Raw genomic sequence first — 72,089 nt, 5'->3', positions numbered from 1 at the left:
ATCGGTAAACGATTGTGATGACCCGGCGCTGTACTAATTCAGTTACTTATACAATAATTGTTTCTGCAGCTGAGTATAAACAACTTGCCAAGTTGTAACAATTAAGAGCTGGTAAAAAGGGAGAGATAAACTCTGCGCTTGAAACAATGTATCTAAAGGAAATGTGAAGTCTGACACAGAAGATTGACTCAGTACACTTGGAACATAATAAAAAGCAACTTTATATATTATCTATTGAAACAAAGAATGTGGCAGTTTGTAGAGATAAATGTATAAAAATAAAAAAAAATGTTGACAATTTACTCACATGTACTGTCTAGATATAAACATACAGCATACAATAAATTTGTTAAAATAACATTTTCAAATGGTGATAATAAAAAATCCGAAAATCACAGACACTGGCGTCCCAGAACCTTAACAAAGTAAAAAGCGAATCTAAAAGTAAACTGAACAGTTTCTCTACAGTAGACACCGTTAAATTCATTTCCAAATTTAATAATAAGTCCAAGAGTATAAAAAAGATAATTCAAAGTAATTTTGAGATAGTTAAACAAGATCCAGTTCTAAACCAAAGCTTATCAGACAAACCACTTATTATATTTAAAAGAAATACCAATTTAAAAGAAATGTTGGCTCCTAGCTACCTTAAACCTATAACTTTAGATACAAACCCTATTTGGTTACCAAAGAAACCGATAGGGAATTTCCGATGCAACAAAAAGGTATGCCTAACATGTAAACATATGAGGAACAAAGTATCTTGTGTAACCTCCCAAATTAATGGCACCACTTTTCAGATAAAACAATTTATCAATTGTGACTCAGAATATTGCGTATACCTATTACAATGCTCATGCTCCCTCCAATACGTGGGAAGAACAACCAGATCAATTAAAACTAGATTCAGAGAACACAGGTTAAACATCATTAAAAAACTTCAAACTCATAGTGTGTCCCGGCATTTTTCAAGAGCACATAATGGTGATCCATCATCCCTCTCTATTGTTGGGCTAGAACAATTTGCCAGCACAAAAAGGGGAGGTGACAGATTTCGTAAACTTTGTCTGGGAGAATCATCATGGATTTTTAAATTAGATTCTCTCTATCCAAATGGTCTTAATGAAGCTCTAGATTATTCATGTTTAGACTAAATCTATAGGCCACCTGCTAGTTTTAATAGTTTAGAGATCTACCTTGCTTAATCCAAATAAATGGATTAAATTATGCACATTCACATGATAATCTTATTAGATTAGCTTGTTCCATTGAAGAATTACAGTATAGGTAGCCCAAAAGAGTTATTTACTTAGATCCATCTTCCACTCTATTTTTCATCATATTAAAAATAAATTTTTATTCTCATGTATCAATTTTCATTCACTATTTATTATTTATTATTTATTATTTTTTATTATTTATTTATTTATTTACATATATTTTTTTATTATTTATTATTTATTTATTATTTATTTATTAATATATATATTTTTATTATATATGTATTATCTATTTATTTTTTATGTATTGTTTATTTTACATTAATATCAACTGTATGGTTGTTTAAATTTTGTTCATTTTCAACATTGACATATTTATCTATATATGGTCCTGAGAGCAATTCAGAGAGAACCTCAAAATCATTATACCTTTAAATTTCAATTGGTTTTGGTACCAGAAACCATTTTGCGTTGAATATGTATGTCTTATAGTAATTATCTTTTATATTTATGTTTAGTTTGGTCCATTATAACAAAATAATTGGCCGATGTAGGTTTATTCATAATTATGTACTAGGCATATATCGATATATAACAGGTAGCTAGACATCATGTGCAGGTTTTACTACTTAGAGACTCAGGAAGGATACTAGGTAGAATATAAACCCAGACGACTTTGATATTATGCCTAAATTGTTTTCAATCAAATTATTAAGCTCCCATCTTATCATATTATAAACGTTTGACTCAGTACACATTTGGTATATTTTATAAAGACTGTAGTATATTCATATTAGTTTATATTATTTCATATGGTTTTTGTTAGTGTGTTTATTTTAGATATTAATTATAGAAAATGGTATTAATTAGCAATTAAAACACAACTGATTGAAATGAAAGTTATTAGACAGGTATATATTCGTGACTAGGAGGAGGGGAGATATCTGTCTTGAGGAAGTCTCCGTTGCTAGGAGACGAAACACGTTGACGCCCACTTTCTGTTACATCATTCATTTCATTTGGTGATACCTGCTGTGTGGACACAGCGCGCAGCCCGCAGTCTGCAGCTCAGCTCATACGCGACAGCCCTGGTCGCAGCTCACTGCCGCACGTTGGACTCTTGGATTCTTCAGTGCCGCACGGCTTTAGAGACACTGGTCGGCCCGTAGCTTGCAGCTCATTTCATCCGTGACAGCCGCACGGCTTCAGAGAACTGGTCGGCCCGCAGCCAGCAGCTCAACCCATCCGTGACAGCCGCACGTTGGATTCTTCACTGCCGCACGGCTTAAGAGACACTGGTCGGGTGAGTTCTATGTGACCCTCGCTGTGGGGCCTAACACCCGTTTCCAGAAGTTTCAATCACGGCGGCTTTAACTATATGAATGCTGCTTTTTATCTAAGCCAATTAACACCTGTTCGAGAAATATCACAATCATCTCCACGTGCATTTAATTCATTCAAAAGGACCCTGTTTGCACACTAATGCAGGAACCAGCACGGGAGCTTTAAATATAGTTTGTAACATTCTCCGTAAAGTGATATCTCTTTCTGAGACTGTGGAACTATTAATTACTACTGCGAGAATCTTTAATCCCAATTAATACACTGGGACGCCAGTATCTGTGATTTTCGGATTTTTTATTATCACCATTTGAAAATGTTATTTTAACAAATTTATTGTATGCTGTATGTTTATATCTAGACAGTACATGTGAGTAAATTGTCAAAAAAAATTTTTATTTTTATACATTTATCTCTACAAACTGCCACATTCTTTGTTTCAATAGATAATATATAAAGTTGCTTTTTATTATGTTCCAAGTGTACTGAGTCAATCTTCTGTGTCAGACTTCACATTTCCTTTAGATACATTGTTTCAAGCGCAGAGTTTATCTCTCCCTTTTTACCAGCTCTTAATTGTTACAACTTGGCAAGTTGTTTATACTCAGCTGCAGAAACAATTATTGTATAAGTAACTGAATTAGTACAGCGCCGGGTCATCACAATCGTTTACCGATTTGTGATTTTTTTCTTCTCTTTTTGTAAAATTAGCCATACCCTGGCAGCTACATTAATACTTACAGATTATTAATTTCCAATAAATAATCAAGGGAAAATGTATTTCCATATTTTTTGTGCAGTCTGACATGGCAGAATTTAAAAGTTATTATGACAGAAAGAGTAGACGGGATCAATATCTTTCCTCATTTACATATGAAGGAGAGAAGGTTATTAGCCAGACGGACCCAGACATGAATAAACTGTTCTACCAATTAGAAGACCTACTAAAAGATGAAATGCGTAACTGGTGGGACAGCATTTCATTACAGAAATATATTGATGCTAAAGTCATCCCTAGAGGATTAAGGGTTTTTAAACATTTATCTATTAATGATAACCCTAACCTCCAAAAAGAGTGGGATGAAACTTTAGACATGTGTTCTCTGTCACTTATGAAGCTCCTTGTGAAATACAGAAACGATAAAGTCGAATACACAGTCAAAAAAATCGATAAAATCAAAGATGACCTTATAAGCTTTAAAGATCACCCTTCTTTTAAGGAAAAAGATGAACAAATTAATAATAGAGTGGAAAGGTTTGAGAAAGATCTCATATTCAATAAGAAGAAGAAATGGTCTAGAGACCAGGAAGACTATAGAACAAATAAAGTAAGAACGTATAACAAACAAAAAACCAGATCTGAGAACCCTAGATTTAATAACTATTCACACGAATCTAATTATAGATCACCTCAAAATAGATTCCAAGTAAATTCTGAAGTAGGCCCCTCTACACCCAAACAGAATAGACCACTAAAACAATTTTATCCTAATAGATCCAATACTAGGGAATACCCAGACCATACAAAAACATATCGCACTGGGGTTAACCATATGGAACAGTCAGAGGATTTTTCCAGGCTGAATGCATTCCACCACCCCAACCCATACAGAACTCTATCCAATTACACCCCAAAAAGATACAGAGAAAACGAGGATGTAGAGGTGGAAGAAAGAGGTCCAAGAAAAGCGAGGTACAAGTAGATAGTAAAGGGATATACAATCTCTCCTCTGAAAACCTAACTACCGACCAAATACGACTACTACAAAAAGGCTTAAATTTTGTCCCTAGCAAGGAACCAAATATTTTCGAACTATTTGTTGATTTAAATAAATTTACTAGAGACCTGTGCAGGAAGCGATATTTCGCTACCAAAAAACTGAATAGCCATCACCCAGATACTGAAACCTCACCTATCATCTTGGATGATACGGATAAAGCAGGTCTTCAGATGTTAGAAGAACTACAAAAGGAAAGTAATGACCAGGAAGTCAAATTATTTGATATAACAACTAATAACTCTGAGTCTACACGTCCGAGATTTAAAAGGAAATCAAACTTTTTCCCTTTGGATCAAAAAAGTGCAGCCATCACTATTTTCTATAATAAAACTTTGAAAGACTTCAAGACTTTGTGCAAGAAAACAGAAAGAAATAAAAGAAATTCCTCAGTTTATCATATGCAGAACTTAACTAAAACAGAGAGAAATGCAATTAAAGCTTTTAAGGATAATTCCTCATTAGTGATAAAGTCAGCTGATAAGGGGGGTGGTATAGTATTACAATCGAGATCTGACTATGTTGCAGAAGCTCATAGACAACTCAATAACACAGATTACTATACATTATTATCGAGTAACCCGAGTACCCCTTTTCTGTTAGAATTAAAAAATGTATTACAAAAGGTGAAAGAAGATGATGTGATATCAGAAGATGAATATTATTTTTTGTTGCCCTCACATCCCGTCACACCTATTTTTTATCACTTACCTAAAATTCACAAAGATTTGTTACATCCACCGGGGAGACCTATTATTTCGGGAGTGGATTCACTTACATCTAATTTATCACATTTTGTTGACTTCCATCTACAAAGCCACGTCACCACGTTAAAATCATACATTAAGGATACCCAACAGATACTACAACAAACAGTAGGAAAAAACTGGAATAAAGACTGGGGTTTTTTAACCCTAGACGTACAATCACTTTATACCAATATACCCCATCAAGGAGGGATCAATGCGGTCAAACACTATTTAGATAGTGACCCTAATATCCAACCAGGTCGACGTGACTTTGTACTGGAAGCAATTTCTTTTATTTTAACTCACAATTATTTTTTGTTTGACAATCTTTATTATTTACAACGCCTAGGGACGGCCATGGGGACCAGGTTTGCACCTAGTTTTGCCAACCTCTATATGGGCCGTTTCGAAGAGGAGTACATCTGGAGCGGCCCATATAGAGAGAACCTGGTTCTCTATGGCCGTTACATAGACGATTTATTTATCATTTGGAATGGGGGTCACCAACAAGCACTTAATTTTGTGAATTTTCTGAATGATAACTCTTATAATTTACAATTCACTTTTAATTTTGATTTTTTCACCACTAACTTTCTTGATATCACGTTTTCTGTTTCTAATGATAAAATTATATCTACCAATTATATTAAACCGGTGGGTACAGGTAATTACCTTCATTATTCAAGCAGTCATTATAAACCTTGGATAATAAATATTCCAAAAAATCAAATCATGAGACTTAGACGCAACTGCTCTGAGGATACAGCATTTCTCTCTCAAGTTAAAGATCTTTTGAAACAGTTCGGAGAAAGAGGTTATCCTCCTCAACTCTTAGAGGATTCACAGATTTATGCTAATTCACTTTTGAAAGTTATTATTGCTAAAGAAGATAAGCCTCAGAACCTTAACAAAGTAAAAAGCGAATCTAAAAGTAAACTGAACAGTTTCTCTACAGTAGACACCGTTAAATTCATTTCCAAATTTAATAATAAGTCCAAGAGTATAAAAAAGATAATTCAAAGTAATTTTGAGATAGTTAAACAAGATCCAGTTCTAAACCAAAGCTTATCAGACAAACCACTTATTATATTTAAAAGAAATACCAATTTAAAAGAAATGTTGGCTCCTAGCTACCTTAAACCTATAACTTTAGATACAAACCCTATTTGGTTACCAAAGAAACCGATAGGGAATTTCCGATGCAACAAAAAGGTATGCCTAACATGTAAACATATGAGGAACAAAGTATCTTGTGTAACCTCCCAAATTAATGGCACCACTTTTCAGATAAAACAATTTATCAATTGTGACTCAGAATATTGCGTATACCTATTACAATGCTCATGCTCCCTCCAATACGTGGGAAGAACAACCAGATCAATTAAAACTAGATTCAGAGAACACAGGTTAAACATCATTAAAAAACTTCAAACTCATAGTGTGTCCCGGCATTTTTCAAGAGCACATAATGGTGATCCATCATCCCTCTCTATTGTTGGGCTAGAACAATTTGCCAGCACAAAAAGGGGAGGTGACAGATTTCGTAAACTTTGTCTGGGAGAATCATCATGGATTTTTAAATTAGATTCTCTCTATCCAAATGGTCTTAATGAAGCTCTAGATTATTCATGTTTAGACTAAATCTATAGGCCACCTGCTAGTTTTAATAGTTTAGAGATCTACCTTGCTTAATCCAAATAAATGGATTAAATTATGCACATTCACATGATAATCTTATTAGATTAGCTTGTTCCATTGAAGAATTACAGTATAGGTAGCCCAAAAGAGTTATTTACTTAGATCCATCTTCCACTCTATTTTTCATCATATTAAAAATAAATTTTTATTCTCATGTATCAATTTTCATTCACTATTTATTATTTATTATTTATTATTTTTTATTATTTATTTATTTATTTACATATATTTTTTTATTATTTATTATTTATTTATTATTTATTTATTAATATATATATTTTTATTATATATGTATTATCTATTTATTTTTTATGTATTGTTTATTTTACATTAATATCAACTGTATGGTTGTTTAAATTTTGTTCATTTTCAACATTGACATATTTATCTATATATGGTCCTGAGAGCAATTCAGAGAGAACCTCAAAATCATTATACCTTTAAATTTCAATTGGTTTTGGTACCAGAAACCATTTTGCGTTGAATATGTATGTCTTATAGTAATTATCTTTTATATTTATGTTTAGTTTGGTCCATTATAACAAAATAATTGGCCGATGTAGGTTTATTCATAATTATGTACTAGGCATATATCGATATATAACAGGTAGCTAGACATCATGTGCAGGTTTTACTACTTAGAGACTCAGGAAGGATACTAGGTAGAATATAAACCCAGACGACTTTGATATTATGCCTAAATTGTTTTCAATCAAATTATTAAGCTCCCATCTTATCATATTATAAACGTTTGACTCAGTACACATTTGGTATATTTTATAAAGACTGTAGTATATTCATATTAGTTTATATTATTTCATATGGTTTTTGTTAGTGTGTTTATTTTAGATATTAATTATAGAAAATGGTATTAATTAGCAATTAAAACACAACTGATTGAAATGAAAGTTATTAGACAGGTATATATTCGTGACTAGGAGGAGGGGAGATATCTGTCTTGAGGAAGTCTCCGTTGCTAGGAGACGAAACGCGTTGACGCCCACTTTCTGTTACATCATTCATTTCATTTGGTGATACCTGCTGTGTGGACACAGCGCGCAGCCCGCAGTCTGCAGCTCAGCTCATACGCGACAGCCCTGGTCGCAGCTCACTGCCGCACGTTGGACTCTTGGATTCTTCAGTGCCGCACGGCTTTAGAGACACTGGTCGGCCCGTAGCTTGCAGCTCAATTCATCCGTGACAGCCGCACGGCTTCAGAGAACTGGTCGGCCCGCAGCCAGCAGCTCAACCCATCCGTGACAGCCGCACGTTGGATTCTTCACTGCCGCACGGCTTCAGAGACACTGGTCGGGTGAGTTCTATGTGACCCTCGCTGTGGGGCCTAACACCCGTTTCCAGAAGTTTCAATCACGGCGGCTTTAACTATATGAATGCTGCTTTTTATCTAAGCCAATTAACACCTGTTCGAGAAATATCACAATCATCTCCACGTGCATTTAATTCATTCAAAAGGACCCTGTTTGCACACTAATGCAGGAACCAGCACGGGAGCTTTAAATATAGTTTGTAACATTCTCCGTAAAGTGATATCTCTTTCTGAGACTGTGGAACTATTAATTACTACTGCGAGAATCTTTAATCCCAATTAATACACTGGGACGCCAGTGTCTGTGATTTTCGGATTTTTTATTATCACCATTTGAAAATGTTATTTTAACAAATTTATTGTATGCTGTATGTTTATATCTAGACAGTACATGTGAGTAAATTGTCAAAAAATTTTTTTATTTTTATACATTTATCTCTACAAACTGCCACATTCTTTGTTTCAATAGATAATATATAAAGTTGCTTTTTATTATGTTCCAAGTGTACTGAGTCAATCTTCTGTGTCAGACTTCACATTTCCTTTAGATACATTGTTTCAAGCGCAGAGTTTATCTCTCCCTTTTTACCAGCTCTTGGTTGGCTGGTCTGATGAAAAAGTTGGTTAGGTGTGTGGGGCAGTGTTTTAGTTGGATAGACAAGTTGGACGGTTGGAGCAAAGTTGGTCTGATGAATGGCTAGCATTAGTCTTCTGTAAACTCAATACAGAGTCTCAAAACCGCACTTTTATAATATTGCAGTTTGTGTTTTCAGCCACATACGGAGTATAGTTGTTTGGTAAAGCATATTACACTGCTTATTATCACAGTTTAGTAATCCTCAGACATCATCTAAATGGTTTATTCATACTTTTTTGCATATACATTGCAAAAAGAATTAATATTTTTAGTCAGATAACTTTTAAAACACAAGTGTCTAGTGCACATACAATAAGTTAACTGAATCCTTGCCAAAATAAGACCTTGAAGTTATTAGGACTTTGAGAAAGTAACTGTTGGCATAGTTAGAATTGAGCCGTCACTTGATCAGGTGGTCATGCTTTAGAGATTACATTTTAATCTTCCACACACCAATGAACATTTTCTTAAATCTCAGATAACATTATCCTCTTGATTAGGTTATTTGGCTGTAAGTCTCAAAATAAGTGTAATTCTAAGATTTTTATTAAATTACTGGAAACATTCTTATTTCCCAGTGATAACTGTGTTAATTTATTTCTCTAGCACAGATACTCTGACTGGTAAGGCAAAGAGATAATAATAAAAAAAAAAAAAGCATAATAAAGTAATTAAAATGGCCACCATAGTAGGCCCACCTACAGTTGGGTCTACATATATTTGGACACTGACACATTTTTCATAATTTTGGCACCATCACAATGGGTTTGAGATTAAAGAATGGAGATTTAATTGAAGTGCAGACTTTCATCTTTAATTCAAGGGGGTGAACAAAAATATTGTATGAAACATTTAGGAATTGCAATAATTTTTATACAGTCCCCTATTTACAGGGGCTCAAATGTAGTTGGATAAATTAAAATCATACATAAAATGTTAATTTTTTTTAAATACTTTGTCAATAATCCTTTGCATGCAATGACAGCCTGAAGTCTGGAACCTATGGACAGTACTAAATGTTAAGTTTGGGTTGAGATTATGTTATTGATCATTGCAGAATATTTCACTTCTTTGCCTTAAAAACCTCCTGGACTGCAGTATGGTTTGATTCATTATCCATCTGTACTGTGAAATGTAGTCCAATGAACTTTGCTGAATTTAAATATATGCCTCTATATGTCAGAATTCATCTGGCTGCTTCTGTCTTCTGTCACAGCAGCAATAAACACTTGTGACCCAGTGCCATCCAGGGATGTGCAGTCAGGGGAGGCAGGGAAGGCAGTGTCTCCCCTGTAATTAATGATTATAATAATACAAAGAAGATATTTATGACACATATTCTGTGTTATAAGTATATGCTTTGTATTATTGTGATCATTTCTACAGTGTTAAAAAAAAGGTTTAAATTAATTTCGGAGTCACCGACAGTGGTGCCTCCTGCGGCCAATGATAAAGGGCCGGAAGCGGGGGGCGGGGCCAAGCAATGGGCAGTAAAAAGCCCATTAAAAAAGCAGTGTAGGCGTCACAAGTATGAGTGCCTCAGTGACAGGGGCGTGCTTTCAGCCCTTATGATAGCACGCCCCTTTCTCTCAGGCAGATTTGATTGGGCACCAGATGGAGCTCTCCCTAGGGTCCAGCCCACCACTTCACTGGGACTGACTGACTCTATTGCACATACCTCGGCTCGAGAGAGGCCCCTGCACGTGTTCCGCTGCACTGCACCTCGGCTACGCTCCTATCCTCTCTTTCATCGCCACTGGAAGCTAGGGGGTACAGTAGCTGCACTCACGGCCCGCCCTACCATTCATCCAGGTAAGACGTCACACTTTGAGGACACCGCAGCCTGACAGACGCTTCCTCAGCTGACTCGGACACTGTCAGTACCTCCTGTGACTGGTGCACCGCACAGCCCCCCTTCTCTCAGGCATCCTCGGCCTCATGAACCAAGCGCTCCGCCCCTCCAGGTCAGTGTCCTCGCGGCTCTGGTCTACAGCGCAGAGAATCAGCCGGTGTGTGTGCAATGTGGATATCCCACCATCTCCTGGGGGGGAAGGGGAAGGGGGGGGTCACTGCGTGTGTGCTAGGTTATGGGGGGGGATGAATTACTGCATATGTGCCGGAGAATAAAGGGAGAGGGGTAATCACTGTGTGTGTGCCAGGGTATGGGGGGGGGGTGATCACTGTGTGTTTGCCAGGGTATGGGGGGTGATCACTGTGTGTGTGTCAGGGTATGGAGTGGTGATCACTATGTGTGTGCCAGGGTATGGGGGGGGGTGATCACTGTGTGTTTGCCAGGGTATGGGGGGTGATCACTGTGTGTGTGTCAGGGTATGGAGTGGTGATCACTATGTGTGTGCCAGGGTATGGGGGTGATTACTGCGTGTGTGCCAGTGTATGGGGGGGGATTACTGCGTGTGTGCCAGGTTATAGGGGGTGATTACTGCATGTGTGTCGGGGTATAAGTGGGGGGGGGGGTGATCACTGTGTGTGTGTCAGGGTATGGGGGGGTGATCACTGTGTGTGTGCGCGAGGGTATGGGGGGGGGTGATTTCTGCGTGTGCCAGATTATTGGGGCGATTACTGTGTGTGTGCCAGGTTATAGGGGGTGATTACTACATGTGTGCCGGGGTATAAGGGGAGGGGGGGTGATCACTGTGTGTGTGACAGGGTATGGGGGGGTGATCACTGTGTGTGTGTCAGGGTATGGGGGGGTGATCACTGTGTGAGTGCCAGGGTAAGGGGGGTGATTACTGTGTGTGTGCCAGTGTATGGGAGTGATTACTGCGTGTGTGCCAGGTTATAGGGGGTGATTACTGCGTGTGTGCCGGGGTATAAGGGGAGGGGGGGTGATTACTGTGGGTGTGTGCCGGGGTATAAATGGAGGGAGGTGATCACTGTGTGTGTGCCAGGGTATGGGGGGTGATTACTGTGTGTGTGCCGGGGTATAAGGGGAGGGGGGGTGATCACTGTGTGTGTGACAGGGTATGGGGGGGTGATCACTGTGTGTGTGTCAGGGTATGGGGGGGTGATCACTGTGTGAGTGCCAGGGTAAGGGGGGTGATTACTGTGTGTGTGCCAGTGTATGGGAGTGATTACTGCGTGTGTGCCAGGTTATAGGGGGTGAATACTGCGTGTGTGCCGGGGTATAAGGGGAGGGGGGGTGATTACTGTGGGTGTGTGCCGGGGTATAAAGTGAGGGAGGTGATCACTGTGTGTGTGCTGGGGTATAAGAGGAGGGTGCAATTACTGCCACTGTCTCGATCAACTTGCCTGCAGATCTAATCCCGCTTCCATGCCTCCAGGCAGACTCTCTGCTGCTCTCCTTAAACCTGGGCACCTCAGCTGCCCAGACCCTGGCTGCCTTTGCTCCCCAGACTTTGCTGGCATTGGTGGTGGCATCAGACTGGGAATTAGCAGCGGAGGCAGTAGCTGGCATCGACTTTAGCAGGCATTGGTAGCGGCAGTACAGTAGCAGTCACTGGCGGTGGGTGGTAATGGGAATGCCTCACCAGCCTCTGACCTCACCGCACGCCACTGGTGCCATCTAATATCATACATGCCTAATCCATCACACTGCTTCCACCATGTTTTACAGATGAGGTGGTATGCTTCGTATCATGAGCCATTCCAAGCCTTCTCCCTACTTTTTTCTTTGCATCATGCTGGTACAGGTTGATCTTAGTTTCATCTGTCCAAAAAAAATGCTGTTCTAGAACTGGCCTGGCCTTATGAATGGTTTGCACCTTGTGGTGAACCCTCTGTATTTGCATGGTCTTTTTATATTTGACTTGGATCTGCTTACCTCCTGGAGAGTGTTCTTCAATTGGCTAGATATTATGAAGGGATTTTTTTTTTTACCATGGAAAGGATCCTGCGATCAGCCACCACTGTGTTGTCGAGCTCACCAGTGCATTCTTTTTTTTTTTTTCTCAGAATGTACCAAACGGTTTGCTTTGGCCACTACTAGAAAATATAGTCATTTTGGAGCTTGATAAATTTAGGTCTGGGTCCTTTGCAGCTTAAAGGTGTCTGTAAGAAAGTCAAAAATATATTAGACCATAAGATTATCCCTAATCTTTTAACTAAACAAACAGATACAGCTCAGCTCAATCGAGTTTGTATTGTACCCAGAGCTTGGAGGCTACAAAGACTGAAGCAAGGTGGCTGAATGATACTTCTCAGAACATTAACCAGTATTATTTTGAAGGAGAAAGTGCAAATCTAGGTTAAACAGTATGCTACTAAGTGCTTAGTGAGTACTAGATGGATCAGTCTGTGAACACACTATTACATGTGTATCTGTAGTGGCAGCAGAATAACTTGGACAGTCAGTAGAAGCTCAGGACACAGATGGTAGCAGTGAGAAGACAGCATGCAGGAGGCTTGGAAGCACACTGGAACAAGCACCTATATACTGGTGTTGGTGGAAGCACTGATTACAGCAGGAGCAGATGGTAACTTCCAGCTAAAGTATAGGGAGCGTGGATATAGGCTGAATCCACAGATTAATGCAGGTTACTGTTTAAGAGGATGGAGCTCAGGAACTGGGAATCACTTCTGCCACAGGGGACCAGGAGTCCTAGGAGACTTATTATGCTGGCAAGGTACAGGTGGCAAGTTTTATTATGGAGCTCTAACAGTGGATAGAATGTGTGAGTCATGTGCAGCATAGTGATGCTCTGTATAGCTGGAATTGCTCAGCTGACCTTAGGCAAGATGGTGGCACCCTTGCTTAGCCGGATTGCAGCTACAGGAGAATCCTGACATGACTGGCCAGCTGACATGTACTGTACAGTATAAGCCAGTGAATTGGCAGTGCCGGGAAGGGTAAAAAAGATTAAGTAACTGCTTTGTGACAGAACCTAACATGTTTGATTTATTTATTGTTCAGAATTTAGAGATGTGCGTAGACCCCCATGTTTTAGTGTTGGTTCTAAATCTAATAATTAATAAAACAGCTAAAAATTCTGCTTCTATATTATTTATATCAATACAATTAATTTCCACTCATTTCCAACATTGTACACATAAAAATCGGTACAAATTAGAAAAGGGGGCGTGGCCACGGGTAAAGGGGGGCGTGGTAACACCCCCTTTTCCTTTACTTTCAATGGAAGTTTGAAGAGCCAAAAATCGGTACAGACCATAAAAAAAGGTACAGGTACCTATTAAAAAGGTACAGTTGGAGGGTATGCAGTGTATATGTCCCTCAGGCCCCAGTGTTTATATCTCCATGTGCCCTCTCCAGGCACAGTGTCTATGTATGTCTTCATGTCCCCCTCCCCTCCAGTTACCAGTGTGTATGTCTCCAGATCCCCCCCCATCTCACCAGTGTATATTTTCCTGCCGGCCGCAGTGTGCATTTCTACCCTCGAGTAACCAGTGTGTATGTCTCATTCCCCCCTCCGGCTGCAGTGTGTTCGTCTCCATGTTCCTCGTCCCCAGTCACCAGTGTGTCTGTATCAGCTTTGTGTGTATCTGGATTTTGTTTTCTCCTCTCATTATATGTGTGCAACCACTTTATTCTACCACTTATCCCCCACCACCCACCTTTCCCCTGTGACCATCACAAACCACTTTTCCTCTTACCGTGCTCCTCTTTTTACCACCCCCTTTCTTATTCTTTAATTTGTCCATTCATCACCCCTTACCTTTCCCCTACTTTTCTGCTGAAGTCCCGCTGGCCGATGAACAGAAGGGGTAAGGAGAAACCTGAGGACGGCAGGTAAGCACAACCTTCTGTTTCTCTATACCCTACCGTCACTAGCAAAAACCTTGATGACAGTAACATTTGACAGTTTTCGCCATTGAAGCTTACCATATGAACTGTATAAGTAATTCATAGTGTAAAACCTGTTGTTGCAAATGAAAATCCTATTTTTTTTATTTTATCAGACATAAAAGGTTTTACTCTAAGTGAATATAGATTTTGCCCCCTCTCCCCCCCCCCCCCTACCTCTGCCCCCAGATGTGGGTCACATACAGTGTGGGTCGGATACAGTGTGATGGATACCATAATGGTTGTATACAGTGCGGGTTTTATACAATGCTGGTTACAGTGTGGGTCTAATACAGTGCAGGTTACAGTGCGGACTGGATACAGTTCAGGTCAGATACAGTGTGGGATACAGTGTGAGTCAGATACACCAATAGTGCCAGTAGTGTCCTCAGTGCGGGGGTTCTAGCATTGTCCTCAGTGTGGGAATGTTGGCATTGTGGTGGTGCCAGTGGGGTCCTGAGTGCAGGGGTGCCAGTATTGTCCTCCTTGCCGGGGTATCGGCAATGCTGGGTGTGCCGATAGTGTCAGTCGTGTCCTCAGTTTGGCGGTGCCGGCAGTCCGGGGGTGCTGGTAGTGTAGAGGTGTTGACTGTGCAGGGGTGGCAGACATCTTGCATCCGCTCTGTCTGCTCTACTGTGCCCACTGAAGTCAATGGGGATGCTCTTATTGGCAGAGAGCTGTGATTGATGGCACACTCAGCCAATCAGCGGTCACACCATTGATTTCAATGAGATTGGCGTCCAAATCCAAAACCTGCTAGAAGTATTTTTCTGTGGGTTGAGTATTCCCTCTATTTTGAAAGCAGCAGGTAATCAGTTGATCACATTGAGGATTTCATTTGCGCCAGGTTTTTCTTTCTGTGTTAGACTCCGTGGTGGAATATCCTACTCTCGATGGCCCACCCATCCCCAGTGGCTCCACCCCCAGGACTCCTCGAGGTCTCCTCACAATCCAGATCCCACAATTTACAAGTCATAGAGAATTAGCGACCCGTCTAAGGTCGCTAAGCTAGGGGCGCCAAGCTGAGATATCTTTCTACCCCCCCCTCCTAACACACCTAAAAACATTCTGACGCCCCTGATCATGATAGTTGCCTTTTTGCAGCCGATATATTGTTATGCTACAGCACAGGTTCTCAGACTCGGTTCTTAGTACCGTAAACAGTTCACATTTTCCAGGTCACAGAATTGCACGTTAAATAATCAACGTGAGCTGTGTGGGGTTTTGAGGACCAAGTTTGGGAACCACTGTGCTAGAATGGCATTGCAAGTAGTGTACCTTATATATCTTACAATATGCAGTACACATCTCAAAATACAGATTCAGAAACATACAGTAAGCGATCAGTCATGTCTGTGCATTCTGTAGGATAACAGAGACTCAGAATGAAAGTTCAGGGGAGTGGATTAAGGGATCGGAAGGGCTGGTGGGACAGAAAGGTTCCTACACATTAGGCAACCCTTTCAAGCCATCCTTTCCATTGCACTAGTGCTGTAATCCCATTTATATTACCATACTTACCATTAGCACAGGCTTGTTGATAAAGTACCAACAATTAATTTTGAACTCATATTAATACATTCAAAAATGTAAAAAATGGCAGAACAATTGTTTTAAAATATGTCACAATGGATATTCCATCAGTGTTATTTAGCTTTCATAGTATATATACTAGCTGTTCTGCCCGTTCTTCGCACAGGAGTTTCTGATTTTCACAGTTGTAAATATAAATGAGTGTCAACAGTTTGGTAAATCTATAGAGATGCAAATAAGAGATGTGTTAATGTAAGTAAATATTAATCCATGGTTCTTGGCGTTACCTGAGGAGCACCCGTAGCAGATACGCTAAAAAGTGACAGGACCATTTTTGTAGTTTATTAAATTCTACACACCGGAGGTTCAATCCAAATTTCGATCCGACTGTCATTTGGGCATTATCGTTCATTCAACGCAGGCCACGCATCGGTAATGACGTCATTATGTCAACCCCATTTGTCCCCATGGGGAGGCTTAGTAAAATTCTAATTACGTAGTTTGCCTAATACCCATCTGCAGAATACCTATGTTACATTTCATCTACCTAACATATTGGGAAGTAAGTAGTGTGAGTGAGTAAGGGCTTTCAAACGTCTCCGCAGAGGGGGGGGTGACAGTGGGGAGGGGCGGGAGGGGGGGAGGGGATCGGCATTATGGAAAATGGGGATGACACCAGGATTGCGTTGTTGGTTACCTTGGCTTCGGAAGCTTACTCAGCCTGTTCATCTGAGATGCGATCGCTCTCCTCCTGCATTTGCATTGCTAAGGGCTGCAATTGCAAAGATGCTGCGAGCAGATTTGCATTTGCAATCCATAGTGAAGTAGGTGCTTAATAAACACAAATCTACTTACGTAAAATACACTTTACAGCTCAACTAATGATATACCTTAAATAGCATATACTTAGAAATAATAATTTCAAGTAATCAATAAGAATGTACTGTAGTTGATATTTTATTGTCAGTGTTGTCAGATTGTGCTGACAGAGTAAAACGTAATTCACACGCATATCTTCTATCAAACTTAAAAATAAAATCAAGTGATCAAACGTTTGTAAGGGCGTTTGTCTTTAAGGGCATGTCTTCATTAAGGTAACTGCTTAGCATCAGAATCAAACATTAAATGTATTGAGGCAGCCAGTTTATAGACCAATATTCAGCATACACTAGGAAAAGGGGACATGAGGGACTTTTATGAAAACTTTTCACTGGTAACTAGAAACTGGTGCTGTTGCTTATAGTAACCAGAGTCTGTCATTTTCTCAATATGTAAAAAGTGGATGTAAACATGTGATTAGGTGCCGTAGACAAAGCCTCCTTTATAATAGTTACTTGCTAAATAGTTTTCATAAATCTCCCTTTCTGGCATTCCCAACCTCGGTCCTCAAAGCACACTAAAGGTGCCCACACACGACACAATATTTTAAACGATGTGTGCTTTTCCAACTGATCGGAATGACACATTGTTTAAAACGTGCTGTGTGTACGGGCTGTAACAACGGTGATGTGTGCACCCACCTGTGCTGAAGCCTGGTTATCACTAAAGCCTACACTGTTTGTTTGCCTTTGGGGAACAGAAGTTGGAAATGCCTGGTTTAAATTGATAGGTCACGCTGTCATTAAAATTAATAAAAAAAAATTACTTTTATTTATTTTAAAAACACATTTTTTTTTAAACAAAAATATATAAAAGAAAAAAAAACAAGAACCAGTTTAACCCATGGAGTGACAGGGTTTGCAAAAACTTCTGGCACTATAGCTTGAGAAAAGTAAAAAAAACTTATTGCAATGACATACAGTGGATATTACATTACAAGAGCTACAGTATATCTCCAAGTATTGGTACTGTAACTATGTGAATGGACGGGCTTACATTTCCCATGCCCATAAATCTATAAAAGTGTTTGGCAGATAAGGGATAGCACTATTGTAAGGTGAACCTAGCTTAAAAGCGGTTACAGAGCGTGTAAAACATTCAATTATCCAGTGTTTTTAATACCCCATCAGAACCTCACATTAGAGAATTGGCCACTGACATGAAGAAGAAGCAGGGAGCAGCGTCTTACATGAGAATCTGCTGGCTGTTGTTCCTCCATATCAGTGTTTCACTGGAAGTGTAGTGCTTGGCTATCATTCCACAGCTAAGAGTCAAACTTACTGTCTCAGTAAGAAAGGATGCAGCCTCCACCTCCTGCTTTCTTGCCTCTTCCTCCTGCTTCCAAATACAGTGCTACCTAGTGTAGTTCCAGGGCTGGCGTCAGCCCTCTATACATTACTACAGCTGTTATATGCCTTTGTGTGCAGTCACCAGACAATGTACTGACAAGTTCAATGTAAAAAGGAGGATAGGACTGAGCACAGTTGGAAATTTGGTGACTCACCTGTTACTCGGAGAAGCACAGCTATAGGATAAGCCCATACATGGCCAATTTTCTGATCACATCAGGGAACAATCAAGTACAATTTGAGCTATATATGGTTCTCTTGTATTACAAAGCATCAGGACATTAAAACAGTGTATAGCTATGGTTTCCTTTAGTAGTCTGTGATGGGACAATCAATGATAAGACATAAACAATAAAGATCTATGTGACCAAAATAGACACTGTTTCAAATCTGAAGCCTAGGGGTGTGATATAGAGCTGGACTTAAGCCCATGTGCACCCAGTAAAAATATGACTTACAATATGTGCTTGGAGAGAGGTCTCACAGGTGTTCATGTGTACGGTCAGTAAAGTGTAGGCTTAGAGATGCAAATTATCAACGCGTGTTAGAGGGACACTGTAGCAATGATTAGCAGGTGATTAGTTCATAAGTCGTATACATAATTGTACATACGGGGACAGTTGCTATAGTTGCGGCTCTGAAGTTTTAGCATAATGTATACATAAAGGGATAAAGTTTATTAACGTTACAGTTAATTGTGAACATATTACACTCACAGATTGGTATCAAGCCAGTTTAAGTAATTGTCAAAAATACGATGAGCTAACGCTAAATCAAATGGCCAAGTGTTTGCTATGAGAATGCCATGGAAAGTATTGTCATAGTGGGCATGCAGTACATGTACCCCAGCTTTTCTGAGTCTTGACACATACATAAAGCCATCATCTCTTAAGACGTCATACATACATGTAATTACATATGTCAGCGGAAGGCCTTTCAGCTTTTCATCCTCTAAAAGCAAAGGAGATGCCCTTGTATCCAAAAGTCCTGGGTATTTTTTAACAAAGATGGAATTTTGGCTTTGAGGCATATGGTAAACATGATTCTTTTTCAGGTTTTCAGGCAATAAAGTGCTCCAGTTTACAAACTTTAGATATGGAGCTTCTTGGTATGATATGTGTCTGTTAGACTGCATGGCTTCAAGTAATGTCCGATCTGTGGCAAAGTATTCAGCCCAAAAACGCACCATCAGGGTCCTGGAAAGAATAGGCATGTGGCCATTTTCTCGGTAAGACGGAGTATTGAGATCAAGGCTCTGTAGAACTGGATAGATTAACACTTGAATCTTAGGTTTCACTTTGACATCTGGGTCATGCAGCAGCTGCAACAATAAAATCTGTGTTTTAATAAACAATTGAAATCAGTGTCTGTGTATCAGCCAGCAACTATTCTATAACACGTGGACAGAACATGTTTATTTTTGTTGAGGACATGACAATACTTCTGAGAGATCTCTGTTTTATTGGAATGTTGCAAAATCTATTTTTGCAACTGTAGAGAAAAATAATCTTGCTACGGGGTTTTGTTACTTGTGGCTTTCCTACAATGCTCAGGAAAAAAAAGACATTGCAGTCATACATACAGTATATTTTAGACAGGGACGACAATATAAAGGAAAGTTCAATAAAAAAATTAAATGCATTCTAAAGTTTGCTTTTAGTTATTTTATTAATGTTCTGCAGCTTTTTTTCAGATAATGTCATTAGCACACCCCCAGTCATGAAGTAGCACACGAGAGATACAGAACTGCTTTCAGCCTGCATTGGGGTAACATACACATAATACCCCTATGCAGTATGCAGGCTGAAAGCAGGGATGTAACTCAGCTGGGTCAGTGCCCCAGGGCCCCTGGCTGATACTGGCCCCCAATAGTACTGGCACATTCAATTCTGACAGCACATTCAATTAAAAACTGATCGATTTTTGATAATTTCTTAGAATCCAGCAACTGTTACCATTTCCTGGATTTGGATGCTCCTGGTTTCATGGTTTTGGACACTCTGGCACAGTGAGTGTGAATATTACGAACTAAATTATTGTTGTGTTATATTGTCACTATGCTGTCATTACAAAACACTACAATTATATAAATCTTGATGCACCTTTCCCATTATTAATAGCTATTCAAGTGCGCACTAGGTATCGAGATTGGCTGATAGTGATAACACTCATTCATACCATATATCTTATGTAGTAGTTGCAGTACAGACTGATTAACAGGATGGGAGTCAGTTAAATAATTTACATTTATCATGTTTTTAAAGCAGAAAATGGAGAAGATTTGCACCCGACAGACCGTGTTGTAATGCAAGAGGTGCAATTGTATTTATTTATTGTGTTTTGCATGCAGGAAAAATACTGCCCTTTTATCAAATAGCACACAAATACTGTACATTCAGGGGAAATTCAATTGTTTCTCCATGCGGCTGCCACTAGATGGCACCCAATGGGGCAAAAAAATTAATTGTTTCTCCATTTGGGCACAATTAGCTGCAGGGGGAATTGCAGCCCCTTAAATGCGCGCCCATTACTTTAGATTTAGCTGCTTTACGAGGCTAAACCCGATCTGTTTAGGCGTGACATGTGCAATAAAAAAATTGAATAGCAACCCGCAAATTTCCTGACACTATAAACCGGAGATTAGGCATGCATAGACAACTGAATTGCCTACTCAGAGTTAGCAGCAGCACAAACAATTAAAAGGAACAAATCTGCACCTGGAGAAAGGTGCAAGCCAAAGGTGCAAATATAATTAATTGTTGTGCATGCTGCTGGAAAACTGTACAGCTATTCTTGCATGTAGCACACAAATACCAGTAGGCTTTATTTTTACATTGCAATTTAGAGTTACTATATATATAAATTTGACATCCTCAAACTCAACTACCCAACACACAACACACACCGAGCACCATTTTGTTGCCAAGGCACAGATTTGCTCCTTTTTTGCTTGGCTCCCAATTCCAAATTAGGCACTGAGGGGAACATTAACTAAGCAGTGATAAGAGAGGAGAAGTGAGCCAGTGGAGAAGTTGCCCCATCAACCAATCAGCAGCTCTGTATAATTCTATAGTATGGAAATTATAGATGTTACTACTTCAGTGTTGATTGGTTGCCATGGGCAACTTCTCCACTGGCTCACTTCTCTGCTCTTATCACTGCTTAGTAAATGTCCCCCTGAGTGTTTTGTTTTCATCCACAGCAATCTGAGGTTACTGTATGATGTGATAAGTTTATATGTTCTTTGTACTACATGTTTTTATCATGAAATGAAAATATCAGAGTTGTGCTAAATAAAATGCAGGAAGGAAAGGAAAAGAAAAGATGCAGTGAAAAGTTTCATTCAACTGACTTAGGGTTATCTCAATCAATGCCTATACAGTCCACATACTGTATTAACCAGAAGACTAGGGCCGGATAAAGGGAGGGGGCTACAAGGGCGGTTGATCCCGGGGCTCCCACACATAGGGGGTCCCCACACACTGTCCTTGGACCTCAGCCACTACTACTAAATAAGGACCGGAGTACAGCATTTATAGCTGTCTCCACTCCAGTCCTCCTAGGCAGCCCAGCTGTTCCCATACAGCAGCCGCTGAGGAGCTTCACTGTAGTCCCTGTCTGTTCTGCCCACAGCCAAGACTGTAGGACATTGCTTGCTACATAATAAATCTCACCGATGGAGAGGGGGTGGTGTCAGCATCGTCAGGCAGTACACACCAAGTCATGCCCGCACTACTGCTCACCTCCCAGTTCAACCTGCCCTGCTGCCCACCTCCGCTTGTGTACTGGTCTAGCTGACATGCTGTGCCTAAGATGCTGTTGCTGGTCCCTTCTCCAACCATGGGCACAGCCTGCCCTGCTGCATTGTAGTAAATAGCAGGCACAGACATCCACAATGCCCCTCCCATCCCCAGAACCGTGCCCGCCACCCTTTGCTGCTGCTATACCTTGTACTCCTCACAGCCCATCCTCAGGCCCACCCCTCCTTACCCCCCATCCTGTGTGAGACTTCTCTCCTCCACTATACTCTTCTGCTGAGGCGGAGCTTCTGTTCACGCAGGAACCAAAGGAAAGAAACAGAGAAATCCTCCTTAAAGGTAGGTGTCTGACTGCCTGTCATGGGTATGTTCTATCTATGTCATGCGAGGGAGGGTTAGTGGAGTAATGTAGTGCAGTAATGTAGTGTAGGGAGTTAGTGCTGTTATGAGGTGTGTGTGAGGGGGTAATGCTGTTATGTAGCATGCGTAGGTAGTGTAATAATGCAGAGTGGTGCGGTAGAATAGTGCTATTATGTAGTGTGTGGCGGGGCAGCGCAGTGATGTAGTGCATGATGTAGTATGGTTAGGTAGAGCAGTAGTGTAGTGTTGAGAGGTAGTATAGTGCTGTTTTGTAGTGTGGGTACAGTGCAATGATGCAGTATGGGTAGGTAGTGCAGTGGTTTACTGTGGGGAGGTAGTGTAGCGGTACAGAGTGGGGAGGTAGTATAGTGCTGTTTTGTAGTGTGGAGAGGTAGTGCAGTGACGTAGTATGGGGAGGTAGTGTAGTGATGTAGTGTAATGATATTGTGTGGAGACATAGGGCCTAATTCAGACCTGATCACAGCAACAAATGTGTTTGCTAATGGTCACAACCATGTGCACTGCAGGTGTGGTAGATATAACATGTGCAGAGAGAGTTAGATTTGGGTGGGTTATTTTGTTTCTGTGCAGGGTAAATACTGGCAGCTTTACTTTTCCACTGCAATTTAGATTCCAGTTTGAACACACCCCACCGAAATCTAATTCTCTCTGCACATGCTATATCTCCCCCCACTGCGTTGCCATGAATTTGCCATTAGCTAACAAATTTGCTGCTGCGATCAGGTCTGAATTAGGCCCTTAGTGCAGTAATGTGTAGTGATGTAGAGTAGTAATTGGTGTGGGTGATTAGCAGTGCTTAAAGTGGTCCTAGAGAGGTGGTGGAACTCACCCCCCCCCCTCCACCACGCCCGTGAAATAAAGAGATTGCGAGCGCCGCAAAAAGGGGCTTGGTCTCAAAAAAGGGGTGTGGTCACCCAATAGTATTCCCAATTCAAATTATGCCGCACAGTAGCACAATCTTATTAACATTACAACACATAGTAGTGTCCCTTATTCTTGTTATGACACACATTAGTGCCCCTTATACACAAAGCCCACAGTAGTAGCACCCCAAATACACATAATTCCCACAGCAATAGTGCCCCTTATACAATGCTCCAGTAGTAGTGCCCCTTATGTCCCCAGGAGCGATGCCCCTATACAATGCCCTCATTCGTAGTGCCTCCAGTAGTAATGCCCCCAGTGGTAATGCCCCGTGCAGTGTTGCTCCCAGTAGTAATGCCCCCATAGTTATGCCCCAGTAGTTATGCCCCCAGTAGTTATGTCCCCCGTTGTTATGCCCCCAGTCAGTAGTTATGCCCCCAGTCAGTAGATATGTCCCCCCAAAGTTATGCCCCCAGTCAGTAGATATGCCCATAGTAGTTATGTCCCCTGTAGTTATGCACCCAGTAGATATGCCCCCTGTAGTTGTGCCCCAGTAGACATGCCCCCAGTAGACGTGACCCAGTAGACGTGGCCCCAGCAGATGTGCCCCCAGCAGTTGTGCCCCCAGTCAGAAGTTATGCCCCAGTAGATGTGCCCCCAGCAGATGTGACCCCAGTAGTTGTGCCCCCAGCAGATGTGCCCCCAGCAATTGTGCCCCCAGTAGATGTGCCACAAGCCACTGTAACTTTGCATTTGCAATCCTTATTGAATCAGTGTTGATTAGTTTGCTATGACACTTGTACATTTTGTGTGACTGAGTCTGTATATGGAGCATAACAGAACTTGTATTGGAAAAAAGCTGCGACTGCTACATTGTATCCAGTGCTGTTTCTTAGGGCGAATGAGCAGTGCAACCGTACAGGTCGCCCACCCGGCCCTTTGTCCCCTTTCTGCTCCCCCTCCCTCCTCTTTCCTAGTACTCCGCTCGGGGATGAAGTTTCACGGAATGACATGGTTGCATCGCGACGTCACAACACAACCGCGTCATTCCATGAAACTACACCCCCCAAAAAAGTACTAGGGAAGAGGGGGAGCGTATTATCAGTGCTGGTGGCTAACTCCCACCAGCAGATCTTCTTTATTATCCCCTTTGGCAATGAGCATTCCCCTTGGCAACGAGCATGGATCAGAGAGCATGAAACCCCTGGAAACGATCATAACACCCAGCTCGTGAAACCCCTGGCAACAGGCATGACACCCAGTGCATGAAATATCTGGCAACGAGCATTAAACCCCTGACAATGAGCAGGTAATTTAAAGGAATTAGAAGCTTTACTGTAGGGCATATTGCCCATTGTAAGTGAGGCTACGCCCATTGTAAGTGAGACCTTCTACAGAGAAGGTCCTAACAGAACTCTCAAAGCTGAAAGTGGACAAAGCTATGGGGCCAGATAGGATATATCCAAGGATACTAAAAGAACTTAAAGAGGTGCTGGTAGCACCATTGACAGAATTATTCAACCAGGTATTAGCTACAGGAGTAATTCCAGAGGGCTGGAAAAAAATGAATGTAGTCCCACTGCACAAAAGTGGAAGCAAGGAAGAGGCAAACTACTACAGACCAGTGAGTCTTACATCAGTAGTAGGGAAATTGATGGAAGCACTCTTAAAAGAAAGTGTTGTAGATTATCTCAAATCCAGCAATTTACAGGATCACAAACAGCATGGATTCACTGGGGGGGAGATCATGTCAAACAAATCTTATTGACTTTTTTGACTGTGTGACTAAAGTGATGGATAAAGGTGGAGCCGTGGATATAGCTTATCTAAACTTTAGTAAGGCTTTTGACACTGTTCCACATCGCAGACTGCTAAATATACTTGGAAGCTTGGGATTGGATACTAGGATAAGCTCTTGGTTGCAGGATAGAAAACAGAGATTTGTGGTAAATGGAATCAGCAGCAGAAAGAAAGAAGTAATAATGCCACTGTATAGGTCATTGGTACAGCCTCATCTAGAATACTGTGTTCAATTCTGGAGGCCATATCTTCAAAAGATATTGATACATTAGAAACTGTACAGAGAAGGGCAACTAAAATGGTGCATGACCTACATCACAATACATACCCAGAAAGACTAAAAAAATCTCAATATGTATAGTTTGGAGCAGAGAAGGGAAAGGGGGGACATGATAGAAACTTTCAAATATAGCAAGGGTTTTAACAAAGTCCAGGAGGGAAACATTCTCCAAATGAAGAGAAGCAATAGGACACGAGGACATGCACTGAGACTGGAGGGGGGGAGGTTCGAGGGAAATTTGCTGAAAAATTACTTCACAGAAAGGGTAGTGGACAAGTGGAATAGCCTCCCATCAGAGGTGGTAGAGGCTAAGACAGTAGAGCAATTGAAACATGCATGGGACAGACAAAAGGATATCCTTACGAAGAACTAAGGATCAAATAAGGATTGAGCTAAAAATATGGTTAAAAAAAAAAGGGCAGTCTAGATGGGCCAAGTGGTTCTTTTCTGCCGTCAAATTCTATGTTTCTATTTTGAATGTGTCAAAGTCAAAAATACGACATAAAGAGAACATACAAACTACACACATATAAGTCGCTATACTTGCAAATACGCGCAGCGAGCACAGCAATATATGGTAACACACGCATTTACACGGACATGCCACAGAGATCGTGCAGTACATAATTATAATAATATCAAGCGCCAGACATCATGATGATTTAGAATTGTATATGATGGAGTGGTGTCATGTATGTGTATTATTTGAACGAAACCAGATACACCGGTCATGTTTACTATTAAAACAACCAGCATAATGTGTAGATTCATTTGATACTTGTTATGAAGTTGTAGGACATTGCAGTGAATAGTTATGATTACATGTATAAAAGCTAAAATCACTTTGTTAGAACAATGAATGTTACAGTGGACAGGGAACTCAGGCCAGCCCTTTGGATGTCTTCAAGGCTGAATCTGATTACCATATACAAAGGAACTGGTGACTCATCATGAGTCCCCTCCCCCAGAAACTAGATGAGACATAAGCTGACCACACAGGAGGCCAGACTTACTTGCTTTTTGGTCTCAGAGGATGATGAACTTGCTGCCAGTTCAGTTCCTATTTTGGTCTCAGAGGAAGATGGAGTCCCAGCATTACTTTACAGAGAAAGAGAGATATAAGATACATTGAGGGAATGGTATTGGCATGTAATTGTATGTAATTGTATGTAACTCTATGTTTTTAACTGCTTACTGTGTGAGTGTAACCATGTAACTATAGGTATACTGTACTTTGTAATATATATTGAATCCATATCCTTTTTAATAACAAATATATACATCAATGAGCTTTGGAACTCAGATAATGTGTGGGTGTATTGTTTTCTCTTATGGGATACAGTGTTTTGCGATGTACAGCGCACTTTTATCGTATATGGTAATAAGAGGTGCAGGCGTTTACAATATATATTAGAGCGGGCATTTTAAATATTAGTGAGAAATCAATTTGGCATTCTTAGATGGGGGCTGGTCCGCGATATCACGTTCTTAATGATGCACTGTACATTATAAACGCGACGCTGTGGTCGATCAGCTTGTGATGGACGCATCCTAAAGCTGAGAAAATCATCATATCCGTGTGTATTGTGTTGTGTTATTAGTAAGACGCTGATATGAAATTCAAGGGACAATGCGTTTCTCATAATATTTAAGATGCTTAAATGTATTTTTATTGTTGCAAAACAAGGTTCAAATAAGTCATATTGTGTTTGATTCTGATTGGATTGTTTATCTGTTAAGTAGGTTTAAAAGTACATTTTAAAGTTGCTGCATAGCCTTGATATAGTTTTTATTTTTAACTCAGGCCTAAAATAACTTCTGGTGCTTGTATGATGTGTGATTTCTTTGTGACAAAGGAAGCCGCATGGTCTGTCCTCCATTTCTGACTAACCACATGGCCTGTCCACCATTTTGTGTAACCCTTATTGATGTGGAAGGGGGAGGAGCAGTGGCCATTTTGGGAAGGTCATTTTTCTAAATGGCTGATTTTCAGTCTGCTCAGAATAATCAGCTTTCCTTGGTCACATGAAACACGATTTATGAGTTACCAATGCATTTATTTAACCCATGCCATAGTCAATTACAAATAGTTTCAATGGGGCCTAGTGAAAGTTAATAGTGAGATGAATACTTTATGTAAGAATTACACACAGAAATAAAAAAAATAAAAAAGTTTTTTTTTTTTTTTTTACCTCTAGGATTTAGTAACTCTGCTTGCTAGTTTAGGATAGCCATTGAAATGTTAATTAACCTGTCCCACTACCCTCTTGAACAGGCATATGAACCTCTGTTGATATGCAAATTAGAAGCACTGAATGGGTAAATGAGTCTCAGGAGACCAGTGAATGGTACATATATATAATTATTATAATTATGTGTATATTTATATCAGTGTATGTTCTGCAAGATGGCTATCCAATCTGAATCATATCATTTAAATTATTGATTATTGCTAGAGTCATTATAGATCTGTGTGAAATAGGATACATTTGTTGCTATATAGTTAAAACTAAAATAAATATTTAAGGAAGTAAGCGTAAAGCACAAACACAGTCTGGCCTAATTGAAAAGGTTTATACAGAAAGAAACTGTGTTGTGTTTAGTGGGCAATAGTAGTTTTATTGCTCACATTTATAGAGTTGTATGATTTGTTTTATTGCGGACGCAGGGTTTTGTACACGTGTCTCGGACAAAGTAAAGGACTGCGCACGCAGCGTAAGGGACACGAACGGTCGCGTGTTTGCGCAAAGTGCGTAAGAATGCGGGCGCTGAGTACAAATTATACAATAGTGTCGTTTAGTTCAAAGGTGGGATAGTAGACATTTAATACAATAGCACATAACTATCAGATTTCAAAAGCAGGTTACTCTAAATTTAGTTTAAAAAAACTGTATTGCCTCTGGGATAAAGCTGCCAACGTGAATGAATCCTAATTTTCTGTACAGAAAAACAAAGTATACCTGAGTGAGCGAACGTAGGAGTGAGTGAAATTCGAACCCCGTAATCCGGGATCCCGTCGTTCGGTACATCAAGTGAGTGGAGGCTTGGTGGCGTGAGAAGGCTGACTCACGTTAGTATAAGGTTTAATACGCAAATCGTGAGGTGATTTGTAGAGGAGCGTGATAGTGCATTGTATTGCGAAGTATTGAAGTTAAAAGGTTTTTTTTGGTATTACGCTCCGGACTGAGGGTCCCAGTTTGTATAACGACCCGTGGTCGTATGGCAGATAAGTAACAAGTACCTATATGCTGTGCGATTGGACCGTGCGTTTGTGGGTGCGATAGATAGCGCAACTTGATATCCTTTGTACGAGCTTTTGCGTAAAATTGCGGTATCATTAGCGCTGTGTAGAGCATACGCAAGCGTGATTTGTGTATAATAAAGTGCATAGGGAGTTTTCGCTGGTCTCTTTTAGGAAAATCTCCAACGGCCGATACTTTACTGGAAAGGGTAAGTTATTCCTAAAAACTTCCAGTAAATATAGGTCAGATAGGGCCCTAGGTTGGGTACATTGCCTTCGCTATCGACAGTGTATGGTAGTACTGGCCAACGTGGGCGTGAGTGGGTGAAAGCGCTCTAAGAACTTTCACCGTCTATTCGTATTGTGCATTGGGGATTGTGTAAAAGGAAAAAGCCCGTGATGGGATCCAATTGCACAAGCGGTGGACGTATTGTAACCAGGGTTCAGGTTGTAGAGCCGCGGCCCATGGGGTCAGCGAGGTTTGTTATGTGTGGGAAATATGGCTTTTTGTCTGAATGGGAGTGTATGACTGACAAAGATAGGGAACCATTCCCTAAAGTGGGCAGCTTTGAACCAGAGGTATTGCAGAACTTAAGGATAAGAATATGTCTGATAAAATCCCGAAAACAAAGGGTCAGACATACAAATTGTTTAAACCTGTGACAGCAAGAGGGGTTGGTGAGTTTGATCCTAAGGTATTGCAGGTGGTATGTCTAACCAAAGTCATATAAGACAAGAGTGGAAATATAAGAATTGTTTGAACTTGTAGCAACAATAAATAAGTAGTAAAAAAAAAAAAAAAAAGAGAATGCAAGTACACCGCCTTATGTAGATGTGGAAGCAGTTACGACCAGCATACAAACTATAGAAAGAAAATATGAAAAATATGAAAAATATGACTGTGACCTATATATGTACTAATGAATGTTGAAGTTTTATTTAGGAGGAGAAGGTGACCTGATTGTTTTCAGCCATTTCTCAGGTACCCAGAGGAGTATCCAACCGGTAAAAGAAGAGCAGTAGCCTGTGGGGAAGTGGCTGAGACCAGTGGAACAGGTAAGTATGGTATCATATTTCGTGTACATATATAGTAAAAAAATAAATCAATAAATAAAACTAAAAAAATTCAAGAAAGTAACGTCAGAAATGGAAAAAAACCTGTCCGCACATTAGTATTTGCCAGAAGGAAAGCGGACAGAGACAAGGTAACCCCAGGGTATTTCTTTCAGTTACCATATAAGAAGTATGCATTCTTAGTAATGCCCCTAGTCAAGATGAGCTTGGAAATGTTTGTTGGACCATGTACAGACCCTTAATACGGGATGAGAAGGATTGAATGAATACTTCGCATGACCTAGAAGCTTGTTACATTTTTTTTTTTTTTGTGTCTCTTGCAGTAATAGAAAACTCTCCATCTGGATAAGACCACTGGTAAACACTAATTCAGCAAATGGGAGGTGGCTGTCTCTGTGCAAATGGACGGGCTCAATAAGGCATTGAGTGTCAGGGTGCAGACTTCTTTGCAAAATTGGAAGGGTCACAGTAGCTAATCTTAGATAGTGTGCTATTGAACATCACAAGAATAGTGTTAGGCGCAGAGAACAGGTGGAGAGGTTGAGGACGGTAAGTATATTGGCACATACAGGAAAGACCCATCAGTCCAAACCCCAGATCCTAAATGGTCAATAATATGTTACACTTGTAGGAAAGAAGGGCATTTTGCCAGAGATTGTAGGAGTAGTAGGACACATAGTCAATATAGATCCCCTAGACAGAAAACACAAGCCACATTATTAAACACATAGGGGTATATTTACTAAGGTCCCGATTTTGACCGAGATGCCGTTTTTTCATCAAACTGTCATCTCGGTAATTTACTAAGCAATAATCACGGCAGTGATGAGGGCATTCGTAATTTTTTGGAAGTCCAACAAAAAAAATACGAATGAATACACCATCGGTCAAAACGCGGCTGTTTAAGTATGAATCTCGGTAATTTACTAAGAAGTGCAAAGCAAAAAAAAAAACAAACACTGCCGTGAAAAATTACAACTCGTAAAAAAGTGCTAAAAAAAAACAGACCTGCTTTTTTAATCCGTGATTGTATAGGCATGCAGGGATCCATGAGATCCGTGCATGTATATCAGTGGGAAGGGGTGGGAAAGTGGTTATTTTCTTTAAAAAATTTGCGTGGGGTCCCCCCTCCTAAGCATAACCAGCCTCGGGCTCTTTGAGCCGATCCTGGTTGCAGAAATATGGGGAAAAAATTGACAGGGGTTCCCCCATATTTAAGCAACCAGCATCGGGCTCTGCGCCTGGTCCTGGTTCCAAAAATACGGGGGACAAAAAGAGTAGGGGTCCCCCGTATTTTTAAAACCAGCACCGGGCTCCACTAGCTGGACAGATAATGCCACAGCCGGGGGTCACTTTTATATAGTGCCCTGCGGCCGTGGCATCAAAAATCCAACTAGTCACCCCTGGCCGGGGTACCCTGGGGGAGTGGGGACCCCTTCAATCAAGGGGTCCCCCCCCAGCCACCCAAGGGCCAGGGGTGAAGCCCGAGGCTGTCCCCCCCATCCAATTGGCTGCGGATGGGGGGCTGATAGCCTTTTGTGAAAATGAAAAGATATTGTTTTTAGTAGCAGTACTACAAGGCCCAGCAAGCCTCCCCCGCATGCTGGTACTTGGAGAACCACAAGTACCAGCATGCGACGGAAAAACGGGCCCGCTGGTACCTGTAGTACTACTACTAAAAAAATACCCAAAAAAAGACAAGACACACACACACCTTGAAAGTAAAGATTTATTACATACATCCACACAAACATACATACATACTTACCTTATATTCACACGAGGGTCGGTCCTCTTCTCCAGTAGAATCCATGGGGTACCTGTTGAATAAATTCTACTCACCAGATCCAGGGTCCCAGGCTCCTCGTAGCATCCATTTGTAATCCACGTACTTGAATAAAATAAAAAAACGGAGAGCCGAGCCACGCACTGAAAGGGGACCCATGTTTGCACATGGGCCCCCTTTCCCCGAATGCCAGAAACCCACTCTGACTGATGTCTAAGTGGGTTTCTTCAGCCAATCAGGGAGCGCTACGTTGTAGCACCCTCCTGATCGGCTGTGTGCTCCTGTACTGTCTGACAGGCGGCACACGGCAGTGTTACAATGTAGCGCCTATGCGCTCCATTGTAACCAATGGTGGGAACTTTCTGCTCAGCGGTGAGGTCACTTTCGGTCAACCGCAGGGCAGAAAGTTCCCACCATTGGTTACAATGGAGCGCATAGGCGCTACATTGTAACACTGCCGTGTGCCGCCTGTCAGACAGTACAGGAGCACACAGCCGATCAGGAGGGTGCTACAACGTGGCGCTCCCTGATTGGCTGAAGAAACCCACTTAGACATCAGTCAGAGTGGGTTTCTGGCATTCGGGGAAAGGGGGCCCATGTGCAAACATGGGTCCCCTTTCAGTGCGTGGCTCGGCTTTCCGTTTTTTTATTTTATTCAAGTACGTGGATTACAAATGGATGCTACGAGGAGCCTGGGACCCTGGATCTGGTGAGTAGAATTTATTCAACAGGTACCCCATGGATTCTACTGGAGAAGAGGACCGACCCTCGTGTGAACATAAGGTAAGTATGTATGTATGTTTGTGTGGATGTATGTAATAAATCTTTACTTTCAAGGTGTGTGTGTCTTGTCTTTTTTTGGGTATTTTTTTAGTAGTAGTACTACAGGTACCAGCGGGCCCGTTTTTCCGCCGCATGCTGGTACTTGTGGTTCTCCAAGTACCAGCATGCGGGGGAGGCTTGCTGGGTCTTGTAGTACTGCTACTAAAAACAATATCTTTTCATTTTAACAAAAGGCTATCAGCCCCCCATCCGCAGCCAATTGGATGGGGGGGACAGCCTCGGGCTTCACCCCTGGCCCTTGGGTGGCTGGGGGGGGGGGACCCCTTGATTGAAGGGGTCCCCACTCCCCCAGGGTACCCCGGCCAGGGGTGACTAGTTGGATTTTTGATGCCACGGCCGCAGGGCACTATATAAAAGTGACCCCCGGCTGTGGCATTATCTGTCCAGCTAGTGGAGCCCGGTGCTGGTTTTAAAAATACGGGGGACCCCTACGCTTTTTGTCCCCCGTATTTTTGGAACCAGGACCAGGCGCAGAGCCCGATGCTGGTTGCTTAAATATGGGGGAACCCATGTAATTTTTTTCCCCATATTTCTGCAACCAGGATCGGCTCAAAGAGCCCGAGGCTGGTTATGCTTAGGAGGGGGGACCCCACGCAATTTTTTTTTAAGTTTTACAGTGTTTATTTTTTTTTTTTTTTAAATGAACCCCAGCACGGATCACACAGATCCGGCCGAGATTCATTGTGATAAAGTCGGCAGTGTTTTGCTAATCACTGCCGTAAAAAACGGGAAAAAAACACGAATGACATCGACATCGGAACAAATGAAAAATCCGAATACGACAGCTTAGTAAATTAGGCGTAATAAATTCAAAAAGTTGCAGTTTTACACTTTCGATGTCATTCGTGATTGAACTTTGACCTTTTTCCGAAAATTACGAATGTTAGTAAATATACCCCATAGACGGTACCAAGGGACATATAGTAAGGAATCACGAGCCATATAGAAAACACAGATTCGGTTAATGGGAAGAACAGAATAAATGCAACTTACTAATGTTACATTTCGCTGTTCTAGATGCATGTCCATCACAGGTAGAGAAAATTAACTCACAGATACCGGGTTCCCTATGAACTTAGGATGGACAGGACACTGGATTGATGGCTGGGATAGTCCCAGTAGAGATAAGACACACAGAATTTTTTTTTAAGGAGTAGACCAAGTAGAGAATCACTTCCCCGTAGTGCCCAATCCAGTTGTCAACATTTTTATAAAATCTTCTTCACCTCTACAAACTCATCTGTCACCAACCTCTATTCTGTTTCTCTACAGTTTTTCTCTTCATCTTTTGCGTTCACACAGGGTGGTACAATATATGGACCAAAGTACAGTTCAAACTCCACTTGCCTAGGTCCTTCAGAGTTCTGCCCAAACCCAGTATATCTCAACAGCACGATAACACCAGTATTACTGCAGTGTGCCTTGTCATGCACAAAGGGTGGAGAATGGGAATACTGGTGAAGGGAAATTTTGTATAGACACTGATATGCCTGTTGGTGAATGACAAACCTGACATTTTCTTTTTCATTTTCTTCTTCCTTCTCTCCTCTAGAGATATTTTTTTTTTTTGAGTTATGCTCATGGTACTCTACATTGCAAACACACAATAGTTAAATTAAGATACAAAAATGTGTGTTCCCTGCAGGAAGAGGCAGTCTGGAGGACAAAGGGGTATGGCCAGGAGTCCTCAGGACTGTGGGCAGGTGGACACGGTAAGCCAGTAGCCCCCAGAGCATACCTTCCAAGTCTAGCTGAGGTGGCACACGGTCTGACTCATCTAGGCAAAGAGGGTAGGTGCAGGCTGATGAGAGTCTACTGGTGTGCGCCAGGACTCTATTCTCATGCAGGTAAGAGAGCAATGACCTGTCTTACTTGCTTGAGGAAGAATATTGGTAAAGCAATACCAACAGAAGCCATCCCATATCCCTCCTGCAGACGGATCTTTTCAGGAAATACAAATCGACTTCGTACAGTTAACACCCTTTAGGAATTATTGTTATGCATTGGTGTGCACTGATGTTTTCTCAAACTGGGTAGAGGCATTTCCTGCCGTCACGGATGCTGCTGTGTTTACCGCAAAGAAAAAAATTGCGCAGAAATTTGTGTGTAGATAATGGTACCCCTAGAAGTAGGAGCAAAGCTTGAAATTGTACTATTGTGATCATAGATACTGCCACTAGTATTATGTAGCTTCATAACCACTCCCAGATCTTCACTCGACGAATCACCCTCTTCGAAATTTGATTTTGTTTTGGTATTTGTGTCTTTTGGTTGTTTTTGGAAGACAACCTCATGTCATGATTGATCCGCACAATGATCAGAAATACACCAATGAGGTGACAGTACAGTACCTTGTTGAGATGAGCCAGCATTTGAGAACTAGAAACTGTTGATTGACGGTATGCCAAATACTAACTGTCTTGATTATGAACCAAGAGACTGTGTGATTGTCCTTACGCTCAGGTTGCATAATAGACAGGTGGGAAGGACCATACCAAGATTTGTTGACAGCACTAAAGGTCGCCGAAAAAGAGATTTGGGTCCACTCGTCCCACTGCAAGAAGGTCGCTGACCCGGAGAGAACTTGTGACAAAGTAGTTTATTGCTCACATTCATCGAGTTTGTGTGTTCGAAGTGAACTGTGTGTTCAAAGAGCAAGGTGGAGAGCAAAGTGAACTGTGTGTTCCAAGTGAACTGTGTTTTCAAAGAGCAAGGCAAAGAGATCGCAAAAGTATCACCAGAGACTCTGTTCCGTGAAGACTGAGAGGCGGCACTGTTGAACACTACCTGAGCGTACTAAAGGACTGCAGAAAGACCAGTCATTGTAATTGATTTGTTATGAACAAGAGTTGTTTTGTTCTATTTCTCTTTTCTCTCTTTCCCGCTGACAAACATTTTCTTTCAGGATATTCCATTTTTGCGAGGTTTTTTTTTTTATGAGGAGTCGAGTGTGGGACTGGAACTGGTTCTGTAGGAAGGAGTGATCTCCTTATAGGATCCCAGGGTTAGCCGATCAGTTTGTTAAAGTCAGAGAAAAATCAAAGGTCTAGTAGTTATGGAGTTCAGAGGTAATCAGGAACAATCAGACAATGGCTATTCACACATTGCAGATAAAGAGCTCATTAATATATGTGGAAGAAAGGTTTATGAGTGGCTCTCCCCAAACTCCGAAGGTTTATGTTTATCGAATCCAAACATCAGTGTACAAAGACGTAGGTACATGTATGTGTTAAATGTTCATCGCAAATCAGACATTATAGGCCAAAGCACTGTCCCAGCATACTCTATAGGTTGAATGTTGTCCCACACCCAACCAGTGGTCCCGTGACCGCCGAGTGCATATAGAGGATGTCTCGTCCTCCTCCCTGTCTTCCCCAAATATAGTCAAGTGTTTGATTTGCGAAATGCATACATACTTGTGTCTAGGTCACCGATTATGCTATGAAATATTTTTTCTTATGTTAATAATTGATGGCAGTTATTGTTTACTGCCAAAGGGTGGACTGTCGAAGTAAAAAATACAACATAAAGAGAACATACAAACTGCACACATATAAGTCGCTATACTTGCAAATACACGCAGCGAGCACAGCAATATATGGTAACACACGCATTTACACGGACATGCCACAGAGATGGATTCGACACTTATTTCATGCAGTACATAATTATAATTATATCAAGCGCCAGACATCATGATGATTTAGAATTGTATATGATGGAGTGGTGTCATGTATGTGTATTATTTGAATGAAACCAGATACACCGGTCATGTTTACTATTAAAACAACCAGCTTCATGTGTAGATTAATTTGATACTTGTTATGAAGTTGTAGGACATTGCAGTGAATAGTTATGATTACATGTATAAAAGCTAAAATCACTTTGTTAGAACAATGAATGTTACAGTGGACAGGGAACTCAGGCCAGCCCTTTGGATGTCTTCAAGGCTGAATCTGATTACCATATACAAAGGAACTGGTGACTCATCATGAGTCCCCTCCCCCAGAAACTAGATGAGACATAAGCTGACCACACAGGAGGTCAGACTTACTTGCTTTTTGGTCTTAGAGGATGATGAACTTGCTGCCAGTTCAGTTCCTATTTTGGTCTCAGAGGAAGATGGAGTCCCAGCATTACTTTACAGAGAAAGAGAGATATAAGATACATTGAGGGAATGGTATTGGCATGTAATTGTATGTAATTGTATGTAACTCTATGTTTTTAACTGCTTACTGTGTGAGTGTAACCATGTAACTATAGGTATACTGTACTTTGTAATATATATTGAATCCATATCCTTTTAAATAACAAATATATACATCAATGAGCTTTGGAACTCAGATAATGTGTGGGTGTATTGTTTTCTCTTATGGGATACAGTGTTTTGCGATGTACAGCGCACTTTTATCGTATATAGTAATAAGAGGTGCAGGCGTTTACAATATATATTAGAGTGGGCATTTTCAATATTAGTGAGAAATCAATTTGGCATTCTTAAATGTCAATAGGGGGGCGGGGTGTGTGTATTTTTTTCCTGTTCGCACTGGAAGCCAAATTGTCTAGAAATTACCCCAATTGTAGCATTTCATATACAGATTCAGAGACTCAGTTGCACAGAGATATACAAGTGTTGTATATCAAATTAATCAGCACAGTCAACGTGCTGCTAAGATTTAAGGTGCGTACACACTAGACAATATTTTGTATGCTGTATGCACTTGCTGATGGCGGCACCCCCGTCGGGTCCCGTTGCTGATTACATAGTTTTGCGAGGTGTCCAGTGTGTACATAGCATAAGACGCATTTTCAGCAAAAAAGGTACAAAAAAGACCCCAACGCTAGCAGAGTCACAAGGAACTTGATGTACAGAGAGGGGCTGTTTGGCATGACTGTAGCAATGATGTATGAGGACACAGCTGTAAGTATATAAATAAATGAACATCCCTTTTAACTGCTGTTGTTTTCAATTAGCTGGGATATCCTATGTATCCCGTGCAACTTTTAGTAAATATGTTAGTTGGTCTGTCCGGCTGATTTACACACAGAACTGCTCTCTGGGTTCATTTCCATTAAAACAGGAGAATAAAGCAGATCTTTGGTGTAATCAAGGAGAACAAATATAAAGTGCCCCATCCAGGTGAAATTAATAGTTTCCTGATTGGCATAAAAGGAAGTTGGAAAGATACATACTAGAGATGTGCGCTGACCCCTGTGTTTTAGTTTTGGTTCTAATTCATCATCGTCTTTTGGTTATGGCAAAACCACCCTCAAGTGTTTTGATTCAGATTCGGTTTTTGGTTAGGTTTTGGATTCCTTTAAAATCGATAAAAAATTCCATGCAATCCAAAACCCAGTATTTAATTCCAAGTTCCTAAATGACAACAGACCATAGCCGGGACTCGGCTCCACTCTGAATTCCAAAGTGATTCTGAACTGGGACTCCATTTGACTGGTAACCCCTAAGTTGTGTTCGTATTCAGGATAATGGAACCGCACATCCCTAATACATATTAAATATTGCAGTAAGGGATATAAAATTCAGTAAAAGAATGTGGAAAACCTTTTTTAATGAATTACATTATGAAAGTTATACCTGTTGTGATATGGCAGCAGCTAAGTTTCCTCCGGCGCTGTCTCCAGATACAGCTATTCGGTTTCCATCCACTGAGTATTTTTCAAGAATATTTTCTTGCATAAAAAATTTTGCTACAGTGTACACATCATCAAACTGGGCTGGAAAGTGGAACTTAGGAGCTAACCGGTAACTGGGGGGAAAAAAACATTTTTTTAAAAATGCACTTTTAAATCTTTTAAAAAATAGATATTTTCAAATGAAATGATAAACCAGTACATAGTTTAAACATGGGGGGGGTTTTGTACCGTGGCTTATATAGCAACAACCTCTATGAGTGACAATAAAATAGGAATAATAGCTACGGCTATCATGCCAATATGTATTTACAACCTGACAGGTACAATTAACATAAAAATTATACTGTATGTGCAATGAAACCAAATGTTACAGTATATGATATAAAACAGGAAAAGAGTATATAGATATGCATGCATGTGAATATAAAATGATTTATACCATAGTATGGCCATTGTATAAGGAGCGCATTAGTTTTGGACTGATTAAGTTATTTTTAAACTTAATTCAGTGTATTGCGCAGCATCAGCATAAACTTTGACCTACCAAACTATACATCAGTTCAGAGGTGCAAAGTCCTCTATTTAAGCTTGCGTTAATTTGCTATTAGGTCATTTCAATGTTGCATGATAAAGACAGTGTAGGGAATCCGTCAACTGAAATGATGCTTCAATTCAGACACACTGGGATATGTTTGTAAAAATGTTCTTTAAATGTATTAAAATGACATTTAATATACAATTAAATGTAATTTTATATTGTCTCAAATAAGACATATTGACATAAAGTAACAAGACAAGTCTTACATGGTAAAGTACTGCAGAATATGCTACCACTAGATACATGCAAATATATAAGCAATTTATCAGATGCATTAACACAAAAATGTGTGAAAATGTCTCATCTGGGATTGTGGGTATGTGCCGGTCTGCTGGTGATTGTACACATGTGTTGGTCCCGTCACCAGCCAGATCTATTGCGTGGCCACTAGACCAGCAGTCTTGAGCTAGAAACAGCACAGCGGGCAGCCATTCTGAAGAAGGGTAGAAGCCATCAATGGTCACAAGGGTTATGTAGGGCTGTACAAGGGATAAAACTGATAAGAAACACAAGAACTAATACAGACAGTGGGCTATGTAAAATTACCTAATACATAATTAGAGTGTGTAGCTGTATAATTATGTATAGAAGATAAAGGCCCTGCTCACATAAATCTGTACAGGTTATGGATGGACACAATGGAGGCAGAGACTGAAGAGTTAGGGGTAAAGTTTTAAGGATGGACTTGAAGGCTGGTAGGCTAGATGTCTAATGGAGTAAAGGATGACATTCCAAAAGTTACTGTGGGAGCAGTCCTGGATAAATCCTAAAAGTGAGAGTGTAGAAGAGAAGGCAGCACTCTTTAGCAAATTATGGCCCAGGTTTATCACGCCATGGAGAATGATAACTAGCATGGTTATAAACCAACCAATCAGATCCTGTCATTTTTCAAACATAGCCTGTAACATGGCAGTTAGGAGCTGGTTGCTTGGTACTCTATCACCATGCAATTTATCACTCTCCAAGGCTTGATAAGTCTGGGCCTATGTGAGCAAATGAGGTTGAGATGTAGGGAGAAGTGGGAGGTTCATATCATTGTAGGTGAGAAGGAGGTTAGTAGTTTGAATGTAATTCTGAGTGGTATAGAGAGCCAGTGAAGTGACTGGCAGAGAGCAGCAGATTACAGTAAATGAGGCGGGATATGAGGAGAGTAGATTGTTTTAGTAGGTTCCAGGGCGAGGAAGGGCCTGCATCTGGAAATATTGCTGGATATGGCAAGATTATAAAAGAAACTTGGTTTTTGGAGGAAAGTCAGCTGTCAAGGGAGAGGGAGAGGTTGGGAGTAGAGGCTGCCTGTGGAAAAGACAACCAGGCCAGTTTTAGAAATATTGAGTTTAAGGAAGTGTTGGTCTCAGGGTTGGACTGGGCTTGCGGAGAGCCGGATGAATACATACATACTTTTTGTAGCAATTTAAGTAATCCATGTGGATGGACATCACTCATCTGCACTGCTCTGGAGAAGCTACTGAATAGAAGCTGCAGGACCAGAATACAAGCTACAAGGTAGGAGACTCTCAGTCAGTGTAGTGACAGTCTACTTTCATTAGTCCCTTTGACCGTATTGTGGAACTACAAAACACAGAATGTCCTACTGAAGGGCAACCTTGGAATTTGTAGTTCCAAAATAGCTAGAAATCCATATAAAAGTAAGTAAATAACAAAGCAATTAATACACACCAGTGACCAGACCCACAGTAACTACTTGGAAACCTAATAAAGGACCCTAGCTGAACCAATGGAATTGCTGCGGTGCTCAAATCTCTAAAATATGCAGCTCTGTCAACCAGGACAGTCTGTCAATGGGGATGTGACAATGCAACAGTCTGGGTGTGTCCAATTCACAGGGTTCATGATAAAATCAAAATGCAGATAAGAACACCTTCCCAGGGGCATACCCAGTGCTTCTACAGGGATAGTCCACCCTTTAGCCCCTCCCCCCAAACATTCATTCATTGCAGTGCTCTCTATTGTTTGTTCTATCTGTCTATCCCTATGCTGCATAGTGCAAAGGGACAATTAATAGCTCATACCACCTAACTGTCCAAATGATAGTTAACTTTAGGACAAAGATGCTTACTCTAGAGTCAATGAGGCAGGGCCCATCTAGAGACAGCAGGAAGGTATGAGTACTGAAACTGACGGAATGGGGGGAAGGACGGTTAAAAGGTTGGAGGAGTTTTTAAACTAGGTGCCTGGGGGGAGGGTTTAGGTAGAATACTGGTCATGCAGTGAGAACAGTAAAGATGGTGGTAGTGAACCAAATGGGGGTAGGGAAGGGGGAGGGAAAGTGCACACTCCACAGACATTAATATGGGTACTAAAAAGGGTATTACCAAAGATATTGCAAAATCACTGACTAGTGACGTCTATGGGTTACCGTTACTGCATACAGAAAATGTTGTCCCTAGCACAAGGAGAAATACTTATCTCAATTGTATGTATGTAAACGCTAGAAGCCTTAAGGGGGGTACACACGGAGCGATATTCTAAGCAATCTGACTAGATTGCTTAGATTTTCAGCAAGATCGCTCCGTGTGTAGCCCTAACAGCGATAGCGATGCGCAGCCCTGCGTATCGCTATCACTGGTGCTAGATTGGCCTGCATGCAGGCCAATCTAGCGGGTCGCTCACTTCACCCGCTGGGTGAAGTGAGCGGCCCCCCGTCTTCCCCGCACGCTCAGCACAGATCGCGCTGTGCTGAGCGGCGGGAGAGATGTGTGCTGAGCGGTTCGCTCAGCACACATCTCTCCTGCATCGGCCCGTCTATATGGGCCTTAACATGTAAACAGGGGGAATTAGAAATTCTTGCCGCAAGTAATCAGTATAATATTATAGGCACTACTGAAACCTGGTGGGACGAATCTCATGACTGGTCAGTTAACATTGAGAGTTATACGCTGTTCAGGAGAGACAGATCAAACAAACGGGGTGGAGGGGTTTGTCTTTACGTTAAGCCATTTTTAAAACCTGTTGTACGGGAAGATATTCATGATGAAACTGTAAACACTGTTGAGACGTTATGGGTTGAAATTACATGCGGGCGAAAGGTAACGAAAAAGATAGTAGTGGGGCTATGCTACAAGCCACCTGACATTAATATATCTGATGAGGAAGTGTTGCTGAAGCAAATTGAGAAAGCGTCAGGAGCAGGCGACATAATAGTGATGGGAGATTTTAACTATCGGGAGAAAGGGTGGTATTCATGTGACCGCCGGTCAGCTGACCGACAGTCACATGACCTCCTCCACCAGCCCGACGGGTCACTGTCCCGATGGACGGCATGCCGACCAACAGGGACTATTTCCACTCGTGGGTGTCCACGACACCCATAGAGTAGGAATAGAACCCGTGGCGACCGCAGGTCGCCACCGAGCCCGCAGCGTGGCGAGCGCAGTGAGCCCGCAAGGGGCTTTCTGCACTCACCCCTCCCCGCCGGGATCCCGGCATCGGTAAGCTGACCGGCGATCAGCCGTACTACACCCGGGAGAAAGATTGGAAAACGATTCATTCAGAAATTGCGAATGCATCAAAATATGTGGGCTGATCGCAAAACCAGATGCAATTCCCAGAACATTGAAGACTTTTCCTATCTGCGCCAAGCAAGGTCATCCACAATTCTTGCAACACAAGAGGCTGGAAGTAGTCATCGCTGACATGAGGCACACCTGCGTTTTTTCAGACACACCCAGAAAATGCAGGTTTCCACCCAGAAATGCCGGCTTCCTGTCAGTGAAACAGCGTCTTCATTGCAATCAAGATGTGTACGCATTTTCTGTCACTATTATTATGCATAATGCGAATGCATGCGCAGTCGTATATTAATATAATTTCCAACTTTGCTGCGACTATTACACCACATTTTAACAATTAATCTGTGCACCTTTGTATAGGTACAGTATACTTTTACTGTAAGACACATGTGAATAGAGCAACCACACTAATGAGAAGTACCTCTGAAATTTGCAAGTTTTCATGCAGTTTTAAAAATCAATGGGGCAGATGTACTAAGCCTTGGAGAGTGATAAAGTGCAGATAGATAAAGTACTAAACAATCAGCTCCTAACTGCCATTTTTTAAGCACAGCCTGTAACATTGCAGTTACGAGCTGAATGCCTGGTACTTTATCTCTCGCCACTTTATCACTGACCAAGGTTTAGTACATCTCCCCCAGAGTTTGAATATAAACATTTTATTATGCCATTTTTAGCTTAGTAAATTGCTTGGTTTGAAAATGACAATAAAAGAGACATTTCATGTTGTGCTGTGGAAATACTGCATTTGGCTCTGTACTGTCACAATACATATTTGAATTAAATACATAGTTGCCCTCCCTCACTCTGTAGAGACTCCCTGAAATAGTAGCAATCTCCATGACTCCGAGAATAGACTATCAATTTTACTGATTGCACCTTACTGATTGCACCTTACCCCATTATATAGCTGTTACATTCTTGGGGGGGGGGAAATGAATCAGAGATACATACATTCAGATAGGATCATCAGTGCCATTTCCCTGTAATGGCTATAAGGCAGAGTGGGACAGATGTATTAACCTGGAGAAGGAATAAGGAAGTGATAAACCAGTGATATGTGCAAGGTGATAAAGGCACCAGCCAATCAGCTCCAATATGTAAATTAACACTTAGGGTCTGATTGGCTGCTGCCTTTATCACCTTGCACATATCACTGGTTTATCACTTCTTTATACCTTCTCCAGGTTAATACATCTGCCCCCATGATCCCTACGGCTACATGCATTTTAAATAAGGTTTCTCATGGCCACTTACAGTATATGGAACCTCTTATAAAACACAATACACAAACAAATCCTGCAAAATATCAGTGTCTTTTTTTCAATAAGTAAATCTTGCTAACTGTGGGGATCATTTACATTTGGATGTAAGTCATTTTCAAGACACGCTTCTCAGATGTAGCGGTACACGCCCGCGCTGATAGGTGGGGAAGCGGTGAAGATCACAATGCCGACGCCGGGATCCACAACACCCACAGAGGGAGAATAAAGCCCGTGGCGAGCTACCCTCGCCCTGCTCCTGGCATCTTAGTGCCCGGGATGCTGCTGTCGGTATACTGACGGCCGGCATCCTGGCCATCGGTATTACATACTGAATCCAATAGTTGTTACTTTCACAATCTTCCTGAAATGCTTTTTCAAAAGTAGGCAAGTATGGTTTAATATACTGATAAAATGAAATCAGCATTTTCTGCGTATATATCAGTATGATTGAGGTCTTAAAGGTGAGACAAGCCCATATTTAAAATTTCATGCACTTTTTTGACATGCCATCTTATGCTGTATAATAGTTTATGGTTCAGATAATAGGCCTGATGTTGACTTGGACAATATTACAATATTAACAGAAATGACACTTGTCTTGATTTTCTCCATTCAGAGTTACAGAACAAATTTACATGCACATAGCAGAAATATAAGGAATGTTCCTGGATAGTGGTTGGGTAGGTAATAGTGTCCGGAGAGATGAAGTGTCTTATGGGAGTGTCACAGGGGTGTGGCTAAAAGTGGTTGCATAAAGAGATGCTGAACCACTCATACAGGATGCCACTCTAACCGCACCTGCAACAGATAATGGGGTCTATTTACTAAGCCTTGGATGGAGATAAAGTACCAGCCAATCACTTCCTAACTGTCATTTTTCAAACACAGCCTGTGGCATAGCAGTTAGGAGCTGATTGGCTGGTACTTTATCTCCAGCGACTTTATCTCCATCCAAGGCTTAGTAAATAGACCCCAATATGTCTTAAGACACACCAGACAGTAATGCCACGAATGGATGTCTCAGTCCTTGCACATTCAGATGCACTGATCTACACCAGGTAAGGGCTTTGTAGCGACATTAGCATAAAGTTGCAGGTGCAACTGCAGAAAAGGATGCAAGGATTGCCTGTGACGCCTCTGAATCAGGGCCAATAAGTGATAATTATAATAACGAGCCTTTGGAACAGCAGAGTACCTACTTCACTGACACAACCACTGCATTTAGCTCGTGCGCAGTCTGTTTTGATTGCAGATCATACGGCTTCATGGCTGTAAAAGATTTAGTTATTGACCATGTATTAGATTGTTACTTGGAACAAGTAGCCACTGCAGCATTCCTATATTTAGCATGTGAAAAGGGAACATTTACAAACATTAGTCCTCATGGATTTTACATCACTAGAAGGCCTACTGACACCTTTTGCTAATGCCACCTTAATCTGCATTAGCCGCTATAGTCTATAGTATAGATTCCAGGATCCTGCCCTGGCAGTCTAAACATGCATGGCCTGATAGAATCTGATTGGTTGCTATGGGCAACATCTCCATTTGTCCTCTTTAGAAAGTTTTATACATCTCCCCCACCAGGGACGTTTCTAGAGAGGAGGAGGCCCATGTGCAGGATCCGTCTGGGCCCCCTCCTCTCTAGCCGGAAGTGCTGTGCAGCTCTGGGACCCTAACGGTGTCCCAGTGCCTAGAGCACATGCGCAAATCACGGTGGCCATTTTCCTACTGCACATGCGCGAATCACCAGGAAAATGGCGTCTCACGATTTTCCCAGTGAATTCTGCAGTGCTACTGCTGCGCCGCGGGGCGCTGGACGGCAAGTATTTAAATTTATGGGTGCGGTGTGGGCCCTCCTGGATACCTAGGGGCCCATGTGCACCACACAAACTGCACCCATTATAAATACTCCAGTGCCCCCCACTGTCACTCACAGCTCAATTCCAGCACCAACAGGCCCACCAAATCTTTCCCCATTTTGTAGCTCTGCTCATACAGTAAATGTTGCATTATTAAAGTCTCATGTGATTATACTTATATAACAATCCTGCTTAATCACAAATGTAACAAGTTTTTGTTATCAGTATCACTCACCAATTTTGAATTGAGTGCTATGTTGCATCTATTGCAAAGTTTAGACTGAATGTAGTGATTTTTTCCCCTTACTTCTTAATTAAGGCAAAATAGACAAAGGTGACGATTGATGTAAAGGCCCCTTGTTTTTCCATATTCTTCTAGCTTATGCACAGGATGGTAGTAACCAAGCCTTAGCGCCTCAAGGCAAGACTGCTAGCATCTAATTAGCCACCATCTAGCCCATGACAAAATACTGTCACTTTTCGCAATGAGATTTATTAATAATGCAATATACAGTAGTTAGACAAAGGAAATCTGGGGTCCTCTGTCAGAACATACTGTATGTCTTCTATCTGTACTGTTTTAGTAAAAAAGGGTCTTTGTGCTCCCTCATCTTTGCTGCGATGCGGCATGCCGCTTAGCGCACCGGGCTGCGACTATTCACAGTCGTCGATCACTCCATTAATTCCATTAGGAATAGTCGCAGCCCGGCATACCATGCAGCATGCTGCCTCTCAGCAAAGATAAGTATGGCTACATCTCCATTTATATTCCACTTATGATACACCATTGGCAACTTTGATAAAACTGATGGTTAGTACTACCCAAACAGATGCAGAGATACAGTATACATCCAGCATATAACTGTACAAGGTACATACAAGGTACAGGTATGTGTATTATATACTACAGCAGAGATTCTCAAGTGTAATCTTTAAGAATCACCATCAGATAATGATTTCAGGATTTCTGTCTGTGGAACAAGGTGGGATAATTACTGAGCCTTCAAAATAGATCAATTCACCTTTGCATGATTAAAGAAATATTGCTAACATGACCTGTCGTCTGTACTTGAGGATTTGCGTTGAGAACCTCTGTATTACTGTACAGTATATGCACATGTAACATATTATATAGGTTGTGGTCACTTACCTGCACTTCCTACACACCATCCACCACCATGAAAGTAGATAACTGCTCTCCTTAGTGTGTTTGATTGTCTCTTAGGCACATATAACCGCACAGGAATGTTACTAAACAATGTGTCTGTGACCAAGACATTTTCATCTGATGTGGGTTCTGTATGTTCCATGTTTGTTAAATACATCAAGACGTCCATATAGTTCTTTAACCCAAGCATCTCAGCCAAAGAACCCTGGCATACAGAATACAAATACAGGCAGGTGAGAGACTTAATGACAATGCAGTTACAGTATTTCTGATATAAGAAGCAAATCTAATGACAGTTTTATGCTGAATACTTAATTTAGCATTTGACATATAACCGAAACTTATCTAGAGGATCAAAAGATATACCATCTGTAGAAAAAGAGTTCCACTTTACATTTGTCCCTACCAGTGGTGCAAGTAGAAAAAATGTCTTATAGATACTTTGTTCGCGCGCCAAAGGCGTGTGCGTCAAAAATGGGTGTGGCCAGATACACATATGACCCCAATAATGCCAGATACACGTTGTCCCACAGTGCCAGATATACATTGCCCACAGTGCCAGATATACATTGCCCCATAGTGCCAGATATACATTGCCCCACAATGCCAGATACACATTGCCTCACTGTGCCAGATACACAAATGCCCCCAGAGTGCCAGATATACATTGCCTCACAGTGCCAGATACACAAATGCCCGCACTGTGTCAGCTATACATTGCCCCCCAGTGCCAGAGTTTTAGTTCTGGTCTGTGTTCTTATGCCCAAAGGCCTCATGGTCCATACTATCATTTTGTGACGTATTAATAATTGTGTGTGTAGGCCGAAGCGAACTTCTTGCTGGTGGCAGTTTCGGGTTTAAAGTAATCCAGTAGTCATGCACGGCGATTCTCGGACTGGTGTATCTGGAGAATCGACCGGTGTTTGTGACAGGCGGCTATACCAGGTCTGTTTGGGCACGACGTGCAATATGCATAGGGTCCAAAACAGTGGTCGAAGTGGGGCGGTATACGGCGGTATGGTCTACCGCCACTTCTTCCACTAACCCGGAAATGAGCTCATGAAAGTGCAGCAGGAGGCGAGGGAAGTGGCATCCTGCTGCACATGGTGCTCCCCGTCCCTGCGCGGTGGCCGGCGGCTGTGTAGAGCGCTGTATTAGCTCACAGACGCTCACCGCAGCCAGCCGCCCGCGCACGCCGCTCACCAGCTGCCCGCCGCTCCCGCTCACCAGCCACCCGGCGCCAGCCACTAGCTGCCCGACGTCGCCAGCAGCCCACCGCTCACTGCTGCCAGCAACAAATAAGGTAATGTTCCCTTGCTCTCACCTCTCTCCCTGTCGTCACTGTCCCTGTCGTCACTCTCCCTGTCGTCACTCTCCCTGTCGTCACCCTCCCTGTCGTCACTGTCTCTCCCTGTCGTCACTCTCCCTGTCGTCACTGTTGTCACTCTCCCTGTCGTCACTCTCCCTGTCGTCACTGTCGTCACTCTCCCTGTCGTCACTGTTGTCACTCTCCCTGTCGTCACTGTCGTCACTCTCCCTATCGTCACTCTCACTGTCGTCACTGTCGTCACTCTCACTGTCGTCACTCTCACTGACGTCACTCTCTCCCTGTCGTCACTCTCTTGTCACGAACCGGTCTCTTACCTCTGCGGGTTCTGGGGTTCATCCGTTGCCAGTGCGGTTGCTCGCGGTGCTGTGCGCCCGTGTGGGGACACGGCGTGATCAATGGCACAGGTAATGCAGAGTCTGGGAACTGTGAGTGCGGGGACCAAATGGCCTAAGGCACTGCGGTGTGTCTGCTGTATAGGAGGTGGCCATGTTGGAGACCAAATAGCTAATACAGAGCACTTGTGAAAACACCTGTGGGCAGGTGTAAGCCAATCCCGTGCTTGTGCTGCCTTTAAGTAGGCTGGGATTATGTTACTCTGGGCCAGTGCTTTGTTGTATCAAAGCTGTGCTCTAGCTCTGAGCTCTCTCCGTGCATTCCTGTGTGATTCCCGTGGTCCAGATATCGCCTCCGTTCCCAGAGGTCCGTCTGCAGCCTTCACTGCTGAAAGATCCACCGGCTCTCTGCTGTGCTGTCAGTTAATTGCACTCCTATTGGAAATAGTTGGATTCCCAGTGTCCTGCATGAGGTTACCTTGTCAGTCTGCCTATCATTCAAAGTCTGGAGGATTCTGTTTCTCTCAGCTGTTCGTTTGTTCAACTCTGCATTTAACCCATTCATCACCTTGTCTTCTACTACAGTTTCACAGTGATCTCCGGAACCCGCAAGTAACCCAATTCAGTACTTTTGTTTGCTATGTTGTCATTACAAGGATAATTCATCACAGTCTCTCAGTTAACTCTCAAAGCTCCATTGCCAATTCTTATAGTTAATTCTCCATGTCTGCATAAACCAGTTAAACACAATCTGCAGTTCAGCATCAAAGCTTGTTTATATTTGCTATGTTGTCATAACAAGGATAATTCTTCAGTCTCTCAGTTAACTCTCAAAACTCCATTGCAAATCCTTACAGTTATCTCTTCGTGTCTGCATTATCCAGTTAATAACATTCTGCAGTTCAGCATCAAAGCTTGTTTATATTTACTATGTTGTCATAACAAGGATAATTCTTCACAGTCTCTCAGTTAACCCTCAAAACTCCATTGCAAATCCTTACAGTTATCTCTTCATGTCTGCATTATCCAGTTAATCATATTCTGCAGTTCAGCATCAAAGCTCGTTTATATTTGGACAATCCAACATTTATTCATCAGCTTGTTTTGCATATGTTTCCATGAACATTTCTTTTATGTATTTTTGAGTTTTCTCTTGCATATTATTCCTGCAATACTTCAGTATAATATGATGATTAACAACTTGTCAGTTAACTCTTTACTGAATTGTTATTTTGAATAAATATATGAATCGGAACTTTCTTCGTCCTCCCTGCTTTCTTCATAGCCCAGCACCTACACCTGTGGTTGGTCCCGGGTTAACGGATTCACAAAAACACCCGGACCTGACAGTAAGCACTGGCCACATGGATCCGTCAAGTGACCAATTCGCAGGAGGCGGTGCTACGTCAGATATCCTTTCCCGTCTGGAAAACCAGGAGTCTATACAGACACAAATAGTGCAGTTTATGCAAACTATGGCAGACCGTTTAGAGACTCTTCATACGGCTATTAAAACGTTCCAAGTCCAGATTCCAACCCCAGATGTCCCAGTTACCACTACAGCTTCTCCTGTGACGCTGCCTACGTCTCGCTTGCAGTTACCCTCTCCGAGTAAGTTTGACGGAACTCCAAAACTTTGCAGAGGATTCCTGAATCAATGCGAGATCCAGTTTGAACTGATGTCTGCCAGTTTCCCATCAGCTCGTTCTAAGGTTGCATATATTATTGCCCTCCTCTCCGGTCAGGCTCTGGAGTGGGCATCACCATTATGGGAGAGAGGTGATCCTATCCTCTCTAATTACAAAGAGTTCGTATCTTCCTTCCGGAGAATCTTTGACGAACCAGGCAGGACCACCTCAGCATCCTTGGAGATTCTCCGTCTACGTCAAGGTTTACGTCCTGTCAGTCAATATATTATTCAGTTTCGCACGTTGTCTTCAGAGTTAAACTGGAATGAGGAGGCCCTGATCGCCGCGTTTTGGAATGGACTTTCAGAAAGAATCAAGGATGATTTAACTATCCGGGATGTGCCAATTAAACTGGATGAATTGATTTCTCTCTGTAACAAACTTGATCTACGTTACAGGGAGCGATGTTTAGAGAAATCCAGGGCAGAGCGATCCAGTCCACGTGATCATCCTAGACCTCGACAAGATTCTTCATCACAGTCTCCAGTAATGACTGAAGAACCTATGCAGATTGGGCACTCTCGCCTCACAGAGGAGGAACGACTTCGTCGTCGACAGGGTAACCTCTGCATGTACTGTGGGTCCTCCGAACATTTAGTTAAATTCTGCAAACTCCGACCGGGAAACTCTCGCCTCCTAGCTTATTCAAGAGAGGTTAAGCTAGGAGTTACTTTAGAATCACGTTCTGGGAAAGAGCCAACCTTGTCTATTCAATTAGAAGTTCCAAGTTCTACAGTGAAAGTTTCAGCCCTCCTAGATTCCGGGGCAGCCAAGAACTTCATCTCCTCAGCCTTTGTCATACGGTCTAAAGTTCAAACCATGCCCCTGGAAGCAGCAGTTGCTGTTACAGCAGTGGATGGAAGTCGAATTCCAGATGGTATAATTACTCATCGAACCGTATGTCTCAAGATGAAAGTTGGTGAGCTCCATTCCGAATACCTCTCCTTCTACGTGATTCCCAAAGCCTCTCAAGATGTGATACTTGGTTTACCTTGGCTGCAGAAACATAATCCTCAACTTAATTGGCAAACCATGGAAGTCCTTTCATGGGGTAAATCTTGTACCAAGGACTGTGTAGCTACAATTGTACCTCTTCGGTCAATTAGCCTTTCCGATCTACCTCCGGTGTATCAATCCCTTGCGGATGTTTCCAGTAAGCAAGCAGCAGACTCTCTACCTCCTCATCGTGAATGGGACTGCCCAGTCGTCCTGGTTCCGGGCAAGACCCCTCCTAGGGGACAAATTCATCCGCTATCCATCCCAGAGACGCGAGCTATCCGGGATTGGTCCACTCCTACAACTCTCAAGGGGATTCAGCGATTTCTCGGCTTTGCTAATTTCTATAGGAGATTCATTAAGAATTATTCTACGTTAGCTGCTCCCATCACAGCCCTAACTCGCAAGGGAGCAAATCCTACGAACTGGTCTTCTGAAGCAATCAAAGCCTTCTCTGATTTAAAGCAAGCCTTTGTGTCAGCCCCCATTCTTCGACAGCCTGATTTGAATCGTCCCTTTCTACTAGAGGTGGATGCATCTACAGAAGCAGTAGGAGCTGTGTTATCACAAGTCTTTGAAGATAAAAAGGTCCATCCCTGCGGATATTTCTCCCGTAAGTTCCTCCCGGCCGAACGTAATTATGCAATCGGTGAGCAAGAATTACTTGCCATCAAGTTGGCATTTGAGGAGTGGAGATACCTTCTAGAAGGAGCACAACATCGCATTACAGTTTATACTGATCATAAGAATCTTCTGTATCTGCAGTCAGCTCAGTGTTTGAATCCACGACAAGCTAGATGGTCGCTTTTCTTCACACGATTTGATTTCAAGCTCACCTATCGTCCAGGGTCTCAGAACAAAAAGGCAGATGCCCTTTCCCGGTCCTTTGCTTCTTCTGAATTAGATGATGCTACCACGAATCAAGCCATTGTGAATCCTACGTCCTTCTTAATGACTCGAACCTCTCCAGTTCCTCCGCCTGGCAAGACCTTTGTCGCCACAAGTCTTCGAAAACGGCTGTTTACCTGGGCTCACTCCTCTTCCTTCATGGGTCATCCTGGGGTTCTAAAGACTCTCAAATTTATTCAACAGTCTTATTGGTGGCCACGTCTCAAAGCCGATGTCCAAGAGTTTATAGCAGCATGTCCTAAATGTGCCCAACATAAGAGTCCAAGAAGTTCTCCACCAGAGTTTCATCCATTGCCAGCCCTAGAGGTTCCAGCAACAGATCAAGAGCTTCAACGTCTATCTAGCATCTGGAGTTGTGTACGTAAGTCCTTGGTCAAAACTTCCGCTCGTTATAAATCTTTTGCAGATAGAAAACGTAAAGCTGTACCGAGTTACAAAGTGGGAGACCAAGTTTGGATTTCTACGCGCAATCTCAAGTTCAAAGTTCCTTCTAAGAAATTTGCTCCCAAGTTTATTGGTCCATTTCCCATTGTTAAGGTACTCAACCCTGTGTCATACAAAGTCAAGTTGCCACCGTCTTTGAGAATTCCTAACGCCTTTCATACATCTTTACTGAAGCCTTTGATTCTCAATAAGTTCCGTACTACCCAGTCCAAATCTCCTAAAGTTCACTCTTTGCAGAATGAGGAATTTGAAGTTAAAGAGATTGTGGACTCACGTTCCCGATATGGACGTTTACAGTTTCTGGTCGACTGGAAGGGTTACGGTCCAGAGGAAAGATCCTGGGTTTTCTCTGAAGATGTTCATGCTCCAAGACTGGTACAGAAATACTTCTCCGAAAATCCTGATAAGGTTCAAAGGTGTTCGGAGACCACCCTTAGAGGAGGGGGTACTGTCACGAACCGGTCTCTTACCTCTGCGGGTTCTGGGGTTCATCCGTTGCCAGTGCGGTTGCTCGCGGTGCTGTGCGCCCGTGTGGGGACACGGCGTGATCAATGGCACAGGTAATGCAGAGTCTGGGAACTGTGAGTGCGGGGACCAAATGGCCTAAGGCACTGCGGTGTGTCTGCTGTATAGGAGGTGGCCATGTTGGAGACCAAATAGCTAATACAGAGCACTTGTGAAAACACCTGTGGGCAGGTGTAAGCCAATCCCGTGCTTGTGCTGCCTTTAAGTAGGCTGGGATTATGTTACTCTGGGCCAGTGCTTTGTTGTATCAAAGCTGTGCTCTAGCTCTGAGCTCTCTCCGTGCATTCCTGTGTGATTCCCGTGGTCCAGATATCGCCTCCGTTCCCAGAGGTCCGTCTGCAGCCTTCACTGCTGAAAGATCCACCGGCTCTCTGCTGTGCTGTCAGTTAATTGCACTCCTATTGGAAATAGTTGGATTCCCAGTGTCCTGCATGAGGTTACCTTGTCAGTCTGCCTATCATTCAAAGTCTGGAGGATTCTGTTTCTCTCAGCTGTTCGTTTGTTCAACTCTGCATTTAACCCATTCATCACCTTGTCTTCTACTACAGTTTCACAGTGATCTCCGGAACCCGCAAGTAACCCAATTCAGTACTTTTGTTTGCTATGTTGTCATTACAAGGATAATTCATCACAGTCTCTCAGTTAACTCTCAAAGCTCCATTGCCAATTCTTACAGTTAATTCTCCATGTCTGCATTAACCAGTTAAACACAATCTGCAGTTCAGCATCAAAGCTTGTTTATATTTGCTATGTTGTCATAACAAGGATAATTCTTCAGTCTCTCAGTTAACTCTCAAAACTCCATTGCAAATCCTTACAGTTATCTCTTCGTGTCTGCATTATCCAGTTAATAACATTCTGCAGTTCAGCATCAAAGCTTGTTTATATTTACTATGTTGTCATAACAAGGATAATTCTTCACAGTCTCTCAGTTAACCCTCAAAACTCCATTGCAAATCCTTACAGTTATCTCTTCATGTCTGCATTATCCAGTTAATCATATTCTGCAGTTCAGCATCAAAGCTCGTTTATATTTGGACAATCCAACATTTATTCATCAGCTTGTTTTGCATATGTTTCCATGAACATTTCTTTTATGTATTTTTGAGTTTTCTCTTGCATATTATTCCTGCAATACTTCAGTATAATATGATGATTAACAACTTGTCAGTTAACTCTTTACTGAATTGTTATTTTGAATAAATATATGAATCGGAACTTTCTTCGTCCTCCCTGCTTTCTTCATAGCCCAGCACCTACACCTGTGGTTGGTCCCGGGTTAACGGATTCACAAAAACACCCGGACCTGACATCTCTCTCCCTGTCTCTCTCCCTGTCGTCACTGTCTCCCTGTCGTCACTGTCTCTCTCCGTGTCGTCACTCTGGCTGTCCCTGCTGTCACAATTTCAGCTCATTCAGTGTGCTACAATGTGAATTTCGGCTCATACCGTGTGCTACAAGGTGAATTTCTGCTCATTCAGTGTGCTACAATGTGAATTTTGGCTCATTCAGTGTGCTACAATGTGAAATTTGGCTCATTCAGTGTGCTACAATGTGAATTTTGGCTCATTCTGGAGTGCTATAATGTGAATTTCGGCTCATACCGTGTGCTACAATGTGAATTTCGGCTCATTCAGTGTGCTACAATGTGAATTTTGGCTCATTCAGTATGCTATAATGTGAATGTCAGCTCATTCAGTGTGCTATAATGTGAAAGGGGGACCAGTACTAGATAGTATAAGGGGTTCTACTACACAGGACACCCCCCCTTTGGGTGACCACGCCCCCTTTGGGTGACCACACCCCCTTTTCTGGAGCACGCGCGCATAATTACATCCTTGACTTTTGCATACCCCCACTTCAAAATTTCCACTTCGACCACTGGTCCAAAACCCAATTGAATTGTGACAATTATTTGGGATTCTAGAAAGTCCAACTTAGACAGGATTTTTAGACATCCAAAACAATTGAATCGGCCCCATATTGTCTATGCAAACTTGTGTGAATCTGGCATTTAAAAAACCCACCTGCACATATAGCAGCCAGACAGGAGAGGGAGAAGTTGTAACAGGATCCAGTCAGCATACCGGCAGTTGGAATACCTACACCGGAATCACGACACTGGTCAGAAGGCTGATGCCGGGATACCGACATGGATGACAATGTCAGCACCAGAATCCCGGTTGTCGGCACCCTGATCGTAAGTATGCCAGTTAGACGTAGACTGAGGGATGGGGGAGGTTAGGTTTCCGCACTAGAGGGAGGGTTAGTTGTAGGCTGGGGGGAAGGTTATGTTAGGCACTAAGGGGGAAGGGTTAGGGTTAGGCACTAAGGGGGTATGGTTAGGGTTAGCCTGTGGGGAAGGAGGGTTAGGATTAGGCACTAGGTAGGGAGGGTTAGAGTTAGAATGCGGGAGGGGGTGTGTTAGGGGGGTAGAAGGGAAGGGTTAGAATACTTACCTATTAGGGGTTTAGGATTAGGCAGTAAAAAGGGAGGGTTGGGGGGGGGGGCAGTTAGGCTTAGTCTGCGGGAAGGGAGAGTTAGGTTTAGGCACAAAGCGGGGAGGGTTAGAGTTGGGCTGCGGGTAAAGAGGATTAGGGAGTACAGGGGAAGGGTTAGAATACTTACCTAGAAGGTGTCAGGATTCTGCGTGCAGAAATGCCGCTTTCGGTATCCTGACCACCGGCATCCCAAGCGCCGATACCATCCCGTTGTAACATAGGTTGAGCACAGTAAAGGCTTGTACATGAAACTGCAGATGCAGACTGAGATAAGGACATGTACTAAGCAGTGATAAAAGTGGAGAAGTGAGCCAGTGGAGAAGTTGCCCATGGCAACCAATCAGCAGCTCTGTATATTTTTATAGTATGGAAATTATAAATGTTGCGTCAATGCTGATTGGCTGTCATGGGCAACTTCTCCACTGTCTCACTTCTCCACTTTTATCACTGCTTAGTACATGTCCCCCAAAGTTTCTTCTATACAAGATAAAGAGAGGTGTTTCTGTAGTACTACAGATGTTGTAGTAGTGTTTGATTGGATATTTTGCATGCAAAACAAATGGTTAAAACACAGCATAAGTGTATGTTTTGTTGATGTATGCTGTGCATAAATGGCACCCAACGCCTTCTAGTGCCTACCTACAAGCCTCAGCATATATTTTTTCAATTACGTACAATTTGTTCCTAATTCTGCTGCATCATATCCACTGTGTACCTGTATGTGTACCTGTACTTTATGTAAAATGCAAATGAATGAAGTGTGTGACCTGTAATTTGTGTATATGCTTCATTTTATGTGTGTTGTTTAGTACATGGAGTTTGTTGCAGATTGACCTTGTACTTATGAACAAAAAGGAAATATTTCTGATAAAAAAAAAGTTCCCTTAAGTAAGTTTCAGGCCCCACTCGCTGCAGAAATCCTCCTATTGGCAGCCATCGGAGTTCCTTTTAGGTCAGGAACGTAAGTGGCTGCCAGCCAGTGATAAACAGTGATAAAACAACTCTGGGTATTAGCAGACAAGAGGTGAGAGGGCATAGATCGCTAGTTTACAGGAACTCAGGAGGTTGATACACGGGTTCAAGTTCTACATATTGCAATGGTCCAGCCAAATTGCAATTGGAAAAGTAGAGATAAATGTACGCTATGCCGATGTTTTAGCAGTTGAGTGATTATAGTACGTAATCTGCGCATGCATCTGAGTCACGCTGGGCATGCGTCACAGTACGAGCAATACCATAGCTGTATGGTGCAAGTCTTTAGTGACAGTGTGATTGAGAGGCAATAACCATTTGGGGGAAGTAATGGGGAGTCTCTCGGAGTGGATTGTCCGGGAGATTCCTGGGGATTGAGTCAATTGTTTTGCACGCCCACTACTGGGCGTCTATACGAATGCAAGTCAATTGTTTCTCCATTCGGTGCCCATTAGTATTGACGTGTCTAAAAGCACCTGGTTTAGCTGGGCAGAACGGTTAAACCTGACTAAAGAAGTGGTTAGGGTGCCCAAACAACAGACTTTGCAACATTCTTCTAAATTCTCAGGAGACTACGAGCCAGAGGCTAATAGGCATCTAAACGGAGTAACTACTTGCTCCATTTTGCGCCCCCTAGTGTTAGCAGCGGGAAAACAATTGAAATTGCCCGCCTGGAATACTAGAAGACCTCTTGCACTGCAGGGAAGGCAGCTGACCTCCCACACAGAATTATGCATTCTGAGACCGCTCATCTGGGAGAGAAGCTGCAGGGAGCAGCAGTGTGTGAAGGAAGAGGGGATGCTCTGGGCAGCTCTATAGGCTGCAGAAATTGTACCCAGAGCATCTCTTGGACACTCCAGGTAGCTCTGCTGCAGTGCTTCTGACTGCTGGATGCTGTTCTATGCACCCTGTAAGTCAAATCCAGACACCACGGGACAGTAACGTTTCCTCCCCCAGTGCCTTACGCCCTATTTATGACCGTGCATGGGCTGTATTTACACCTTCTTCCATCTCTGTGCTTAAAGAAGGGTGAGTTGGTGTGTACTATGTTATGCAGACATGTGCAATAGAAATATGCTTACTGTGTACTACACATGGAAAAATGATTTGGTCATAATAGATAGGATACTAAAGCATTTTTTTAATTATTATTTCTGCCTGTTTCAGCCTCTTTTAGACAATATTTCTTGACTGTAGGAGAATGTGTCCTATGCACTTATAAGTCACATCTAAAAACACAGTGTTTGGACAATGAATATCTCCTGATATGAAGAGGGTGACAGGGGAGCAAGTACCCAACCCCGGTCCTATTCAAACAGTATTGTGTTACATTAGCAAGTGCATTCAACAATTATGGCTGCCTAATTTTGGAGATACAGTAGAAGTTTCGGAGCTCTGAGCCTCAAACCCTAACACAGAAACCTTTGCTTTATATCACTGCATAATTACTTTTTAGATTCTCTCCTACTGCAATCTTTTTATTTACACAGTAAAGAATTGAATTGGCTAATCTTAAAAGACGCTTATGCCAATATGCTGTCCTTCATAGGAACCACCCTGATATGTACTTGTATGCTTGCCCAGTGTATGCTATTGCTATATTAACCATTTTAGAAGCGTGATTTACCTGTTGGGAGTTGCTGTGTGCCAAGATGTTTGCAATAGACCTTGCCATGGCAGTTAACACTCTATAGAAATCCTGTTTATTGTTCAGTTGAACTGTAAATGTGAATTGGCTACAATACAAATTTGCAATGCCAAGCTTTGCCCTTGACTATGGAACACCCTGTTCAATATAACTTTACTTTACAAGTGTATATAAATGACTGTATATAATTGGTGGAACACATACATTGTTTTTCTCACTAATAAAATCATAATACTTCACATGTGGCTATCTCCTCCAAAATCTGTATTTGTCCTGCATCTGTAATGTTATACAGGTTGAGTATCCCATATCCAAATATTCCGAAATACGGAATATTCTGAAATACAGAATTTTTTGAGTGAGAGTGAGATAGTGAAACCTTTGTTTTCTGATGGCTCAATGTACACAAACTTTGTTTAATACACAAAGTTATTAAAAAGATTGTATTAAATGACCTTCAGGCTGTGTGTATAAGGTGTATATGAAAAATAAATGAATTGTGTGAATGTACACACACTTTAATGCACAAAGTTATTAAAAATATTGGTTAAAATTACCTTCAGGCTGTGTGTATAAGGTATATATGAAACATAAATGCATTCTGTGCTTAGATTTAGGTCACATCTCCATGATTTCTCATTATGGTATGCAATTATTCCAAAATACGGAAAAATCCCATATCCAAAATACCTCTGGTCCCAAGCATTTTGGATAAGGGATACTCAACCTGTATTTGCAATTCTCATTCCTCATTAATTTACTAAAACTTCTAAAGAGGAGATGCAGCCAAAAGCAACTAATCAGATTCTAGCTATAATTTATGTAGTGCATTCTAGAAAATGATAGTTAGAATCTGATTGGTTGCTGTGGGCAACAGCTCCACTGTTTATTAGTATTAGTAAATATACTGTACCTCTATGTCAGAGGTTCCCAAACGTAGTCATTTAACAATCCACTTGTGTATTCCATTTCATTGTGTTATGACGTATTGTAGGGCTGTGGTTCCCAAATTCTATCCTCAAGGCATCCTAACAGTCTAGGCCTAGGGCTTAACTTTCCAGGATATCCATGTTTGATCACAGATGGTTAAATCACACTGACAAATGTTCTAGTATTGGCAATCTGATACACTCAGGATACCCTCCAGAGGATTAAAGTAAAACAAATAAATTTTATAAAATGTAACAATCCAATATCATTGCTGGGTGACCAAGATTTCCTCAAACTTTTGAAAACTATCTGAAAGCCTAAAAGAGGTTTTTGTCTGTCAACATGGTGCAGCGGTATTGTGTTATGTACTGCATACTAGGGACGTGTGGTGAGGTAAATGGCTGAGGAGGCGCTGGCTAGTACCAAAGCCAGTTTTACACACAATTTATGAGCCAAAGGGTGCATGTGGGCATTATACACAGGTGCAGCAGTATGTACTGCTGGAGGTTTGGCGAGCTTTGATCAGAGATGTGCGGAAAAGATAAGCAGGGGAGGCACTGCCTCTCTTGCTATAGACTTTTTACTCTAGAGATTTGACTATAAAAATCAGTATAATAATAAAAAGAAGATAGATATATATATATATATATATATATATATAAAATATATTTTTTATATTTTTCCTATACTTTATCTAGTCAAAACTCTGGTTTAAATGTTAGTATGACAGGAAAGGCTTTGCCTCACCTGTCTCAGCCCGCACCCCACTGCACATCACCGCTGCATACTAAATAATGTCTATTCACATGTGTGAGCGGAACATAAAATAGACACAGATAACGTTGCAGTACACTTGTGAGTATGTCTGAAGAAAAGAGCTGGGGCTAAAGCTGAAGGCTTGAAAGGCTGCATGTGGACCACATCGCAGCAAGATGAACATGGCTACATCTGTAGGTCATCTTTATTATAATTATTAATAGATCTAATGCAAACTTCATATATTAGTACATAGAATTGCAGTTACAATTAGATCCATGTCAGGCTAGTCCCATGAAATTGTTGCATCAGGTACATAATCACAAAGTGTTAGACTGAGACAAGAATGTCCCACCAGTGAATGCAGTGGTAGGGGCCCGAGCTTATATGGTGTTGCTAGTCTCCAGAGGGGGTGTAGTCAGATGTCACAAAGGTACTTGGCCAGTGTGTACGCACCAACAGATTGGCAGGAGGACTAATCTTCAGTTAGTTTCCATAGAAACAAACCAAGCACCCAAGTTCACCCATGATCTATGGGTGAACTTGGGTGCTTGGCCATGATGCTGCTCTACCAAGTTACTGGCACCTAGAGGAGGTGGTGGGGCCTTAGGCCCCCTATTCCCCTATATACCTGTGGGACAATACAACGCTGATTACACAGAATGTAAAAATGCATGTACAGTATATTGTTATTATATTTATCCGTATCTGTTATATATAGCCCTTCCCTGTGCTTGTCTACCCTGAGGTAATAATCCCCCCTCCACCTGGGAGATGAAGGAGCATGTGAGGGAGCAATATAAATTCAAAGCAGACAAGTGCAGGGAAGGGCTATACAGTACACACATACAGTATATATATATATATATATATATATACTGTGTGCAGAGATGGGGCATGTGCTTTTTGGACAACCGAAAAGACTGCCTGTTGGGACTTTGCAGGGACAGCTTGTTAATACAAATGTTGTCCCTGCAAGGACAACATCATTGGACGCGACATCATAAATTGCAACATCATTGGACGAAAATATTCAAGCCAATATTTTAATTATTGTTAAATGGACCCCTTGGTGTCATATTATAGTCCCTTTATTGTGTTCAAAATTTGTATAATAACAATTTTATATTTATAATTTCTTGATTTGTTTGGTTTTCTTTTGAAATTGATGGAACAATTTCATGGTATGAGCTGTCAGTATTATTGGGACTCCGGATACAGTTAACTCCTTTACAAATCTGTCCTCTGGGCAGATATACATACTGTACATTGTCTAAAGAGTCAGGGTGGCTGTGACATGATCATGGCCTAACCACCACTGCATCACACTTTATCCACTGATGCGCAATGGCATCAGTTGACACATTTTGCAGAATACCATAACTGTGATGATGTACTGTACATAACATCATGTCCTCATCTCTGGCCATTTCTCCCACTGTCCTAGAGACATTCACATTCTTTCATCAGTCTTGTTGCCTCTGAAACATTCTTGTATAGTTGGCACTTAAAACTGCTTATAAACCAAATTCATCAATAATAAGCCATTTTGCAGGTTTCCTTCTACTCAATAAGTTCTTAACATAAGACAATGGTAGATTCCCCCGACTGTGTACAATTTGCTGTCTATAGCAAAGATTTACAAAGTCCAAACTAGTTAAGATAAAGTGTTACAAAGTTCAAATCTGAGACTTGGCAAATGAAGGCTGGTTTATTATGGACTGAACAAGTCACTGATTACTCTGCACTATTTTCTGAGCTGTTCCCTCTATAACACAGACATATGAGAGTGGGGAACATAAAGGAGAAACAAGATATCCTTAATCAAGTACAATATGATTTCAAAGTGAAAATGACAGCCTCTATAAAAAAGGGTGTGGTATGGAAGGTAGATAGTAACTAGGTCGACAGTGTCTAGGTCGACCACTATTAGTCGACAGTAACTAGGTCGACGGGTTCTAGGTCGACATGGTCTTGGTCGACAGGTCAAAAGGTCGACATGAGGTTTGTTTGTTTTGTGTCGTCTTCTTCGTAGAGTGACCGGGAACCCCAATTAGTGCACTGTGTCCCCTCGCATGGCCCACATCGCTCACCATGCTTCGGGCAAGGATATTTTTTAGCAGTTGGGCAAAACCATGTGCACTGCAGGGGGGGCAGATATAACATTTGCAGAGAGAGTTAGATTTGGGTGGGTTATTTTGTTTCTGTGCAGGGTAAATACTGGCTGCTTTATTTTTACACTGCAATTTAGATTGCAGATTGAACTCACCACACCCAAATCTATCTCTCTCTGCACATGTTATATCTGCCTCCCCTGCAGTGCACATGGTTTTGCCCAACTGCTAAAAAATTTCCTGCTGCGATCAACTTGGAATTACCTCCATAGCCCGAATTAGCAAACACTTCTTGGATTATTTACAAGCCAAATATTTACATATTGGTAATCATGTGGGATGCAACATAAAGGGAGGTGAGTGCAATGGTCGTTTTGCATAAACATATAATTGCGTCATCAATAAACAGAGAATGATAGAGTTGGACCTATTACATTAACTTGAATTATTGTATTAAATATAAGAATATATTGCATTAAATACATACAGGTGAAAATCCAAGTTTGCAACTGTGAATAACGTATTTGTCTATAGAACTGTCTGCAAGAAGATAACTGTTACCGAAAACAATACACAGTTAGTATGGTGATAACACAGAAGTCGTGAACTATTGCTACAGTGTAAACAGCTCCCCGAATAGACAGAATTGCGACATATACATTCTAGAGGAATGTGCTAATGAAACTACCAGGCAAACTCAAATAGTTATATATACGACATACTTAACTCTTCCTGCAGCTATAACCTGAGATTTATGTAGTACACAGACCTCTTACCCCTCTACCTAGTTATTATTCTCCTACCATAACAGGACTGTCTAAATCCCGATGACAGATTTATAATACCTTTGTGCAATTTGTTTCTAAAATGAATGTAAATGCTGCTCATATGCTAACAGGATTAGTCATTAGAGAACCAGAGTGTGTTTGCGGGGAACACTCACACAGCAATTAATGAGCATAGAACTTACCACATGCCCCAGACTTCTGAAGCTCGCATCCATCATCATCACTTTCCATTTCTCTTCCACGTTGTCTGGCAGAGGTATATAGATGTAATATGCTGTCAGCGCAGAGACCAGCACAAAGCCCAGCAGCAGTTTTGCACCCATGTCTAACTACAGCACATGCCTCCAGTGATTCAGCCTCTCCTCACCGTCTGTGTTACTAGTCAGCAGCAAACACCGATAGGGCAACAGAAATCTGTTGGACCTGAGCCTACTCGTCATCTGATCTCCAATGCAATTTACAGGGATGCTGCAACAGACACAACAGAGGGGTAATGACTGCTACCAGCACAGCTCTGTGAGGTTATACCAGCAAGGTAACAGGGAGTACAGATCACACTGCTTACTGTAGGTATTAAACAATCGGAGCACTTACTGTAGCAGTACACTCTAGTATGCACAGTCTTGCAGACACAACAGTCCCAAACCTAGTTTAAAAACTATTATTATTATTATTATTATTATTATTATTATTATTATTATTATTTTATTTTTAGTTAAACTGTTCATTTATTTTTGTGAGGAATATCCTAAGTGAAACACGATTCTCAGACATTTTCTGCACTGCTTTTTGATGTTATTGGTGTTAAAACAAGTTTACAAAAACATATACAAACCTAAACCCCAACTGTACAATGCTGTGATATGTAGTATTGTGTTGCTGCAGTGCAGGAGGCTGTCTACTCTCTGGGAAGCCCCCCATCAATTTCCCAATCTCCATCACATCTCTTACCTAGGACCATATTATGACACAAAGGCAGTGGCGTATCTATAATGGGTGCTAGGTGTGCGATGTACATGTGCCCCTTGGTCCAGGGGGGCACGCACCACACACCCTGCACCCATTTCTTGAATACTTACCCCTCCAGAGTCCCACGTTGGCAGCAGCAGCAGTGCACACATCGCCAGAAAAATGGTGTGGCAGCCATTATCCTGGCATTTTGTGCATGCGCAGTAGGAAAGTGACTGGGAAAATGGGCACTGCGACATTTCCCCAGAGACCTGCACACTAGACCCAGGTGCCAGGGCCGGTTCGAGCCCTTTTTGCGCCCCGGGCAGGACATAGGGGCGTGGCTTCATACAGGGGGCGTGGTCAGTTACGCCCCCTGTACAGTAGTAGCGCCGCTGAAATGCTGAGCGGTGCGCGATGATCGCACAGTACAGGTCCTCTCCACGAAGGGAAACTAGACACTACGCGTCTAGTTCCCTGACGCCCTTCACAGCGGGACGCAGCGGCAGCGGGACACAGCGGGGGGCACAGCACTGCAGTAGCGGATCTTGCCATGGTGCGGCGCCCTCCGGATGGCGCCGGCGCCCACCGGAAGGCGGCGCCCCGGGCAAAAGTCCTGCTTGCCCATGGCAAGATCCGCTACTGCCAGGTACAGCACTTTTGTCTCATAGTGACCCTATTGCTTAGAGCAGTGGCATATCTATGATGAGTGCAGTGTGTGCAGAGGGTCCCACACCACACATGCTGCATTTGTTTTTCAGTAGTCACCTCTCAGGAATCCAGCAGTGCTACGGCAGCCCTGCAAAATCACCAGGAAAATGGTGTTGTGGCCATTTTCCCAGAGTTATGCACAAGCTAAGTAAGTGAGAATCGCTGGGATAATGGCCACGTGTCAATTTCCTGAAGTCCTGTGCATGCGCAGAAGACTCTAACACCACTCTAGAACCTACTAGTGCTGTGACACTGACTACACTGCCCAACTGCCAGAGAGGCAGAGGAGGCGGCCCCAGTTGGAGACTGCACACAACACTTTCCTCTCTTAACACGCCCCTGGCTCAGAGTCTACTGAGCTGCCGGCTAGAGAGGAGGAGGCCCAGACGGAGATTGCACACTGACCCCCCCCCCCTCCTCTCTTAATATGCCCCTGCACACAGTAGTGCTCACAATTCATATTATGCCAAACTAAACTGGAGTGTATTGTGTACAATACATGTACAACTCTCTATACTCCTCTGTCCTGAGCTCCTCTGGGGTATGATAATTGGGGCACAAAGGGGGAGGCAATACTGCTCTACCATACCTCCCAACATGACCTCTCCAGGAGGGACAGAATGCTCTGCTCCTGGACTTCCCTCTTAATTTATAATTGCCATCACCTGTGCTGAAACACCTTTCTTATCCATTACCTGTTCACACAGGTGCCAGCAATCATAAATTAAGAGGAATATCCAGGAGCATTCTGTCCCTCCTGGAGGGGATCATGTTGGGAGGTATGCACTACCAGAGCTGGCCCTAACCAATTTGATGCCCTAGGCAAGATTTTGGCTGGTGCCCCCTACCACCACCACCACCACCACAGATGTAGCTAGCCTCATTGTTGCTGTGTTGTGTATACACAGGCATACGCATCGCGGCAAGCTGCAGTGGACGCCATGCTGCAACTAGTTGGAGCCGGTGTTCACTCCACAGAAGTCTATGGCGTGCATGTGCAAACGCAAAGTGCACATCATAGACGCAGGCACACTAGTCATGCCATCCATGCGGTAAGCGTGGCTACATCTGACCCAGCACAGCACCCATCACCCAGCATGACCGTGAAGCCTTACCCCGCTGGAGTAGACAGTGGTAGAATGTAACAGCAGATGACTGCAGATGGATATAACTGTTACAGTCGTGAAGCGTTTATTGTATATGCTTACATAGCGCTCCACAGGATACAAATTGTGGCCGCTGGTAGCTGACCGCTGATGTTCTTACACACTGACACACACACAGACACACACACTGACACCCATGACTGGCAATACAAATCTTGGGGCTCTGTACACGGACATCTTTTACGGGGCCCCCCTTGACACCCTCTCACATACACCGGCACCTTCCCCCTGAAAGAGTGAGGGGGGGGGAGGATGGACAGAGGAAGAGAGAGAGAGAGAGGAAGTGGATACAGAGAGGGAGAGAGAGAGAAGAAAATGGAGAGAGCGAGGATAGAGACAGAGAGAGGGGAGGTGGAGGGTGAGAGGGAGAGTGGCGGAGAGAGAGGGTAGTGAGAGGGGGAGGGTAAAGAGAGAAGGAGGGAGGGTGAGAGGGGGAGAAGGAGAGAGATAGGGATGGAGGGTGCATACCCTCCAACATGACCCATTCCATTAGGTACAAAATGCTCTGTTCCTGCAGTTCTCTCTTAATTTATGATTTCCTTCACCTGTGTTGAACTAGTTAAATGATATGAAAGGTGTTTCAGCACAGGTGAGAAGGAGAGCAACAGGGAGAGAGGGGGAGGGAGCAGGGCCGGTTCTGGGGCTTTGCGCGCCCCGGGCGGCAATGGGGGGCGTGGCTTCGTACAGGGGGCATGGTCATTTACGCCCCCTGTACAGACTACTGTAGCGCTCTGAAATGTGCCCCCCGCTGCCCGCTGCCGCTGCCCGCTGTGAAGCCCTTCGTGGAGAGGTCCTTTAATGTGCGGTGCGTCTAGTTCCCTTCGTGGAGAAGACCTTTGCTGTGCGGTGCGCGATGACGTCATCGCGCACCGCACAGTAAAGGACCGCTCCACGAAGGGAAACTCTAGTTTCCCTTCACAGCGGCCAGCGGGGGGCACAGCAGCAGCGGACCTTGCCCTGGTGCGGCGCACTCCGGGTGGCGCCGGCGCCCTCCGGAAGGCGGCGCCCCGGGTAAAAGTCCTGCTTGGCAAGATCCGCTACTGGGAGGGAGAGTGTGGGGGAGAGAGGAAGAAAGAGGAAGGAGAGAGAGTGAGAAAGATAGGGAGACAGAGAGGGAGGGAAAGATAGGGAGAAAGAGAGAGAGATGGGGAGAGAGAGGGGGGTGTAAAGAGAGAGAGAGAGGGAAATGGAGGGAAAAGGAAATATAGAGGGGGGAGAGAGGGAAAGATCGGGAGAGGGAGAGAGAAAGGGAGAAGGAGGGAGAGAGAGTGAGTGTAAGCGAGATTTCATGAGAATGGAAATATAGTAAAAATACGCTAACACATACAATACCACATTGTCTCTGTGTCAGCATCCTCATGGGTAGGGAGGGTGTCTGTAGTCAATGGCTGCAGCTGCTGTGTGGAGCCGGCACTGCCTGGTGGCCTTGTCCTGCTACGGATCCAGTTACGCCTGTTCCAGCCAGGAACAGTGTTCCTCCTGCTACTCGCAGATCATGCACGCCACAGCAGGGATAGAACAGGAGGGTCGGGCGCAACATAGTGCAGGTGCCAGTGCCTCATAATGTCATTCATTCATTCATACATACACAGGAGCTGACATTAAACAACGTGTTTGTTGCAAAGAGGAAACAAAGAGAATAGATTGCTTTTTGGAGCACTCTTTTATAACAAAATTTAATATGCAAATCGATATGATATGGTTATAATAATTTAAAACGTAACCTTTAATTCTTACTCCTAAAATAAAAGGGGTTTTCTGAGTAACATCAACTTATATGTAAATGTCACTCTGTTAATGCATAAATATAATTGCATCCCCTGACAGAAAATTACATATGTGCATCATAAATTAAATCAGTATTTCAATGTGTGGTAGAAATATATTAGTCAAAATAGTAATTAATAACCCATAATTGGGTAGTAATTAATAACCCATAATTGGATGAATATATTCATAAATCTCAATTAGATAAATTCATAAATCTCAATATATATATATATATATGAGTCACAGCCCAGGAAAACATTAAATATTAAATAGATATTCATTAGCTGGTTCTTGTTTTTCAATGCATTATTATTAATGAAATCAATTAATTAATGTCTGGTGCGGGATATACTGTGGAATATCATACACAGGAGCTGAACAGGTGACCGGAGAAAGAGGGGTGTTCCTGGAGGGGGTTGCAGTGCACTTATTACCTATGTTTTCCTGCCTACCTGTGCCACATTGCCGTGTCAGTCGGATGGCCAGCACAATACATTTATAATCCTTTACTATGTGCTGCATCTAAACTTACTGCCCTTCAGAACCTTGGGGTCCGGCACGGGTGTACCCTTTGCACCCCCTGTCACTCACACACACTGACATACATACTGACACTCACATACACACACACTGACCTTACCTCCTCCTTTCTGGTCATGTTACTCTGCTCCTTCATCTTGCTGACTCCCTCCATCATGGCAGGGTTCCCTCCTTATGATGGCAGGCTGGTGTTAGGTGTTAAAGATACACCTGCACCAACCAGACAGAGGGCAGCACGCCAGGCAGGGCTGCACACTGATTGCTCGGCCCAGTCAAAATCGCAGCCCCCTTTGGCCACGGGGAGCAGGATAAATAATACAAGTGCAAAGCAGTTTTGAACTTCCCACTCCCAGCTGCCATTGCTCTGAATAAATTATTGACATCACATTCTGCAACAGTCGCTTCTAGCACCGCTCAAACCGGACAATTAAACTCTTTAATATGAGCAGTGCCAGGGCTAATTACTGTCAAAATGTGACCCCACCAACACCAGAAACACCCAACACCACAATGTATAAACCTAATATTTGCAATTTCCCACCAGTTTACCGTCAAAAACTGGATGCAAGAAAAGTCAGCCATATTTGTGCACCCATTTGAAGCTACTCTGAGTACACCCCCTGCAGATAGCACTGCGCAGGCGCAACAAATTTATTTGCCTATCTTTAAAATGGGTATATTTTACTTAATTTTAAAAACTCTGTAACTTTCTGAAAAACCTTATCTCCAAAAGGCACTACACTGCGACAAGCTATATCTAATAAAACAAAATCCCAAGTCTTAATTCGTCCTCTACCCTGAGATATGCCTTCCCAAAAATCCCCCCATAGACTACATTAGAAAACTGTAAAATTAGCCAAACAGGTAGTAGCAAAAAAAAACAAAACAAACCAAACAACTGACAGATTAAAGTTTAGATTACTCCCAGTTACTCATTTTTAATTATTTTGGCATGAATCACCGGGCGACAGTTCTACGAGTCCATGCCAAATTTCAGCTTAGTACATCCAATCACTTTTGAGGTGTAGCCCCTCAAACACCATGCCCCCATCTCATAAGTTCCATATGGGAGAATTCCATTTATTCAATTCAGCCTTAATATACGGGCACGACCGTACCCTTATAATATATAAAACGTCCAAAGGTACAGCACTCCTGGTGACCTAATAATATAATTCTGCAAACTAAAGGGCACTGAATCATTGCCAAACCACTATGCCAGCGTGTTATATTATTGAGTCACCAGAAGTGCTGTACCTTTATACGCTATTATCGTGTATTGTGCGGGCACCCGCTGCAGTATTGATGTATTACAGGGAGAGCCGGATCTGTGGAAGTATATATATGTATGTATGTATGTCTATATATATATATATATATATATATATATATATATATATATAGTGAAGAAGTCCGGCACTCTGACACTGTTATAGGTTTAAATACTCAAATACTCCGGTGCCCTGCTCTCTGGAAACAGTATACAGCAAGGTAGTGGGCTGGCACTCTAGGAGGCTTTCTTAAGTATGCCAAAGACACAGTTTGATGTCAACGTTTCAGGGTATTACCCCTTTTATCAAGACATCCATGTAATAACAACATAAAAACATTTATACTTTACCAAACACCGCGTGTGCAGTCCGTCCACGGCGCCCGCAGAGACCCGATGACGTCATTGGCGCTGGCCAGCGCCGGCAACCCAGCGTCAGAGGGGGGCGTGGAATGATGTATGCAGTGACCCATCACCATGGAAACAATAGCGGCTATAGGAGAATGCATGAGATGTCTTTTAGTTACATAATAATGCAGTGCAATCATCTACAGTGAAACCTATAACAGTGTCAGAGTACCGGACTTCTTCACTATATATCTGCATCCAGTTTGGATTGGTTTCCAAATAGGACTGTTCGGGCACCTAGTGTGGTATATTATCATTTAAGACTATCTTTGGTTTTAACTGTTGTTTGGCTGGAGAAGCATGACTACTGCGGATGCAGTACCTGGATTTTGCAGTGTAATACTCCCAGTGGGGGAAGGATTATATCTGACAGACTCTGAGGCTGATGCGATTTTATTCACTGACAAGTTGGAGGATACATGTGGAGCAGAAACAGCTGAACAGATCTTCACTTCTTTAAACAGACTAAAGAAAAGGGAAATAGATTTTTATTTCCACGGGGTTACTTTATCGGACTATTACCGAGATAAGAAAATTCCTCGTGGATTTCGTATCCGTAATATTCCCACAATTGGACGACACAACCCTGAATTTTGACGACGTTGGGCTGCAATGTTAAACAAATGCTCATATGATCTGATCCTCTTGGTCGTAGAGGAATCACGCAGGGAGCTATTTTTATCAAAGGAGAGAACCGTGGCTTTTGAAGCAAGCCACAGTGACACCATCAAAGCACAGACATCACAAGATTTGTTGAGTAAACTTACAGCTGACATAGAGAAGTACCGCCAGGATCTCATTCAGTTTAAGAAGACCAAACGTAATACTGTTGACAGAGATTATTTGGAATAGAAGGTTTATGCTTGGGCATACAACCGGAACTCAGACACTAACAGGAAACCCAAATACAGGCGCTATAAGAAATTTAATCTGGAAACAGACAACTCCAGTGCGCTTTCATCTAGCGACACAGAATATGTAGAGGGCACATCATCAAAAAACTTGAAAAAAAACCCTGTGGGGGTCACAACTCGGGCAGCTCGAGAACCCAAAAAAGGCCCCACACCCGCCGTGGTGGACAATGGGCAAGGAAAATAAAAAAAAGCCAAAAGCAAGAAAACATAGTTTTCAATTTGTCAACTCGTTCACTTACATCTGACGAATTATCTGTACTCAATAAAGGTTTATCCTATGTCCCAACTAAGAAACCAGATGTCTTCACTAATAAAGTGGACTTATATAAATTCGGTCGGAGAGTACGGCTGAAAGAACACTTTGGAGATAATCCCTCCACAATGGTTCAGGACATCCCTCTACACAAGCCTTCAACTTTTGATCCAGTTTCCACTAATTTGAATATCAAATGCTTCATCAACCATATGAATAGTGTCTATGAAGATTTCCAGCCACAGTCCAATCCCAAAGTCAGCAATTTATCCTCCTTGGAATATACAGCACTCAACAATCTTGCCAACTATAAGGACATTGTCATCCGCCCAGCGGATAAGGGCGGAGGCATAGTGGTTCAAGACCTGCTCACATATAAGTTAGAAATCTACAGCCAATTGGCTGATGAATCCACTTATCAACTGTTGTCCACAGATCCAACTGCAGCCTATAAAACAGAAATTGATGAGATCCTTGCTGAGGCAGTTAAAGAGAATATCATCAATTCCAAGACCAAGGAATTACAAACGGAGGAATGGCCGGTAATACCAGTCTTATACACCATCCCCAAACTCCATAAGAATCCTACAAGGCCCCCTGGATGGCCAATTATTGCAGCCCGGGATTCCCTTTTTTACAATGTATCCAAATTTTTGGATTTTTTCTTACAACCCATTGTACAAGACCAGCCAGTATGTTTAAAGGACACGACTGCGTTTCTGGTAGAGATTGAAAAATTATCCCCTCTACCTGACAAATATTTGATGTGCACGATAGACGTGATTAGCTTATATACCAATATTCCCCATCATTGAGGTATTGAGGCCGTCAGGCGTTGTATCACTAGCACCCAGAAATACTCGGGTCCTGACGTTGATTTCTTTATTCAGCTTTTAGAGCTGACCCTGAGGCACAATTATTTTTTGTTCGACGGGAAGATATATAGGCAGAGCTCGCGCTGCGCGATGGGGTCATGCGTAGCCCCGAGCTTTGCCAACATCTTCATGTGCGAAGTCGAAAATGATTTGTTCTTGTTCAACTCCAAGGTATCCTGTAATATCAAGGCGTATTACAGATACATAGATGACATCTTTGTACTGTGGTCGGGCACTGAAGAAAGTTTCCAGCGGGCCATGCAGGAAATTAACAACCTGGATACTTCTATTAAGTTTACTTTTTCTTCCAGTTTTGAAAAGATCCATTACCTGGATGTGGCTGTCAGACAAGACTCATTTCATCAACTACACACTTCTCTGTTTGTTAAGGACACTGACAGAAACACAACTCTACACGCTAATAGCCATCACCCCCCGGCTATTCACAGTTTATTAGGATTAGGCGCATCTGCAGTGACTGATTGGAGGCCATTAAACAAATGGACATCATGACCCGCAAATTTATCCTTAGAGGGTACAAATTGAAATATTTGAGGAAAGTTAAAGAAAGAGCACTGATGCAGGACCGTTCCAGTTTATTACAAAAATCACACTCTGTACAGAAGACTAATCGTATAGTATGGCCACAGGATTATTCCACTTCCAGCACAGAAGTCATGCATAAGGCCAGACAGATATGGCCGATTGTCACCCAAGACAAGCAATTAAGGACATTAAAGGAAACCACCATTTTACCCTCATATCGTCGGGGACGTAATATTAAAGATGCAGTGGTACACAATGACATTACCAACTTTAGATCTCCACCGGTTACACACTTTTTGACTCGGAAACCGGGCAACTTCAAATGTCTCAGCTGCACAACATGTAGCAGCCTGGAACCAG

At 42.3% G+C, this 72,089-nt stretch overlaps 1 protein-coding gene across 1 annotated transcript; it reads right to left on the bottom strand.

Annotated features, from left to right (window-relative positions):
* Positions 1 to 17,003: 17,003 nt before the first annotated feature.
* Positions 17,004 to 62,812, bottom strand: AADAC (arylacetamide deacetylase). The gene is made up of 5 exons (XM_063916077.1): positions 62,511 to 62,812; positions 46,378 to 46,600; positions 44,565 to 44,634; positions 37,914 to 38,085; positions 17,004 to 19,611 (listed from the first exon to the last, which is right to left on the bottom strand). Exons 1-5 carry the CDS (start codon positions 62,649 to 62,651, stop codon positions 19,003 to 19,005), a joined length of 1,215 nt encoding a protein of 404 aa, XP_063772147.1. The 5' UTR covers positions 62,652 to 62,812; the 3' UTR covers positions 17,004 to 19,002.
* Between the last annotated feature and the right edge of the window lie 9,277 nt (positions 62,813 to 72,089).

Source organism: Pseudophryne corroboree, chromosome 4 (assembly GCF_028390025.1).
Source record: "Pseudophryne corroboree isolate aPseCor3 chromosome 4, aPseCor3.hap2, whole genome shotgun sequence".
Taxonomy (NCBI): Eukaryota; Metazoa; Chordata; class Amphibia; order Anura; family Myobatrachidae; genus Pseudophryne; species Pseudophryne corroboree.
The sequence above is the reverse complement of the archived record's forward strand: the minus strand, read 5'-3'. Positions and strand labels throughout refer to the sequence as shown.

Excerpts from the sequence above, each read along its gene's own strand:
- AADAC (XM_063916077.1), bottom strand. The coding sequence starts at position 62,651 with ATGGGTGCAAAACTGCTGCTGGGCTTTGTGCTGGTCTCTGCGCTGACA. Across the intron at positions 44,635-46,377 it reads ATGGTGTGTAGGAAGTGCAG|CCATGAAGCCGTATGATCTG; the intron begins GTAAGTGACCAC and ends AATCTTTTACAG. Across the intron at positions 38,086-44,564 it reads GCAGTGGTTGTGTCAGTGAA|TTACCGGTTAGCTCCTAAGT; the intron begins GTAGGTACTCTG and ends TTTTCCCCCCAG.